Raw genomic sequence first — 72,089 nt, 5'->3', positions numbered from 1 at the left:
TGTTTTGCATGCACCGGGCTCGGCGCATCATACTAACTGCATTGTATTTCAATTTCAAAGTTGAATATTTGTTAACTGTTGCATCTCATATGCCATGTTTAGAATAGCCGAGCCTGCTATAGTTACATTTTGCATGTGTTGCATTAGGCATTTCTGTATATTTAGGATCATGCATGGATTTCTAATTAGCATCTTTTTTGGCTTGGAGTACTCGGTAAGTTTTATGCTTTAGCATCCTTGCATGCGTGTGAGTGACCGCCATAAATAGCATACTTACCATAAGGCTAAATGCTTATGTGATATATCTGCCTGAATGCTTGTAGGTGAAGGTTGGGTTACTCGGATTGGAATAAATCATCAACTGTTTGTTTTAAGCCCACTAGATAGTGGCAAAACCATCTTTTCTAAGCCCACTTGCGGGTGGCAAAATCTGCATTTTAAGCCTACTTGCGAGTAGCAAACCATCTTTCAAATAAACAAGCATGAAATGTTTTGTTCCAATTCGGGCGACCCAGTCTATACTTATATGCTGTGTGCATCACATAGTAACCTAGGCTAATAATCGGAATAAGAACACACAAAGTTTTCAAAAATAGATATCATGGTTAGTAGAGGCCGATCTTTGATCGGGCGAGCGGGGGTGCTCACGAAGTGACCTTCCCCAATCGTACCCAAGTTCCCGAGCCGAGGCAACTTTAGTGATGACGGACACGTGGCCTTTGGCACTGAGTCAGGGTTTTCTAAATTTCCCATTAAAAAATATTTAGGTGGCGACTCTGTTTCTGGAAAAGCAGTCCATGTTTGGCACTTCTTTTCAAAAATCTGTTTCTCAAAACGATTTGTCGGATTTGGACTCTTTGGTTCAGACTTAGAACCGTGACAATTTGAGAGTCCTGAGCTGTAGTGACCCCAAATGAACAGAACGGGACTAACCCTCCCGGGACGTTCGGGGACGTCTACAATTGCAGATTTCAAAAATGGTTCCACCTCTTATGTTGTTATGCAAGAATGGTGATCGTACCATTGTGTTCAAAGTTGTGTCAAACTGTACGTTGAAGGATTTAACTGATTTCTTAAGTTGTAAATTGAAGAAGTTTGACAGTAGTGGTTGCATACTGTTATCGTATTGTTTACCTGAACATTCGCAATGCATGATTGACGATGATTCTGATTTTCAGAATATATTGTCGCTTGTTTATCCCCTTAGTGTTGACCGGGTTTATGTGACTATTACTGAAATAGGCATTTCAAATGAAAAACATGGAGTTAGAGAATCGGGGGGCACTAACGGATCCAACGTTACTGATGATGAAATGGATTTACTCCCTATGTTTTGTCAACATGAAGAAAGGACTTTGTTGTCTTGTGGATAGGTGAATGGAATTACATATGTAGGTTAAATATTTATTGGAGGTGCAAAGGATTTTCAGACTGCATTATGTAAATATGCCATTGAGATAGGATTTGAGTTTGTATATGTGAAGAATGAGAAGTGCCGGGTCACTACTGTGTGTTCAATGCGGGAGTCTAATGGTTGTTTATGGCGAGTACATGCATCTCTAGAGAGTGCTAATAGTTTTTTCTACATTAGGACTCTATATGATGAGCATAGTTGTGGAGCTACAGTTCATACTTCTAAAAACTCAAGGATGAGTTCAAATTTGGATGCAAGTTTGATTGTTAATGAAATTCGTGGGAATCCCCAAACTCGTCCAATTAATGTTGTGCGTCAATTTATAGATCAATACAAGCTCACCATTACGTACAATCATGCTTGGTTGGGAGTTGAGAAAGCTAAGACTACTACTTTTGGGGATTTCTCTATGTCTTATGATGAGATTTGATGGTATATGGATATTGTGATGAGCACAAATCCTAGTAGCTATTTGTGTCTTGACTATAACTATCAAAATGAACAGTTCAAGAGGTTTTTTGTTGCATTTAATGCTTCCATTCAAGGGTTTAGGCATTGTCGTCCTCTATTGTTTATCTCTGGAACTTTTCTGAAGGGGAAATATAAGGGCACCTTATTAACAGCTACAATGAAGGATGGGAATCAAGGTAGATATTACTATAGTTTATTGAAAAGTAACAATTTACTTATTCTCCGAGTAACATGTTACTTATTTTCAGAGTAACATGTTACTGTTATTCAGAGTAAAAATCTACTATATTTGTCCTTTTCGTTTAATATATTTACTAATTGTAAAATGTTATTTTTCAGGTTTTTTCCCTTTTGCAATGGCAATTGTCAATACGGAGACTACAGACAGTTGGGAATGGTTTTTTATGCATTTGTCGAATATATTGTTGGATAAAAGACCAATTACCATCATATCTGATCGGAACGTTGGACTTTTGAAGGCTTTACCCAAGGTTTTACCTACTGCTTACTACTATTTTTGTCTCCAACACTTGAAGGCCAATTTGAGGGATAAGTTCACCGGTCCAAGTTTCAGCAATACTTTCAGGAGTAGAATAGTTTTTTTTTTCTTCATGTGCTTATGCTCCGACATTGGGATGTTTTAATCAGTGTTTGAAAGAATTACAAGATGAGGGAAAAGGGATCGTTTGTAGGTTTCTATCCAATTTGCCCTATGACAAGTGGACTAATGCATATTTTAAAGGACAAAAATATGATGAAATGCACTCGAATGTGGCGGAGTTTTTCAATTCATGGATCCATCAAGCTCGTCATTTGCCCACTACGAAGATGATTAATTCAATTAGGTTGAAGATCATGGATTTGATGTCAAAAAGGAGAGAACAAGTTAAGAAATGGAATACTTTTCTTTGTCTGGAGATAGATTCAACATTAGTAAATGCTCTTAAAAGTGAAAGAACTTGGTTGGTTAGTCGTTCAAGTGATCATGTTTTTAAGGCTCAATCTCGGCCATTGATTAGCGTTGACCTCTTGAATAGAACTTCCTCATGTTACCAATGGAAATTGAATGGATTTTTTTGTGCTTACGCGGCGACCGCTATCCAAAAGAGTGGAGGTGATTTGTATGCACAAGTGGAACCATTTTATTACACTAACAAGTTCAAAGCTTGCTGTGCTGAGTTCGTTTATCCAATACCCACTGTTGAGAAACCTCCTATAGCTATGGATGATCTTATTGTCCTTCCTCCAATTTGTAAGAAGTCACCTGGTAGGCCAATGAAGAATAGGATTCCATGTAGGGTTGAGAAGATACGACGAGTATAGTGTGTTAGATGCAAGAAGTACGGTCATAATAGGAAGACTTGCAAGGAGACATTGCCATGAAAGACATTATTGCTTTTGTAATAAAAGTATAAAAATAATGCAGTTCTTCTACGATAAATAGTCCATAGCAATAATAGTATAGTCTTTTAGACTAGACTTGTAAGGAGACATTGCAATGAAAGACATTTTTACTATGTTCTTGAATGGTTGTTTATCCAAGTTTCTGATTTGCTTTGTGGTTGAGTTTGACATTTTAATATATATTTTTTAATGTGGTTAAATAAGTTTCATGTAAATGAACTTATAATGGAGTTTGTTCAGTAGGTGTGAAGGTTTGAAATGGCTGTGCTCAGCCTATGCTTAAAAGTAAACTTTTGCTGTATTTCAAAGTAAATTTTTACTTTATTGCAGAGTAAACTTTTACTTTATTGCAGAGTAAAATTTTACTTTTTTCAAAGTAACACATTACCTTTATTCACATGAAAGTAAAACTTTACTGCCTTTCAAAGTGAAAATTTACTATGTTGTTGAATGGTCGTCTATGGTTGTGATGAGCCTGTCGTTTCATAGTAAAATGTTACCTTATTTTAGAGAAAATTTTTACATTTAGAGTAAAATTTTACCTTATTTCAAAGTAAAATTTTACTATGTTGTTGAATTGTACTCTATGGCTGTGTTGAAACTGTGGTTTTAAAGTAAAATTTTATTTTATTTCATAGGAAAATTTAAGATTCAGAGTGTAACATTTTACTCTTATTTTAGAATAAAATTTTACTTTTATGCAGAGTAAAATTTTACTTTTAAATTCAGAGTGTAATATTTTACTCTTATTTCAGAGTAAAATTTTACTTTTATGTAGAGTAAAATTTTAAAAGTAAAATTTTGCTTTTAGATTCAGAGTGTAATATTTTATTTTTATTTCAGAGTAAAATTTTACTTTATTTCAGAGTAAAGTTTTACTTTATTTCAGACAGTATGCTAGTCCTTTAGAAAAACATTTCCAACCTGCACCAAAATTTACCACAATACACAAACTCCCCTGATGCTCATTATGAAATCTTTGTGCAAAAATAAGCTAACAACACAGCTGCATATATCATCAAAGATACACAAGTATAACCTGTATCATTGTATTCTATCCATAACAACGTTCATTCCTAGTCAAAACAATATCCTGCTATAATAATGTATTAATCACCAAACCACAGTAAAATTTACTAGAACAATAGACATAGAATGTACTATCTAATACTCTTTTAGTATTCTTTCACTTACAATTACTTTTTCACCATTATTTCATTTACAAAAATTGAAATTACATACATCATACACAATAGTTCCCAAAAGTTGTCCACATCGTCGTCCTTAAGGTCTTATCTCTTGGCTATTTTTCTTTTGAGGTTGAATAGTTCCTCACTTCATACTTTTGGATAATCATTCAAAAATTGATGCACTATTGATGCTCGAAAATTGTTAATTTCATCTTTTTTCATAGAATTTGCAATAGGCTCATCTCTTATGATTTGGCGCTTGATATAACATACAATAATTCCGCAATCAACACTCTTAATAAAAATCAAGATCTTGTTAGATTTAGTCAAATTTCAAAACTACCAATTCAAGCATGTAGTAGTAGCGTGAAATACTTACGATATTGGGCGTTGTTGTGGACTATCTTTCACCGAAACCAAGTTTGCAAACTTTCTTGTACCTCTCTTCCTTTTGTTGGCCAACTTGTTCTCCACATATGTTATCTAACATCATTGCATAATTGTTTGGTCACGATTAAATACAAGAATAAAACACAGTAAAAATTACTGTTAATATGATGCAAAGCACTATAATCTGTTTTGTATCCTTAAGGTAAGGATCTTCTCTATTGTCTCTTGGCCTTAAAGAATTGTAATGCCTCTACTCATCAAATTCAGTGTCCAATACAAGCAGCGTCCAGTGATAGGGTTTTTCTTCTTTCTAGTTCCCATTGGAGTTCATGTAAAGGTAAGGAATCTGTATCCACTCAAATCTTGCTCAAGCACTTCGTCAATTAAATGATTTCTTAAATCTCCATAACCCCATTTCACTAGTAACTGCATTTAAACATGTAAGAGTGTCATGTGTCAAGTTGTGTTGGTGACACACTGTATGAGTTGTCAATCTTTGGCAAACCAAATAGTAAAAATTAACTCTAAAAAATAGTACAATGTTACACTAAACCATAGTAAAATTTTATCAATTCAAACTAAACACAAAGTGATGGCTTACCCAATAAAGACTTGAAAAAAAGAATGACTTATTCTTTTCTGACTCCTTTACTTGTTGCTCAATTTGAAGCATTTCTACAAAGTTGTCAATGACCTACAAAAACAAAAATCAATTAAATATATGTTAATAAAATGAACTATTTTTAGTTATTGAAGTGAACACTAGTCATTGAAAATTGTATGGGCACTTACATTATTTGCAATATCATCATCTCTCAAAATTGCATCCATAGCATACAATGTAACATATACTCTATTTCCTGTGCCGGACCATATGATTGCACTAGTCATAAGGTAAAAGAAATGTTGATTAACACGTTACAGTTTGATAACAGTAAAAATCTATTGTTTGATAAAATTAAAATGGTCTTACTCTGTGGTTTCCAAATTGTAAATCTTGCTCAGTAGACACTTATCATTCTCATCAAGCAATTTGCATATTGCAGCTTTATCTAGAAACAAAACCCTTTCAACTGGCTTTGGTTGGCTTAGAGGCAAGTTGTCAACACAGATCACTTCATTTGATATCACTTCAATTGCTTGTTTTGTGGTCTTTTTTTTCTTTGCCTCTCTTGTTTTACATTCAAAATCAGACATCTATTTTTTTTTCCTCGCCTTGATTTTGATTTTCTTGACCATGGATGTTTACAATGGCTCTATAACTATAGGTGTTTCTTTCAATGTAGCCTGAATCATAAAGTTTCGCTCTTGTTCTACTCCTTTAGCATGTGGCATGTGATACCCCTATCCCGTAATATTCTAATTGGTCCTTAATTTGAGTATGATTATGTGTTTACCATGATTTTGTGTGCCATTATGTGATTTTGAAGTTTTATCTGTTCACCGTAGGAATATCTGTTTGAATAATTAGCTTTGGAAACTTAATTGAGGGCCTTATCGGCCACAGAACCCGAAATTGATTACGCCATTGTGATTGGCATAATTTTTAGAGCCTACGGTGAAATTTAATTGAAAGACTGATTCGGGCCAGATTAAATTGATTAATTAACGAATTGGTGCTCCAATATGTGATATTAACTTAATGGGGCTTAGTGGGGTTATATGGGACCCTTGTGTATTCAACTCCCTCCTTTTATTTCATTTTTGGGACTGATTAAACTCTCTAGAGGAGGAGAGACCCGAACTAGAGAGAGAGAGGGGAGGAAATCAAAGTTTTGCTCTTAAATCTTGGAAGTCTTGAAGGCAACTCTAGACTTGACTATAAATTGGAAGAATTGAGCCTCTAGGTAAGCATTGATTCTTGTAATCTTGTGTGTTCAAGAGTTGTGGTGATCAATAGCATGATTTGAGCTGGTTTTATTGAAATTGAGGCTTGATATGTGCATGCATGTAGAGAATTCCTATGGAATCACAAAATCTAGCATGTAATTTGTGAAATTGTGAAAGATTGGTAGTGTAATCCCACATGCAAGCATGTCTTTGTTGAATCTTATAGCAATGAGCACTAAGTACATTATTTGAAATGAATGTGAAGTCAAAATGGGCATGCAGGTACAAAACATGGGGGTATAAGTCTTGAATGTTTGAATTTGAGCATGTTGGTGATGGGTTTGAGATATTTTGGGACATACATGTAGATAAATCATGAAATTGAGCTTCTTGATGTTGTAATCTTGTATTAGTAGCATGTTAGCATGTGTAAATGTGTAATTTGGGCCATAGCATGCATGAATTGTTGGTTGAAAGTCGAAATGAAGCTCAGGAACACAGTTCTGGGTTTTCCAGAATTTTGAGGTCCGCTCGAGCGGGGAACCTGACGCTCGAGCGGGAAATGCGGGCTCCCAGTATTTTTTGCAGACTTGATGTCCGCTCGAGCGGGGTAATTAACGCTCGAGCGTGGGAACTGTTTTAACAGGACTTCCGCTCGAGCGCCCTATTTAACGCTCGAGCGTATTTTTCATGCAACCAGTACTTTTGCAGGCCTTAAGGGTCCGCTCGAGCGGGTAAGTTGACGCTCGAGCAGGGACCCTGTTTTCTGAAATTTCGTTCATGCATTCTGTGATCTGTTTTCCGTTCTCCTTCACTTGTAAGCACTCTTAGGCATATGTTAAGCATTGTAAATGAGCAAATGAAATGTGAATTAAGCCTAAAGAGAGATATGTGAATTAAAGAACAGATTGAACTGTTAGTGCCCCTTTGTGCTCATGAAATGTGTAGGGTCAAGTTCCAGGGCAAATCCACGAGCCGATCACTGTGAGTAATATCAATACTTGAAAGCTTATCAATGTCCAATTGTGTATTCCCTTATAAGCTTTATGAGTTGCTAATTGGGATTATGGACAAAGGTCTGATATAAATGAATGGGCCAAAGGCCGTTTTGATATAAATGAATGGGCCAAAGGCCGTCTTGATATAAATGAATGGGCCAAAGGCCGTCTTGATATAAATGAATGGGCCAAAGGCCGTGTTGATATAAATGAATGGGCCAAAGGCCGTCTTGATATAAATGAATGGGCCGTTTTGATATAAATGAATGGGCCAAAGGCCGTCTTGATATAAATGAATGGGCCAAAGGCCGTTTTGATATAAATGAATGGGCCGAAGGCCGTTTTGACACAGATGAATGGGCCAAAGGCCGTTTTGACATGAATGAATGGGCCGAAGGCTGTTTTGACATGAATGAGTGGGCCGAAGGCCGTTTTGACGTAGATGGAAATCAGAATGGGCCAAAGGCCAATATGTTTAGAACTACAGTCACTTGATTTGAACTTTGTATAAATGTACATATTGTTTATATGACTTTTGTATTTAATATTATTCACTGGGCTATCGCTCACGCTCATTCATGTGTTTGTAGGTGAGCCAAAGGAAGTTCAAACCCAGCCCCCGTGAAGTCTGCTAGGAAGAATCCAAGTTTTGGGGAAGTCAGCCTTGCGTCTCACTCTTGAGACCTATCCTTGCCTCTTTGCCATGTATTTTATATTTGGTCTTGTCGGCAAGGACTTTATGTATATCTGTATATAGTCTGTCATAGGTTGACTCGTTTTGGATGATCCTGTCTGTAATGAATTTTGTGAAACTGTACTTTTGATGTGGGTTATTAACGTATCTGAGTATGGTCTGTTGATGTGCATATAAGCACGGCTCTATGGACAAAGTTTTAATTTTTGCTTCCGTTTGGCCCCTTTACTCTGACAAGTCATCTTATTTCGGTCTGAGGCCGTAGCTAATCACAGGATTACTGGCCGGTCATGTCCTTAACCCATAGGGGCGGGTTCGGGTCGTGACATGGCATTTCTTTAGAAGTAAAAGCTTGAGTAGCCACATGAACTGCATTTTTTTTCAATCTGTTCAACTAACTGTTTATTTTCAGATTCGAGTACTTCAAACTCCTTTCTCAGTTTCTCCATTTCTTTCTCTGTATTGCTCATCTTTTCCATCATTTCTTTTATTTTTGCCGCTTGATCCTCTTGTATTTTTTGCATTGTTTCCCTCATTTTCTTCAGTTCTTCAACCAATGCCATATTCTCACTTTTCAGCCTCTTGTTTTCTTTTTGAACTCGTTCTAATTTCCCAAGATCAATGAAGTCCTTCAAAGGTTGCTCATCTCCTAAAGCTTTAACTACATGATCTTCATCTTTTTTAGTCTCCAAATTTTCCTCTATGTCAAATACATCTTTTTCCTCATCATTCGCAATGAGTTTCATTTCTTCTCTGAAAATGGGCTTCAGTTGATTGTGATTCACTTGCATTTGAAAAATAGAAAAAGAAAAGAAGTCAGCAATGAAGCAAACTTTAACCACCAGAGTAAAATTTTACTTTGTTTCAAAGTAAACTTTTACTCTGATTTTAAGTAAACTTTTACTCTAATTTTAAGTAAACTTTTACTTTGTTTAAGAGTAACATTTTATTATGTAAGTATAATTTTAAGCAAAGTGAACCAGTAAGGCTAAGATTGGAAAGATGATACCTTTTCTGTCATGACCCGAACTCGCCCCTATGGATTAAGGTCATAATCGGCCAATAATCAGGGGATTACCTACGGCCTCAAACCTGATTAAACATATTTCAACAGAGTTAAGGGGCCAAGACAGAAGCAAACTTGGAAATTTTGTCCATAAAGCTGTGCTTACATGGCACGTCAAAACATTTTGCATGTACTCATTAATAACCCATGTCAAAATGGAAATAACATAGAATTTTTACCCAACAGGATCATTCAAGTCATAGTCAGCCAAACCAAAAGCTTATGTACATGGTGATCTAACATTTTCACCAAAGTAACAAAAAGAAGACAAAAGAAACAAACAAGTCTCGTGCGTGAGATGTTTGGGCTGACTCCTCAAAACATTGACTTTTTCTTACATACTTCTCCGAGGCTGGGTTTGGATGTCTCTTGGCTTACCTATATATACATGAATGAGAGTGAGCGAAAACCCAGTGAATAATATCAAAAAAAGAAGATACATGAATGATATTCGAAACAGATATATCAAACGGCCTTAGGCCTATTCATGTTTCTATTTGGTACATTAAACGGCTTCAAGCCTGATCATATCAAACGGCCTCTGGCCCACTTTGTCCTTGACAAACGGTCTCGGGCCCAATTCATCCATGTCAGACGGCCTCGGGCCCAATTTATTTATGTCAAATGGCCTCGGGCCCAGTTTCACTCTTGTTGAATGACCTTTGGCCCAATCATTCATATCAAACGGCCTTTGGCCCAATCATTTATGTCGAATGTGTTCATGTCAACCGGCTTTTGGCCCAATCAAGTACAAAATGCGCATTTCGTACTTGAGATCATAATCACATCATAATCATAATTGTAATCCAACGGCCTTATCCAATCATATAGCGTAACGAATACTTGTCCACAATTCAAATTAACAAACTTATGAAACTCAAATAGGAGTAAGCAATTGGACAAATAGCATACTAAGATATTACACACAGTGTCCTACCGGTGGATTCGCCCTTGTGCTCGACCCTACACATTACATAACACATATTGGGTCACAAACGATTCAATCCATTCTTAATTTATTTATTTCTCTTAGGTCTCTTTCTTATCCTTTTAGGTCATATACAAAGCTCAATGCATACCTAAGAGTGCTTAGAAATGGAAGAGAACAGAAAATGAAACTCAAAATAACTTTTTAAAATTTCTGAAACAGGGCTTTCCGCTCGAGCGTGGGTCTTCCCGCTCGAGCGGACCCCTTTGGTCTGCAAAAGTACTGGTTGCCTCATTCTTGCACTCGAGCGTGATTTCGGACGCGCGAGCTGAGAGCCAAAAAACACGTGACTCGGTGCTCGAGCGTAACTCTCCCCCTTCGAGCGGGCATTAATGTTTGCAAAACTTCCAGGAGCTAACATTTTAAGCTCGAGTGACGCTTTCCCCGCTCGAGCGGACATGCCGAATTCTGAAATTTCCAGAATTGCGTTTGAAGTTCAAACTTAGCATTCAAAGGGTTTAAAGCTCATGTTCTTGATACAAATTCATGGAAATCTTTATATAATATGAGGACATAAGAAAATTGAGTCTAATTTGTTCAAAATCACAATTCAATTTCCAAATTATTTCACATTTTGCTTGACAACCCATACCAACTTCATATCTTCAAAACTCATGCAAATTAATTTCCATATCATTTTGAATTTTACATGCATGTGAAGTATAGGCTTCGTTTTCAACTTAAATAACACAATTGATGCTCATCGTCATCAAACTCAACATTATCATGTTTGTATGTGCCAAATAGCCTTCAATTCTTCCTATAAGGCATGTTCGTACTCAATTATGCAAGCTCATGATAGTTCTTTACATGCATGCACATACAAGCTTCCAATTCATCAAATTCAACTCAATTTATGTTCTTGATTACCATCTAACTTTGAATTCACAAATTTACAAACTCAAACTTATGAATTTGTGCTTAATTACTCACCTAGGAGCTCCAATCTTCCAAATTCTAGCTAGTTCTTGAGCTAATCCACTTAATTCTCCAATTACCTTGCAAAATCTTCAATGTTGGCCACTTTTTCTCTCTAAATTCGGCTCACTCTCTCTCTAGAGTGCTATTTCAGATTTTTGAGCCCTTAAGGAATGAGTATGAGTGTAATTAGGCCTTTATATACACACTTGGCTAATCAACTTAATTAAGGCCAATTACCTAAGCTTAAATTAATCAATTTAATCTAATTATTTTGATCCAAATCAATTTTCAATTAAATTTCACTGTAGGCTCTAAAAATTACGCTAATCACAATGGCGCAATCAATTTCAGTTTCTAACACCTCTACGGCTTTCAATTAAAATTCTAAAGTAAGAATTCAAACAGATTTTCCTACAGTGAACAGATAGAAATTCAAAAACACATATAATCATATAATTATTACTCAAAATCATATCAAGCATATAATCACAATCATAATTAAGATCAATTAGCATAACACGGGACAGAGTTATCACATCTTCGGGCTTTAGTGTTTGCAATGGCCTCTTCATCAGCTTTTTCCTCAACGTTGATAAGTCCTATCGAATGAGCCTTGGACACAAATTTTTTCCTTTGGGTTGAATAAGGGTAGTGTGCTTGCATAACCAGTACTATAAAATAAAAAATTGAAATTAGTTAATTCTCTAAAGATAGATTGCGTAATATTTCAAGTAGTTCAATTTACTTACCAAAAGAAGAAGTACATATCTAGTTACATTTTCAAGACTTCCTAATGAAGACTGGATTGAAGTAATCAACGTAGATGCAACTGCAGTCGACCATGCATATGAATTCATCATTTCTAAATCTTCTACAAGGGCGACAAAAGCCCATCCAATTGTTAGACCGGTTATTGGTAATAGCAAAGTTGCCACAATAAATAAACACATTATTCGTGCAACATCCTCAACATCAATTGTCGTTGTGCCTTCCAATACATCTCGTAATATCTCTCGCAAACTCTTTACGGATATTCTTGACATATTACGAAACCTTCTCTGCACAAAAGGTGATTCTTATTTCTTCCTATATGAGATGTCTACTTTTTTCGTTTCCGATTTTATCCCAAAAATCAAAGTAACGTCACTGTCCCGTATGTCACACGTTTTCCCCCCAAGCTTAAATCCCTTTGCATGAAAGTCATAAGACTTGATCACATCCATGACATTATCATCAACTTTCTTGAACTTTTTCAACACTACATCTTCTTTCTTCCAAAAAGATTTGAATAAGATCCCAAAAGGTGTTATCTCGAGGCAGTAATGTGTCTTTCAGTGAACCTTGTGTCTCGCATTAGGTTTATCAATGAAACCATTTGACCTATATTGTTTCACGTAGTTCTTTCTCCCATATTCCATGTACAATATTCAACTTTGAAGGTTTTCTTGTTGAAGGCATTGGATTGCTTCAATGAGAGCCTTTATCCTCACTGGGGGAGCGTTTTCTCAGTCTCGTTGATGCAAGCACAAAATCATCATTACATGCATCATCCACATTGCTTATGGATTTTCTACTGTGCTTTTAGGGAGTTTCTTCTTTTCTACAGCCGTTGGTGGAACTTCAAAATCATCATCATCGTCACCATCCCTACGCTTGCTTCTAGTAATAACCATTTTTGAACACTAAAAGGTTTCCCTATATCAATAGTGTAACATTTTACTTTAAACAACAAAGTAACAAAACAATAAGCACTAAAGAAAATGAAGAATAATGCAACAAATCAAAAATGCAAAAACATTGTAATGAAACAATAAAGTTTTACTATAAAAGTAAACTTTTATTCTGATTGGAAGTAAAATTTTATTTTGATTGGAAACAGAATTTTACTTTGATTGGAAGTAAAATTTTACTTCGAATAAACAAAAACACCTACAAAAATTCTACAACAAATAATATTGACAAAGGTGCATCGCCATATTCAAGAAATGATGGTGAAGAAATAGAGATAGTTCTATCGAAGTATAGAAATTACATATAAAGATCACAAAAACATATATTCAACAATATACACTACAATCATATTCACGTACATAAATAGATAAATATATGCACAAATATATTCATATATAAATTGATATACACATTTATATAATAAGCAAAGGCTAGAAAACATATACAACAAGAAATCAATAGGCATTGATGAAAGCATAAAAATGCACAAACATTGTAATGAAACAATAAAGTTGTAAAGTAAAATTTTACTCTGCCTATAAGTAACACTTTACTCTCATTGAAAGTAAAATTTTACCCTAAATAATATACACTAGAAAATAAACCAAAAAAAAAAAAAAACATATATTGAACAATATCACATTCACATACATAAATAGATACATATATACACACATATGTTCATATACAAATTGATATACACATTTCTATAATAAGCAAAGGTTAGAGAACACATACAGCAAGAAATCAAGAGGCATTGATGAAAGCATAAAAATGCACAAACATTGTAATAAAACAATAAAGTTTTAAAGTAAAATTTTACTCTCTCTATAAGTAACACTTTACTCTCATTGAAAGTTAAATTTTACTCTGAACAATATACATTAGAAAATATATATATATATATATATTGAACAATATACACTACAATCACATTCACATACATAAATAGATACATATATGCATACATATTTTCATATACAAATTGATATACACATTTATATAATAAACAAAGGTTAGAGAACACATACAGCAAGAAATCAAGAGGCATTGATGAAAGATCTGCAATGTCATTGGCACCGTTACTCACGGCGGTAGTGGAAGGAAGGTTTTGAATGCTCACGATAGTAGTGGAATAAGGGTTTTGGATGCTATTGCAGTGGTGGAAGTAGGGTTTCGAATGTTGACGGTAGTGGTGGAATGAAGGTTTCGGATGATAGGGTTTCTGAATCACGCTTTTTCAGAGCAACAAGTTGGTCGATGAAACAGAGTGAGAGTGAGGGGGACAAACGGTTCATATTTGCCCATTTATATATAAAGATATTTCAGTCTTTTCATCATATTTTTTTTATTTAAGGGGCTTTTGAAACCATTATTTTATTCCATAGGCTTCACACAAAAAAGGCCCAATGAAAAGGACTTTTCACCAAAAATCCTTTTTTTTTTTATAGTGTAAAGATCTTGTTACAAAGAATCTAAACCCATTTAATCTCATCTCAACCAATAATTGGGACCTACTTTAATTTCACATTAAAGTTACCGTAAAACTATTTTTTCCAACACCTTCCTCAAGTTATAGAGTGGGGTCCAAAGGGCATGGCCTCGGGTTCTTCGTTACCAAAAAATAATCACAATTGGTAAAGTCTCATTTGGCAAGATAGTTTGGATTAATTTAGTCCAATAAAAGATAAAATAGGTTAAAAAGTCAATAATACAAAATATCACATTCAAACCACAATTATTTCATAATTTTTCCTCACAAAACTGTAAAAAAATCAGAAGTTCATTTCAAATGAATTTTTTTTAGTTAGGCTAAAATAGAAAAAACGCTAAAAAATCAAATTAAAAAGTTCTTCCCAAGTACATGCTTAGATTGCTACTAATCTAAAATGATCTTAGAGCATCTCCAATCGTTCATTAGATATTTCATCAATTTTGAGTGAAAATTTGATATGATATGATGAGCTCCAACCCTTTCATCAAATCTAACGGGTCATCTGGCCTAGTATAAAATTTCAAAAAATCTTTTCAAAATGGGATCATCCACCTAGTTGTCCACCAACAATTACTTACAAAATTTGATGAAAAGATAATGCACTCCCTTGATTTGATAAAAAATCTTTCATTTTATATCAATTTGGTGAAACTATTGGAGTACCAATTTTACCAAATTTTTATTAAATTTAAATTTGATAAAATATTAAATACATCGTTAGATATGGTCTTCCACCACTAATAATCACCACGTGAATTTATATCACAATCTAAATATTAAAAAAATATATATATTACAATAAAAAATTTACCAACACTGCTAATAATAATATTTAATTTTATATTAATAAAAAATTATATGAATTTTTAATTTTATCAATTTAAATACTAATATTTTGATTTATTTTTAATTCAAACCATTAACTTATTTTCGTTGAATAAAATTGATAAAAAAAAAATATTATTTTAGTCATTAAAACCAATATAATAAGTATATGAAAAATACCTAAAATATCATTTTTATTAAGTTTGATGACTAAAATACTTATTCTTCATCAATTTATCTTATTTTCGTTGAGTAAAATTCATAAAAAATAATATTTTAGTTATTAACCCCAATATAAGTGTATGAAAAATGCTTAAAATATCATTTTTATTAAATTTGATAACTAAAATATTCATTCTTCGTCAATTTTACGTAACATAATTACAGAAATGATTAAAATTGTGAATAAATTAAAATATTAAGATTAAAATTGGTAAAGTTAAAAATTAAAAATTTATTTTATTAAGCTTGGATTTTTTTTTTTTTTAATTTTATAATTTGTCATATAAAAACTGTGGAGAGGAATGAAAAAAGAAAAAGAAGCTGGAGAGAGAGGGGGGGAGAGAAGCAGCACCACCGTCCACCACCACCGTCGTCTGGCGGAGCTCACTCACGACATAGAGTGAATCAGGTTCTTCCTCCAAACTTGAAATTGAACGAACCAAAACAGATTGGCAAGTTAAATTTTTGAATTGAAAAATTAGAGGGTTTTTGATTTGTACATTTGTTTTTTAGCTGCATTTTCTCTCTTTGAATTGCATAGTGGTTCTCCATTAAAGACATATATAAATTGGATTTCATATTTGATTTGTAGTATAAACAAGAAATTCCCCAGTTTTTTTAGGTGTTTCAAGGTGTGCTTTTATCATGCGAATGAGAATTAATGACTCACAATAACAATCTCAGTTTTTTTCACAAATCAGCCAATTTTTTATAACTAACAATTTTGATTTCACTTTTTAACCCTGTAATGTTTGTTGTATGATGTCAAAACACACAATTTAAACTAGTATAATTGCAGCCAATCGATTGTTCGTTCGTGTCCCCCTTGAGCTCTGATCAAAATCCATGGATTCACAGAGCCAAAACACTTCGCTGCAACGACTCCAAACTGTAGAGCAGGTAATCAATCAATCTTTCTTGTTTTCTTCAATAAAAACTAGTCCTTACAATATCAAATTCCATTTAATTTCAAATCTAATCTATATATTTGTTTGGGGGTTGTAACAGAGAATAGTTAGGGTTTTGGAGCTCGCCGGAGGAGTAATGGACGAACTCTCTAGCCCTAGCGGTCCCAGAAAGGAATTGGTTAGCAGCCAATGCAGTGAGTTCATGCAATTAATCAAGGTTCCTCTCTCTCTCTCTCTCTCTCTCTCTCTCTCTCTCTCTCTGATTGAAATTTTGTTTGGTTTAGTTGTTTCGGTTAACTTGGAAACAGATACATTTTGGAACTGTTTCAAAAAAAATTCTGAAATGTTTTGGAAATATAGGTGGATCATAAGTGACTTAATCATGCTTGTTTGATGTTCTCATACTTTCTAGTTTCTTGATTCTCTAATAAATTTTAGATTTTTCTTTGTTCTCAAATCTTTTCTTTTTGACAAAAGTGGCAAATATAAACGATCGTTTCTGAATTCTCCTATGTGTTTGCTATGTTTTGTTCTTTCTTGGTGTGGTGTGGTGCATTGCAGTGGAAAATATTGGAATTGCAATATTACACTATTGTTTCATTTTGGTTTCCTGAGAAAGATAATAATTTGTTTCTTGAGATATATGTATATATATATATATATATATATGCGCATAGACAATTTAAAGATTAGAACTTTGTGGCAAATTGGGCTAGTTCTTGGAGTTGACTGGTTGTTTAGTGGTAGTTCACGGGGTTCCTCAGAATCCCACGATAACAATGTATATGGAAGTAGATAACCTGTCTATTGCAAACAATTTAAGGCACATTGGAGAGGCCTAACTTGCAAATCACTTGGCTTTAAAATAGAGTTACTAGAATTTTTTGTTTTCTAATTTATTTGTCTATTTTTGGGGAATTGATAATAACAATAGTTTAATGTTGTGTGAAGAAGTATCTGTGAAATTGATTGAAAACTTGGATATTGATTTTATACTTATGTTAGTGTGACGGTATCGCTATCCCCTAGAAACACCACACATGCATGTAGTGTCAAACTATTTGTTAGATGGACTCTTCTAAATTTGTGAAGTACCTACATTGGACACTTAGTATTTTAGGGCATGTTATATCATATGTGTCCTACATTACATGGATTCTTTGAAATTTGGGAGGTACTCGTGTCAACACGACACAACACGGGTACAGGTGCAAGATACGGCCGGGATACGACTCTTTACAAATTGATATGGCTCTATTTTGTCCTAAATGCAAAAGAAACGAAAGAGAGAGAAAGGAGAGAACCTGTCGCTGACTTCAATGGGCATGGCCCCTTCAATCCCTTGTCGCTAGCTTTGACTTCCCTTTCGACTTCGACAAGCATGGCCCCTTCAACTTCATCTTTGATGAGCACCACCGTAGACGATCTTCGTCTTCGTCTCTCTCTCTCTCTCTCTCTCTCTCTCTCTCAATCTCTGTTTTCTCTCTTCTCTCTGTCGACCTCTTTTCTCTTTCCTGTTCTCTCTTCTCTTCTCTATGTCGGTGAATATCAATCTCTTCTCTCTCTCTCTCTCTCTCTCTCTCAAGAAATTCAATTAAATCATATATGATAAAAAAAATCTAATAAAATCTATAAAACAAATCATCTATTTTTTTATTTATTATTTATTTTAACATAATTTGTTCTTCTTTATTTGTTATAGTTTTTTTATTTATAATATATATATATCAATAAAAATAAAAAAAAATTATATAAACAAATTAAAAATATTATCAATAAAAATAATACATAAGATAAAAATAATAAATATATTTTTAAAACAACTATTTAACTCATCTTCATATAATAAATATATTTGAAAATAACTATTTAACGTATCCCCGTCCGTACCCATATCCAAATTTGGATCCGTATCCATGTATCCTTAATTTCAACCCCTAGATATGCACCCACACCCGAGTCTATGTAACGTAGTATGTGTCTGACATATCTTTTTAGTCATGCACCCAACAAATATATTTATGTAGAAGAGTTTATTGTGAAATCATGCATAAGAATCGCATTCTATGAATAAAAAGCTCTATATAATCCTTTGACATTTGCCTAACTTGCAATTTGGAAGTCATTGGAGAGGCCATAAGGGAACTTCCGCAAACACCCCATAGACATTTTTTTGGGTGAAAATTTGGCACATGCTGCATCATTATAAGGGCCTATTTGTTTGCATGAATTGGATAATTTCATTTAGGATTAACTAGTTCAAAATCTAAAGTTCAGAGAGTTTGTGTAGGTTGAGCTGAAGACATTTTAAATCTCCCAACATGGATCAGGTGTTCAATGTTTTAAAATAAGTGATCCACGTGAAATTTCATGAGGAAATTAAAATGTGTAGACTTTTGAGTTGTTTCATTTTTGGAACCAAACACATCTATTTATCTAATTTGTAAATGGGGTAATTCTAAATGGCCCAATGCATATTTTTGGACAACCGAATGGACCCTATCAGTATGTTCTCATTTCAAATTATCCGGAATATAGTATTCATGCTATGGGATAGTGAGAAATAATTCGGGAACTATTCAAGTCTAAACTGGGGTTTAGTTGCTTAATGAAAAATTTAGGAGGTAGTTGAAGTTATGGGTGTAATTCGTAGTGTACGACCCTCCCCCCCCCCCCCCCCCCCCTCTCTCTCTCTCTCTCTCTCTCTCTCTATTTATTATCATTTTTTTTTGTTGAACTGGGATATAGTTGTGTAGTCAATTGGTGTGTGGGATAGCTGAGCAATTGGTGTCTAGTCCATTCTAAACTACAATTCTCTTATTACTCAAAATTTTTGGCTACTATGGTACTAGTATGTTTTTAACTAAACTAATCAAAGTTCATGTTTTGCTATGGAATAGGACATCCAAATGACACTGAGGGATGAAATCAAAAGTGCATGCGAGTATCGTCCATTCGAGAAGTGTGATTACAGTTCAAGAATATCTAACGAGATATGTTGCAAGAAACTGGAATTTGTCACTGCACAGTTGGATGGGATGAAACAAACCATTGATGGATATTATGATGCAGCTTGAAGACACCCCGTAGCATTAGTATGCAAACTTGTGCTGAAGATTATTGCCTTGCCCAGCTTATAAAAATCTTAGAAATTAATTTGATGTACTTAGTAAGGTACTTTTTATTCTTAGATTTGATAGCAAATTACTTTACACAATCTAAAACCATGTTCAATGCCTCTTTTGTATGTTGTGGAATATGAGATGGTTTCTTTATTTTGATCAATACCATGTTAGTATCTTGCGATGTTCATGAGGTTAGTCTGTTCTTGCAAATTTCTTTGAAGTATGTGATGGATTAGTAACATGCTAAGTTACTTATTTTTTAATTTCAGCAATTAAATGATTGTGGGGTATGTTTTTACCAAAGTCAGAAGGTTTATTACACCTAACTTTGAAGACATTTTTGACTTGTGCTTAGGTGTTTAAATTTGTCTTTGAAATAAATGTTTATATATATAATATATAATAATTATTTATCTTTAATTATATATTTATCTTGATATATGATATATAATTATTTCGTGTTGTGTTATGAACTTTAGGCCACACCCTAAACCCAATTGCACAAGTCGGTGTGGCAACCGCTCCATAGGCATGCAAGGCTTCAACCTGAGTGTCTTCACCTAAAATAGCCACAATAATCCTAGAAATAAAAATTCTCCAATAAATACAACAACCTAGCTCCCCAATTTAATCAAGATATTAAAACCACCTCCTTTAAAAGTTATAGTCATCCACATATTCAATGATAGGAGAAAATTTTAAGTCCACAATATATGAATCTCATCTCTCTTCTTATAGATAATTTACATGTAACAATGAAAGATACATAAAAATATACAAATCATTGCAAGCAAGAACAGATAATGAGCTGTTTCCTTTAACAAACACTCAAATGACCAAGAAAATTCTAAAACTTTTTTCTCCTATTAAAGAAAAAAACAACTAGCTATTGACAGCAATGTCTGCACTTCTCTGCTCGGCCATTTTATGAGGGGTGGTGGTGATGGTTTTGCCTGTCTCCTTCGCTGTTTTTGAATGGTCCTTAATTTTGCAAGTGCTGTTGTTACCATTCCTTCCACTGATCTGATCCTTATTTTTGAGAGGGCTGGCAGAAGCACTGCCGTCTTTGCGGCTGCCAAAGCTGTGGCGAATTGCCCTGTTACAAACTCCCTTTTCCTCCGAGGACGAGCCAGCTACGTCACCACAACTCTTTCTCCGATTCAACTTTGGTGATTTGGCACGAGTCAATGGAAGCTGCCATCCAATTCAAGTAAAATTACATTGTTCTTGAACAAAAGAAGCTAGTGTAGAAAAGTTTCCAATTTGGAAGTGTAGTCTTATATGAGCACACACCAATGGTTTACAAAATTAGTACTTAAAAAAAAAAAAAAGTAAGAAGAAAGAAAAGCAAAAGGGTTCCTCATTCTGAAACACCCATTAATTGGTTTTGTTTAATCTTTTCACAACCATGCAAGTGGAAGGTGTGTTAAGCTCAGCTGCAACACAAACTCAGAGAGTTTTAGTGAAAAAAGGGTTGATCAGCTTGCCAAGGGATTCTATCCCACTGGCGTTACCACGACCCTCTCATATGAGAGGTTGGGGGTTCAAACCTTGCCAGAGGCAAGATAAGGGTGTATAAAAGCTTCTTCAGTTCCATCTGTTCCCACCCGTCTATGCCGCTTATCAGCTCCCCCTAAAACCCAATACCCCTAGGATTAGGATATATATATATATATATATTCCAATCCTCAAAAAAGATAACCAGCTCAATTTTCAGTTCAGTTGCAGCCCTAATGATATCTTTTAGGTTCCATGAATTTCCAATTTTCTTCCAGTTCCGACCTTTTTCCAGATGAAATAACATCTTAGACTCTCAACTTCACAGGACTATCGATGAGAAGTTCAAACTGAGTACCTTTTTTAGTTCTTTCTTAGGTGGAGGTCCTTCCTGGTAAAAGCTAGGGACCGGATTTGCTTTATATGTCATGGTCTTTCTAAGCTGCTTTATAGCTGCCTCTTCGTCCTCCTGGAAATTAAGAATAGACAACAGGATAAATAAAAGGAGGGTAACACGACGTTCACAATAGCAATTATGATGTGAAACAGCAAAACACAAAGGAAACAGTATAACAATACATGCACACAAATGGAAGTACCTTGGTTCTAGCTTCATATTCCAACTTCTCTGCCTCCAAAGCTTGATGTTTTTCCCCTAGCTTAGAGTAAAACTACAAAACGAAAATTAATTAAGAGAAGAAAATCGCAAGAGGAAATTAAAAGATATCGATTGAGAAAACATTTATACTCATCCACTCAATATTTGATTCATAAATACCTCTTTGCGTTTCTCTGCACGTTGAACGCATTTAAAGACGGGAGCTACTGGGACAGTGGTCTTAAATTTGACAGTCCGGACAGATGCTGCAGCACTATGCAAAGCTAAGGACACTTAAATTTAAAATGGTACCGACAAACATTGATCAAACAACAAACAAAAATAAAAATGCTCAAATCAAGACCACGGCAAAGGATACGAAGAAGCCAAGGACCAATTATCTTCCTCATCAAAATGCTTCTTCCTATATGCCTGAGAATAGTTTGGCTGGTACAAATACAAAATAATCAAGATAAGCACGCTTTCCAAATCTACAATTATATCGTACAATTGTATTCACTTTGACATACAAATTGCTCAATTTGTTTATGAGGAATTCAAATCAAACCTCCATAAAGAGTTCTCAAGAAAATCTAAACATGAATGTAACGATTTAAGTGAGGCAGAGATGAAAACCATGATGATACCTGTGAAGGGCTCAAGCATAACAGCTACCACATTTTTTTCCCTTTGTAAACACATTTATTGATTAATAATTTAGAAGTCTTAATCCTCATCTTATTTGTCAAATTACCAATCAAATCCAATCTCGCATTCAACTGTTTTGTGTTAACTTCAAGCTGAGAATTATAAACTAGATGATGAGGAGAAGAGAACAAATAGGGAATCACAATCCCTAATCAAAAATCTCAATCTCAATAATCAATATTCATATAAAAATTACAAAATCTTCAATTATCTCTTTATCGAATGCCTTTCAATCCCCATCATTAGAACTGGAAATGAGTATTAACATAAGAGCATATAAATGCCACTCTTATATAATCTTGTCAGTCAAGTCTGGTATGGAACCAAACTAAAGTATGCCAATAAATTGAGTTTCATTGACCTTAAAGCAACCCTAAATGATTGGCTTTATCAAGTTGACGATTGGGTTTATATGAGGACTACTGGCTCAGAAACTATGTTACTGTAACGCGGATTGTTTCTATACAAGGAATGGAAACGAAAACAAGATGCACCACATGTTCTAAAACATAGTACGATAGGGTAGTGCTATATAGATGACACTACTAGAATTTAAGACACTATATAACATAATAGCAATTATAATTTAATAGTTAGACACCCCAACGGGTTGTATAGATCACATCAATAGAATTTAAGAAATTAAAAAATATAATAGCAATTATATTTTAATAGTTAATCATGCAATAAAATATTGTTACAGATGTAAAAGCACAATTCTAGAGTTTGAAAAGGAGAAAAGAGATGATGGCATCCTTGCATAGCAATATTAATTGACTTGCCTGTGATTTCCTTGAAGAGCCAGGGGAGTGGAAATCATTAGTATTAGGTGAACAATTCCTACCCGCATCAATGGTTTCAGGCCCAACATGATCAGTTTCAGTTGAAACTGGTTTCTCAGTTGCAGCAGGAGTAGAGGGCTGTGAAACAGTATCCTTTGTCTCCACATGACCCTTGACAGGTGAGTTCAACTTCTTGTCACTTGACTTCTGAGCCTCAGGTTTCAAGGTTTTCCCCTCAGGCAAACCAGCATCACGATTAGTACTTTTAACACCTAATACATCTTGCTTCTCATGACTTTCTTCCACAAGCGAGTCATGTGCAGTATGATCCTCTGCCTCGTAGTCCTTTCCTTCGTCACTTACTTCCGAAGGTTTGGGAGAAACATGAACTGGATCATGAGAAACACCATTTGAATTCACTTTGACAAGATTAGGTTTCTTGTCAATGCGGATACCAGTAACATCCCTCCCCATGGCCCTGCACAAAAATATGGTAAAAATGTCAGAAACAAAGTAACAAAGCAAATTTAGACACCAAGAAACATAAAAACTATTAAAACAAAGGAACTATTTCCTTCTATTGTAGTTTAGTGAAGGTTTCCAGCAGCACTGTAATAGCCTATTTTTTCATTTCAACAACAATTTATCAAAGGGCCACTGCTTGGTTCATGGTAAAAGAAAAGGTTTTCTTCATGAATTTCTATCATAGACTTGCATTCCTCTACATCAAACTACCCTCCTTTGAAAATAAATAAAATATATATATACAACGGAGAAAGGGGGAAAAAAAAAATTAGAAAACATAGAATTGAAAACCACTTTGTTCATTCAACAGTGATAATAATTTACCAGCTAGCCAAGACAACAGTGGATTGACTAACCCTCCTTGGCTAACTAGGAAATATGTACAAATTGGGGAAAATTAAATAGATATTTGGGCTGGTTCGGTATCATTTTCAATGTTTCATTTTTCGTGTATTTTAAAACAAAAGTGAAAGTGCAAAGGGAGAATTCCTATTTGAGGATAAAAACTAAAAAATGAAAACGAGACCAAACCAGTAGTAACCAACTTTCAATGATGATTCCCACAAATGTGAAAGAGAAAATGGAGAAAATTCCTTTCTGAAAAGAAGAACTAAAAAATGAAAATGATATCAAACCGGCAGTAACCAACTTTCAAGGATGATTCACACAATTGCGAAAGATAAAAGGGAGAGAATTCCTTTTTGAGAATAAAAACTAAATAATGACATCGATACCAAACCTGCAGTAATCAACTTTCAAGGATGATTCCCACAAATGTGGAAGAGACTAGGGGGAAAACAAAACAAAACAAAACAAAACAAAAATGCTTATTTGTACAAGGATCTATTGAAGGAGGTGGGGGATTGACACAAACCAATACATTCACCAATATGTTGACACTAAAACAAAATCTAGAAGACACCAAATGCTAGAGACATTATATATAGGAGAAATGAAAATGAGAAAGAAAAGATCCCATTCAAAGACTCCAAAGACAAAAACATGGAAACAGAACAGACCCTTTAAACCCCTCATTTTAAAGCTCAACCTATAAAAAAAAAAATTATAGACACATGAATATTACACATACCATATGAAAGTGAGAGAGATGGGACAGCAACCTCCATTTCAAGTCCCACATTCATAACCAGAAAATAATACCCACCAACACAAAAACAGAAACAACACAGAAAGAAGATGAATTTATGAAACTACACAGATCCAAGCAAATTGCTTTTCAAGGTTTACCCCTATATATAATCAGATCAGCAAAAAAACAAAGAAAGGGGAAAGGCCCAATTCATCAAATAGTTCAAAATAGTGCTTAAAACCCCTCATCATTCACGTAACCCCCAAAAGAATATCCAAAAAGTATCAATAGATAAATGAAGAAAGTGAGAGAGAGAGATGGGAAAGCAACCTTCATTTCAAAAAGCCCACATTCATTAACAAGAAACCAAAAAAAAAAATCACAAATAAAAACAAAAAAATAAAAAAATAAAAACCCAGAAAGCAAAGTGGAGAGCTGCAAATGAATTTGTGAAACAAACACAGATCGAAGCAAGTTGCTTTCAAGAATCAGATCGGCAACAAAAACAGAAAAGGGACAGAGACCCAACAAAAAAAAAAAAAGAATAAAAAGGAGCAGAGAGATGATCTCTTACAGTTCGCAGCTCCGATCTGACGAGATTTGGACTTCCTTCTTTGAAATTAAGCGTTATGAACCACCAGTCCACCTCCACCACCACCACCACCACCTCTCTCTTCTGTCTCTCTCTTTCTCTCTCTCTCTCTCTCTCAAAGGAAACAAACAGACGAATGTTGTAGTAATAGATTTGAGCTTTTTTAATAATTTTGTTTGTTTGTTTGTTTGTTTTTGTTGTTGTTTTTTTTTTTTTTTTTGTGGAGAGTGAGTCTCGAAAGCGTACATGTCGCGTAGTTGTTCGTGTGTGTGTATATATAGTTGATTTCCGTTTTACACGGCGTCACTTAACGGCGCTATTTAAGAAATTTTAATAATTATTACTTATTAGATAATAAAAGTGTTAGAAATAGAGGACTTAGTGGCGGTCGAGTTTGTGTTGCCTAGGTCTTTTTTTTTCTTGGGTATTTTTTTTTTTTTTGGGTCAATATTGGATTTTGTTGGTAGGTGATGTTGCCAGCCTAATTTCCTTGGACACTTTTTTTCAACTCACTAACCAATTTCTATGTACTATGAAATCCATTTAGACACTTTACCTACGTTCGATTTATTTGATTTAAAAATATTTTTTTATGTTTAGTAGAGTGGCGGTGGTAGTGAAATGAAACTAGAAGTGAAGGCATGACTGTGGTAGTGAAACGAAGGTAGAAGTGGTGGTTGAGCTGAGAGTGACAGTTGTAATGTAGTGACATGGATAAGATTTTAATCTAAAAAATAATTTATGCCTTATAAAAATAAAAAATATTTTCTACCCATATTGACTTATTTTATGCTGATCATAAAAAATATTTTTTGTTAATTTTCATTTTTCATCCTACCAAATACCAAAAAATATGAAAAATATTTTTCACCCAAAGAAACTAGTGTTAATGTCAAAATTAACTTTCAATCTTTTTAAACCTTAACCTTAGCTTCACCCTACTTACCCACTATGTCCTCGTTTGGAATGAGTTAATTTAACCTAATTTTTTAAACTTTTTAACTATTTCAACCTGATTAAAAAAGTTGTGTTTGGGATGATGATGGCTTATTTATAGTTGATTTGATGGTTGTGAGAGAAAAAATAAAATAATTATACTTTAGATGTAATATTTTGTCTTATTTACTAAAATAATATATTGTCTTTATTAGCTAATTTAGTCCCAAAAAGTTCATCCCAAATAGGGGTGTAATTTTGGCCTGCCCCGGCCCATCAGGGCTCGAGCGTGGGCCCATATCAGGCTTTGCGCACTCCCGCCAAAAATCGAGCCGGCCCATGGGCCAGAAAACTAGGCCTAAGCCCAGGTCTAGGGGTATCCGGGCTTTGGATAGGTTAGTGGCCTGGGCCTCGAGCTTTGACCGGGCTTGGGCGGGCCTAAACAATTTTTTTTTTATTTTTTATTTTTTCCATCAAAATTTTATTATTTTCTATTAAAAATAGCACTGGGCCGGGTCTCAAGCTGGGCTTTTGGCTGGGCCTTGAGCGAGGCCGATGGGTCGAGCCACGGATCGGGCTTCAAAACGATGGCTCAGGCCCTGGCCCAAGGCCTCGAGCTGTGGCCTTAACAGGCGGGGCCCACCTCGGGCCGTAGGCCAGCTTCGGGCCGCCCGCGAGCCATGGGCCCAAATTACATCTCTAATCCCAAACAACCCTATATCACCTTCACTTACTATCCTCAATCTCTCTTTTGCTTCAACAACCTCTTCTAGCCTATACCCACCCTCTCTCGCCACTGCTGACCCCACTTCTATACCCTTTACACCGTTTTAATCCCGTTCCACATCTATTGTGTGTGAGGAAAAAAGAGAGATAAATCGTGATACTCGGAGAGAGATTACAAAAACAAATCCATTTTTTTTCTTCTTAATATCATCTAGTCAATAGAATACTGTTAGTAGTATCTCATTTATTATTTTGAACCCTTAATTTCTTTGGACTCCCACTTATAAATTCTAAAATCCTTAAAATTTCTTTTCTCCCTCTAGATAATACCAAAATTATCCTGGTGAAAATATTACACCCATTCAATTGAATGCACACCCCTATACCCCAAAAAGTCTCTCTTCTAAAAATTCTAACAAAACCCACAAAGGTGATTATTATTTTATTTCCACATACTTGTTCATGATCTGAGAAACTAAATGTATAATTTTTTATTGTTAATTCAAAATTTTCCTTTTGTGAATTTGGTGATCTCCATGAATTTCGGTTATCTATTCTCGAACAAATAAGAAATGTTTGGTTATCTGTTCCCAAACAAATAATGAATAATGTTGAGGCCTGTATTTCTAAATTTCAGTCATATGTTCAGGAGTTCAGTACTGAAAAAGTGAAGAACAATTTTTATTATTTTTGCCATTTTTTTCAAGAAACTTACCATTACAAAGTTGATCTTTTCTGAGCTAAGAACACCATTAAAGTTATGAATCTCTTCTAAGTTTTTATTGTTGTACTTCTCTCGTCTCATAGACTTGTAGTTACCAGAAAAGGTTTCCCTCATTGTCAATGTCGGAGAAGTGTAGGTAATCAAATGGTTGCCACAATTATTGCTAAAGGGTTTTCAAGATTTTGCAGGTGGATAGGTTTTGAATGTGAAATTTGGAGAAGATGGATCGGTGGTGATGAAAGTGGATACTCTCATAAACCCTAACTCATGATGATGTAGTGGATGTGTAGGCTTAATTGTGAGATACGGTATCCTAAATTTATTGATATCTTTTTTAATAATTTCATTTGAAGCTATTATTATAATAAAAAAATAAAAAAATTAAGGGGTCTAAAATAATTGATGAAATGCTAATAACAATACTCATTGTATATCCCTCTTGGCCCCGTTTATTTTGGGATGTAATGGATGGGAGGGGATTAGGATGGATGTGGGGTTATTTAGTGTTGTGTTGGTTTGTAGAGTTGGAGAAGGAATTAGGATGGAGGTGGGGATTAAGATGGAGGTTGGAAGGAGGATTGGGATAGAGGAGGTGGAGGTGGAGGTGGAGGTGGAGGTGGTATTAGAAAAATAGTGAGGGGATTAAAAAAAAAATTTATTTTTTACATATTGGGAATTTTTTTAACGCATTAATGTTTAATTTTTTATATTTTTTTATTATTTTATATAAAAATAATTTAACAATTCTTACACTAACAACTATCATCAAAACAAATATAATTTTACTTAATCTCCTCACTATCAATTCCCTCACTATTAATTCACTCACTATAAATTCGTTCCATTCTACCTTTGAAAACAAACCGGTCTGAGTGTGAACTGGTACACTTTTTTTTTTCTTCCATAATGTTCTTTATATTGATAAGTACGATATCTATAACTGTTTCATCAAATCGTATAAACTATTAAAGTATGATATTCTATACACGTTTCATCAAACAGTATAAACTATTAAAAAAAAATTTATTCACCAAATCACACCATCATTCAAAAATTTTAATGGAAAATAACAAATGATTGAGCTTCCCTTAGATTTAAATATGAACATGAGAAAAATTGACTCCTCACAACTCTCGTTTAAATAATCTGAATTATTTATTTTGCAGGGCTCTCAATATATATTATCAATAATAAAAATTAATTCGATTTAATAATTATAACATTATTATGTTTGCTAATAAAAAAAATGATAAGTATATTTTTAAAAATAGACTATCTGCCTTTTAAAGATAAACACGATAAAATAAAAATCTTTTGATTATCATATCAACTTCATTTTTTTTTTTCACAAATAAAATATACATATTACTATAAAATAAATTATTCAAATAATCTAAACAAGATTTACAGTAAATTTCATATTTAAATTTGATAAAAAAGTCAACCAATTAGAATAGAAATAGATGATGCACCAACTGCTCATCACTATGATCAAGGCTGGTAACCACTTGTATGCTTTTTCTCTCTTAATTGAAATTAGCAGTAAGCAACCCCACACACAGTGCCCGCAAACGGCGCAAAGGAAACTTCGGGCACACACACTAATGGCAGGGCTTGAATGTGAACTTTAGTCGGTGGGTTGGGCAGGTAGGAAAATTGCTGCCCCCACTTTTCATTGGAGGATAGAGATTAGTCAAAACCCATAATTGCCTTTCCTTTTGGACATCACATAATTAACGTTTGACTATTCATCAATCAAAGTGAAACATAAATAAAGCACAAATGGGTAGCGTTTTTTGAATTTTCTTCATGTCTTTTGAGTCAAAGTTCCACACTTCCATCGTCTTATTTAAGACCGTCACAAACCCGAGGAAGCGTAACGGCCTCGAGGTATACGCCCGGAGATCCCATGTTTCACTTTTTCCGATCAATCATTAGGCCACATTAAGGATAAATCTTTCAAATTTGAATGAATGGTACGAATTATGAGAAATGTAAATTTAAATTTTTGTCTATATATAAATTCACGACTCATCGCTATATAGTTAAGCATTATTTAAGAATAACTTTTGAGATTTCGACTGTTTAAAATCTAATCTTAGAAATCAGCCTTCTATAATTAGGGCTTTTATTTAAGACCTTCACATACATTTTTCTTTACATTAACAGCAGCATAAGCACTGCTCACTTTTCGATCTTATTAAGAAATTTGAAGTCAATTTGGTAACATTTGACCCATTCTTTGGAAAAATACGTGTATTGCAAAATCGAATTGTTACAGAAAAATGAATTCGTCCACACATTTTTTGTGTGTAAAGAATATACAAAATATAGCGAGTGTATGAGAAATTACTATTTTAGTAAGCTGTTTTAATTTTTAACTATTTTAGTAGGTTAAAATTTTTGTGTTTGAAAATATAATTAATTTTTCTTCTAGTTAGATGTGATGTTTATGAAAGAAAAAATAAAATAATTATGGATTTGATATGACATTTTATTTTATTAACTATTTTAGCTTATTTTATCTTTTTATAAATTTTTATCTAAAAAATCAAAGGGTAAATTACACTGACACCCCCTAATGTTTATGTTTATTACAGTTTTCTCCCTCACCTTTTGGAAATTACAACTCTCCCCTGAGGTTTAAAGTTTCATTACAAATTCCTCCCTCAGCAATTTAATTTTTTTAAATACTAATTTTGCCCTCACTAGGTAAATTACATTAACACCCCTCACATTTTAGAAATTACAATCCTCTCCCTAAGGTTTAAAGTAACATTATCAATTGCCCCCCTTGATTAGTATTAGTTGAAAAAAAAATTAATTAGAAAAAAATTTATTTAAAAAAAATTTTGTTAGTAAAATTTTTAAATTTCTGTTTAAAAACTAACGTGAGCTTATTTTTTGAATTTACATTTTTTCCTCAAATTCACAAACTGAGACAACCATTTATAAATCAAAAAAATTATCAAACAATTTTTTATGATAGTTTTTAAAATTTTTGTAAATATAAATTGAAAATTAAAAATTGATAACGAAATGGTTACCAAAAAGGTTTCAGATAGTAAAAATGTCGTAAAATTAACAAATAATTAAATAAGTTACTAACGTAAGAAATGACTTATCAAAAGATTCTTAGTCTATATATGTTTTGATTTTTAGAGTTTTTTTTTTTTTAAATTAAAAAATAATTTGGTGAAGAAATAAAAAATAAAAAATAATTATCATTTTTATATAATTTTTATCTTTCAAGTGGTTAGAAATAATGTTTTACAAATTAAATTGAAACAGCCATACGTATGTATATAGCCTACCCAAAAGTTAAAATGACAATTATTTCTTACTCTTAAATGATAATTATTTTTTATTTATTATTTATTAACCAAATTAATTTTTAACCTTTTAAAAAAATTCTAAAAATCAAATCATACATAACCCAAGAATTTTTTGATAAGTCATTTCTTACGTTGATAACTTATTTAATTATTTGTTAATTTTATGACATTTTTACCATCTGAGATTTGTTTGATAACCATTTCGTTTTTAGTTTTCAATTTATATTTACAAAAATTTAAAAAACTGTCATAAAAACTTGTTTGATAATTTTTTAGGTTTATAAATGGTTGTCTCATTTTGTATATTTGAGGAAAAAACTTAAATTCAAAAAATGAATTTACGTTGGTTTTTAAACAAAAATTTAAAAATTTTACTAACAAAATTTTTTTTCAATTAATTTGTTTTTTCAAATAATTTTTTATCCAATTAATTTTTTATTTTCAATGAATTTTTTTTCCAACTAATACTAACCGAAATGACAATTGATAATGCTACTTTAAGCCTTGGAGAGGGGATTGTAATTTCTAAAATGTGAAAGGTGTCAATATAATTTACCTAATGAGAGCAAAATTGGTATTTAAAAAAATTAAATTACAAAAGGGAAGAATGTGTAATGAAACTTTAAACCTCTGAGGAGAGATGTAATTTCCAAAATGTAAAGGGAGAAACTACAATAAATATAAACCTCAGGAGTGTTAATATAATTTACCCAAAACCAAAAAATAATCTCCGCCAAACACCCCCAATTAGTCCAAATATATAAACTAGTGTAATGTCCTCACCCAAAATGATAGGCCCACTCTCTCCACCAAACGAAATACAAATTGGATTGCAATTTTACCATGTTATTCATACTTGGGGAAATTATCCACAGGTCCTATGTAAAATATGTGGACACTATTTAATTCAACGACTTTTTGAGTAAATCTAAAAGTCCTACTTTCTTCTTCTTCTTCTCTCTCTCTCTCTGCTTTTTGCCTGACTGTTTACATTTTCCTCTCTCTTTTTTTTTTTTGCATTTTTCTCTCATCTTTTTTGTCATGGACGATTACCAGTAATCACGTCTTTCTCCATTGATCATGGTTCACCGAAAACCACCAACCATCGAAATCAACTCGTGACGTCACCCTCACCGACGGCGAAGATGATATATTTCCGACGAAGAAGATGAGTGGATTTACTCAGATCTGATGTAGATCTACATCAGATTTGGCTAGATCTAAACAAAAAATAGTTGCCGGAGTACAATCCTCTCTCTATATCCGCCTTTCTCCTTCGATCTCTTATTTTTTTTTATTTTCTCTGCTATATACTTCTGTTTTTTTGTTCTAATGGAGAAAATTTTCAAATTCTGAACAAGTAATTTTCGAGTTTTAGTTACAGGCGGTGAAAACTGTAAAATTTTGCAGTTTCAAATTTTTTTGGTGCTGGAATGAATCATGGTTTAAAAATGTAAAATTTTGTAGTTTCAAATTTTTTTGGTGTTGGAATGAATCATGGTATAAAACTGTAAAATTTTACAGTTTTATAACATTTTTTAGAACTGTAAAATTTTACAGTTTCATAACATATTTTTTAGTTTGATTAATAAAGATAAATGCTTAATAGATTTTTGCTTTGAAACTGTAACATTTTACAGTTTCAAAACTTACTTTTCAGTTTGATCAATATTGGAGATTATTTGCTTGAATCTTACAAAAATTGAAAAATAGCATATGTTTTTCCCATTGTTGCTATTTTTTGTCGTTTCATTTGTTTTTCCTTTTAGTTCATCAATATTTAGTACGTTTTGCTATTTTTTTTGCTCTAATTTCTCCATTTATTCTTTTTTTTTTTTTTTCCGGCAATATTCTAAGCATTCCGGTGAATCTCCAGTGATATTCTTAACGTCCAATGAACATTCTAAACATTCCGGCGACTTCCATTAACGTTCTTAATACGCCGGCGAACTTCTAGCGAAACTCCGACGACTTCCCGGTGATACTCCGGCGACTTTCCGGTGATGTTGAACATTCCGACAAGTCTCTGGCGACCGTTTGACGAAAGTCCGAAGGTAGTAAGATGTAACAATGTTTGTAAATTTTTTTTTAAAAAAAATAAAATTTTTTGGTAACAATTAAAAATATATAGGATTAATTAGTACAAGTGTTTTATTTGAAGATTAGCTGAATTTTAAACTTTGTACATGAAACTTATCAGTAAGTTCCCCTTCATACTTCCTTTTTTTCGGCGGGTTTACTAAACAAAAAATCAATAATTCAGATATCAACTAAGGAACAAAAACCCATAATCCGACTTTGTTAATAGATATTTGAACCAAGAAATTTTAATCAGTAATTGATATTCGAACCATTGAGACCCTTGCACGGTGAGTGTAGAGAGTATTATTTTGGGTGTATTTAGCACTTCTCGTTGAAAGGGAATGCTTCTAAATACCCCCAATTCTTCTCTCTACACCCACTTCTTTGAGAAACAATTTTTTTCCCTCCATAAAATAGAAGATTAATTATGCATGAGGCGGGCATATAGCGAAATTTTAAAGGCATATCTAGGAGTTTCTTGATCCATAAACCATACATACGAATCAGTTATCACTAATCCGAGAAAAAGGTCCACCAAGTGACCGACCTATCTATCTAGTCTTGCAACATTCCAATTTACAAGTGCTGACATTAAAACAACATTAAACCTGCTATCTAACCCAAACAGTCCTTTGCCCAGTGGCCAGGGTTTCCGCACTTGTAACAAGCATGCGATGAAGCGGTAGTTCCTCCTTGATTGGCAGGTTTTTGAATCAAAAGGGTGGGACAGTCTTTTGCCCAATGCCCATCCATGCCACATTTAAAACATGACGAACCACTTCTTAAACCGAAGTTGTTGCTGCCCGTCTCGTTTGTCTTATAAATTTTAGCGGTGCTGACTGGGACAGGGGGGCTGCCTTGAATTGTATGTTCATGGCACCATTTGAAAAAGCCGCAAGAGCTTCCCTACACAAGAAAGGAAAGGTGTAAATCAACCACCATCAAAATGATTGTAAGATATTGCTACACAGGTAATAAAAATATTTCATGTTGTTGGAGTGAAGAAATGTGAACATCTTAATTTCATTAAAAAGCTACGCACAAGTGATTCATGTGCAGAAATGATGGTTGTATCTGTTATCTGGGAAAAAAAATATGGATATAGAGGGAAGAAAATAAAATGAAATGAAGACATCAAAATTTGGACAGTTGCATAGGGGGGTAATTTGGGTATGAGAAAATACGTGACATAACTTCAAAATATTATTTGAGTTGTGTGTTTTATATAATAGAATAGATACCTCTGAAAGCATCAAAGACAATAATATAGCAGCTATTCAGTTATGTGTACTCAGATGCCGCAAAACATCATATAAGTATTAGAAAACATGAATATTAAGTTTTCAATTCAAAACAATTAAATTAAACTAGCATATTGGGTTCTGCCACAGTAAAATTGGATACTAAATTTTAAAAAGGACAACAGTTTCAAGGAAAACAACATCCTAAGCTTGAGTTCCCCACAAAATGGATTTATTTATTTATTCACATGCATAATAGCAATTATGTCTCAGCAAAATTTGGTGGAAAATCATCCACAGATACCGAAGGAAGGGTGGTCATTTGGCTTCAAGCACCAGTTTTCCCTTGTCATATCTCAAATTAGGGTTTAGGGTTTAGTTCCTTAATTGCTCAATCTTTCACACATTTAAAGCTATAAATGTGTCTGGTAGATATTACCAAACACATTTCTGCCATCTTCTTTTGAATTGTAACCTACTAGACACTGATTCATCTTCCAAGAATGTAGCTCCTTAATTGCTCAATTTTTCACAAATTCAAAGCCATAAATGAATTTGGTAGCTATTACCAGACGTTTTCTACTTTCTTTTGGAGGTCGCTATCTTCACATCTTTGTTCTGATTCATCTTTCAAGCATTTAGTTCCTTAATTGCTCAATCTTTCACACATTTAAAGCTATAAATGTGTCAGGTAGCTATTAACAGTTACATTTTCTACTACCTTCTTTTGAATTGAAACTCACTATCTTAACATCCTTGTTCTGATTCATCTTACAAGAATGTAATTCCTTCATTACTCAAATCTTTCACAATTTGGAGTTATAAATGTGCCTGGTAGCTATTACCCCCAGACAGTTTCTACTTACTTTTAAATTGCATCTAACTATTTTAACATCCTTGTTCTGATTCATCTTTCAAGAATGTAATTCCTTAATTGCTCAATCTCTCACAAATTTAAAACTATAAATGTGTCTGGTAGCTATTAACTCAGACAGTTTCTACTTCCATTTGAATTGCATCTAACTATCTTAGCATCCTTGTTCTGATTCATCTTTCAAGCACGTGATTCTGAATTGCTCAATCTTGCACACATTTAAGGCTATAAATGTGTCTGGTAGCTATAACATAAACCGTCACTTTAACTTGAAAATAATTTTGCGAACCCACTGTACTTACTTAGTACTTATCCACTTCTCTCTTTTAAATACAAACATAGCAAATCAAAACACTACTATGGAAGACAATTTGGAAGAGGTAGAAGGTACTCAACTTTTTTTTTTGTGTGTGTGTGTGGGGAGAGGTTGATTTATGTGACTTGAACCCGCGTCACAAGACTAAGGGCGAATAGCACTTGCCAGGTGACAACCTCTATCACCTTCATTTGTCTATTGCCTATCAAAAAAAAATTATACTACCATTCTAGTTATGGTCTTTCTATATTGCGGTATATAAATTTATTTGGGTCACAATTAGCACAAAATGTTTAAATAGAATCTTTCCTCGGTTAATGTTCTAAAATTAAGGCTTCAACAATTTTATCAGTTAAAACTATGTTGTCTGCAAGCAACATAAGCCATGGCATCTTATAGATAGCAAAACAAAAAAGGCTTTTATGGTGATCATCGAAGATGTGACTCTAATAGGTCATATAATTAATTCATTAACATTGAATTTTATCTGCAAGTATTTATTGTTCTGTATAATTTTTGTACTTTTAGTACATAAAACATAAAATCAAACAATAGTTAGGCACAAGCAATCAATTGGAAAACACTAATCTCCATTTCTGACTAAAACATTAAATTAAGATAGTTACATTAGGCACATTAAAACCTATGACAAGGCGTGTGGGGAAAAAAACAATAAAAACAACTAACTCAAACATGTCCATTAACTCTAGTCATATGCCTTTATGGGTTTTAGCCCAATAAAAATATAGCTGGATGAAGTTTTAAAGAATAAGCTAGTGTTTATGGGACAATATATTTTGGTTGAGAAAAAAGCCCCTCTTAAACAATCTGTTCAAAAGCCAGAACATTTTTTTTTATTGTACCATAAAGTTTTTTTATTTCAATTTACTATCCAATTAAGGAAAAAACAAGTGGTTTACAAATCAATTGTCACTAACAACAAACTAATCTATTTTGGAAACTCCAATAATTGCAATGGAAGCATAATAGAAGTTTCATAAGCACCAATTGTTCAAAAAAAAAAAAAAAGCATGATCACTACATATCCGCATGAAGTATGCAAACTTCTGCTGGTGTAACCTTCGATAGTGCAAATTTGGTCTTATTTCACATGCTTTATCATCCTCTCAGTTTTTAAAAGATTTAATTCTCTCCACACACTGAATACGGCTAGCGTTTTATATCTACGACATATTGACAGTTACAAAGAGAGATCCCCCGCTTCATAATTAGTTTGATTTGCATTTGTGCACCAATTGAACATTCACGTTGCTATTATTTTCTTGTTCAAAGCAACTTGAGGGCCACAAAGAATTAATTTACTTCTTCCTTATCATTGAGCAACAATGCATCAAAACTTGCCGCGACAGCCTTTCTATCAGTTCTATTCACCAATACAAAAACACTAAAGACCCAAGGATGTCCACGATTTAACCAAGACCAAAATGAAATGAGTGTTTGAACATGCTTAATGCATGAACTAAAATAGACATTACTGAACAATACAATGGTTAAGAAACTGAAGAAAGAAATTTGTAGGAAAAATACCTGGTTTGCAGGACAACGGTAGAACTGCTGGCCAATATTTTTCCCAGTTTTGGCTGTAAGTATTAAGCAAGACCCAGCACCGCAGAGGCATGAAAGTTCGGGGATTGAAGGATTTGATGCATGACTTGGATTTGATACCTGAGTTTGGCTCCTAACAGTCGTGTTATCAGTTCCTATATTCTTGTCACACCACTCAAAGAAACCACAGCCCCCATTTTCCTGAACCAAAATTTACTTGCATGCATGAGCAATCTGTAGAGAATTTAATGAGTTGTATAACTTGCTAAAAAATTAAAAAACTGATGGAAGTGCCAGATTCTTATTAGCCTCTTTGTTTTTTTTTTGATCTGCAACAAAAAGAAATTTTATTAAAAGAGAAGAAGTACAAGAAAAGGAGAACAAGGAGTCTGCCAAAAGAAATACAAGAGAGAAAAGCAAATCAAAGTCCCAAACTACAATGGACGGACGGTGACATTGGTCCCCCAGATTAGTTAGTCCTCAGAGTTAGATACCGAGTCATCCAAAAAAAAAAAAAATCCCAAACTGCAAATCAGACACTAACATCAAATCTTTAGAAATAAAAATTAAAAAATAAATAAAAAAGTGAAATCCCCTTAAATGGAGGAGAAACCGAAACTCAAAAAGATGCCAAATGGCACACTCTATCCCATAACAACTCAATGTCCTCGAAATTATCATAAAAACCTCAGCATTCTGTTCCAACCACATAACCCAAAAAAGTGAGAATGTTACACAATTCCATATCACATTCACTTTCTTGTTGCAACCCAAACCCCAAAAATCAATCAAAACCATTTGTGCACAAGTAGCCAGAGCCACTTAGCCTATTATATTCCTAACCAATAAACGGCACAGGGCCCACTTACAAATGTCAAGACGTTGATAAGTACTATTTCACATGAAATGGAACAAAAAGACATTGGATAATCAGATCACAATTTTTAACTAATGAATCGAGAAATATTTTCCAATATATCTAAACCCATAATTATTATACTAAGTGTTTTGAAAATATCACAACAGCTGAACACATTCAATTTATAGCCCACAAGTGTTCAGAAAGCTAGATTTCAGGTTCAAGAATAGTGAAGCCTTTTCACATAGTCAGATTGAGCATGTGGATTACCAGCTCGCCGGAGGTTATAGTTGAACAGGCATTCTATCTTGTAGACCCCGTGATTCCCAGGTCAGGACATGTCTACCGCTTTGAACCACATCGGGTTCTTCAAAGTGTCGTAAAAGACCCCTGATAGCGTCTTCTCTCTTCAGTGGATGTGGTTCGACACATCCGTTCATGTGGAATATCAAACATCCGCATTGGAAGTGGAATATCTTCCTGCGTTAGGCCTTCTTCTTCTCATTGCGATGCCTCTTCTTGATTGACTTTGGCGAAGAGGGGCTAATCGATTGTGTAGAACTCTGTGTTTTGGATCGTCCACGCTTGGATCCGGCATGTTCATGTTTATCTAAAAAATCTCTATAACTGGAATCAGCTCCAGGATTGCATAATATAATAGTTAGAATCCCGTCCTTTATTTTTCTTGGGCGGACATATTTACAATTTGAAATCCATTCCCGTTGCGCTCCAATAAATTCCCGCCAGTGTTTCAAAAATTGCGGGGCCACATCATCGATTACATTATAAAAAACATCGTCATTATGGTCTCGCAAATCGATGTGACCAGAATAATAATTATGTGGCCCCAGAGACCGGGCCCAACATGTTTTCCCAATCCTAGATGGGCCTTCAATTATAATACTCTTTGGCCTGTGTGGTCTTTGGGCTTCATCTCGGATATTTTCTGCAACCCATTACTGTATACATGTTGGAACGATCCATACTGTCTTTGTAAAACGATGAACGCACGACAATGAGGGTTTAAACGATATTCTGTCGTAATTAGATGACAACTTGTCGTAATTTAGCCAATAACATTTTGGATCACCATTTCTTACCATTGCCAATGCTTCGTCCTTGCTGCCGACGACAAGTGCGTCGTGATATATATTTTCTTTGTTGTTCTGATTAGCGCAGCGGCCCTTCTCACGGAATTCACCCCATTCCGTATAGTCCTCGTATTTGAATATGTATTCTAACACAGCCTGATGGTTGTTGGCCCCTTGTATATTTGGATGGAAATGGCAATTAGTGCGATCGTGAGTAACGTCGAAGAACCGTTCATCCTGTGTCTGAAAACGATATGAAAATTGGACAAGAGCATGGAGATATGGTTCACCGTCCTCGTGTAATTCATGTGCAACCCTCACATAATTTGGTGGCCTGTTAGTGAACAACTCTCTAATTTTCTCTAACAATCTCTCTTTAGGTACAGAACATCTGGGATATGTGAGGAAGATATTCTTGTTTTGAACTCTAAAACGACGTCGCATTGAGGCCGTAACTCACTCTCAATGACGTCACTAACTCTCTCGGATGACGCAAGTCACTCTCTAAAAAATTTACTGGTATAAGAGAGTGAGGGAGTGACTTATATATGATCCCAGGAGCGTCTCTATAATATGATTGGGACACTCCCCCCCCCCCCCGCGCCACGTGTCGTCCCCTGATTGGTGCTCCATTCCGCATTGGATGTGGTTCGACACATCCGTTCGTGTGGAATATCGAACATCCGCATTGGAAGTGGAATATCTTCCTGCGTTGGGCCTTCTTCTCATTGCGATGTCTCTTCTTGATTGGCTCTGGCAAAGAGGGGCTGATCGATTGTGTAAAACTCTGCGTTTCAGATCGTCCACGCTTAGAGCTCGGCGTGTTCATGTTTATCTAAAAAATCTCTGTAACTGGAATTGGCTCCGGGATTGCATAATACAATAGTTAAAATCCCGCCCTTTATTTTTCTTGGGCGGGCATATTTACAATTTGAAATCCATTCCCGTTGCACTCTAATAAATTCCCGCCAATGTTTCAAAAATTGTGGGGCCACATCATCGATTACATTATAACAAACGTCGTCATTATGGTCTCGCAAATCGATGTGACCGGAATAACAATTACGTGGCCCCAGAGACCAGGCCCAACATGTTTTTCCAATCCTAGATGGGCCTTCAATTATAATGCTCTTGGGCTTGTGTGATCTTTGGGCTTCATCTCGGATATTTTCTGCAACCCATTACTGTATACATGTTGGAACGATCCATACTGTCTCTGTAAAACGATGAACGTACGGCAATAAGGGTTTAAACGATATTCTGTCGTAATTAGATGACAACTTGTCGTAATTTAGCCAATAACATTTTGGATCGCCATTTCTTACCATTGCCAATGCTTCGTCCTTGCTGCCGGCGGCAAGTGCGTCGCGATATATATTTTCAACTACAACCTCCAGCGAGCGTTGGGAGTCTGGACATTCACGGCGACAATGTATACATGGCTGACATCCAATGGTCTCAGAAGCCTGACGGAGACTATATTTACCCAGCTTATTGCACGCAGGATAACGAACAAATTATCCAGCTTTGGGATTATTAGTACAGTTAATTATTGTCTCGCCCTTACCATTGTACTCGACGAGCTTTCATATTATGTAAAAGATTGGCGGTGGAAAAATATTTATGTACATTTTCACGATTAAATAATAAAATGTTAAGCTATATTTAATTAATGTGATTATTATTTTGAATCATCAACAATAATATAAATGGGCCCAAATACAGTCTACTAAATTAAGAGGCCCAATTACAGTCTCCCAAATGAAGAGGCCCATTTAACGTGACAAGGCCCATAGTTAGCCAATGCTTTTTCATAGGCCCTTTAGACATAGGCCCATCAAAACTATGAAAGAAGTGGACACTAGAATGGATCATATTCGGGGCGGCCCAGTATTCCAATATAATACACAACAGGACAGAGTTACAACAAATTTGAACAAATTATTTTATTGAGGAATAGTAACAATTATACAATTATGATAATTAGGAAATTGTGTCACTATTCCTAAGTCCACAACCGGATTTTGACACATCAATTTCATCCACAGTTACAGAACAGATATCAGCGGCAGGATGTGTGTCTGCACATCGCTCCATTGTCTGAGTGGATGGAGCCATCGCCTGGGTTTCTAATTCGGAAACTGCTTTTAGACCGGCGAATAAGGCATCTTCTTGAGGCTGTAAGGCGTTGATGAGCCGGATTAAATTTTCGGCATTATCTTCACCAACGACAAATAAGGACCAGTGCAACAACAAAAGATCCGGCTCGTATTTTAAAATCAACTGCCTAAATTGACCTAGATCTACGAGATCCATTGCAAAATAATTCAAAATCCTCAATTATTTTGGATTAAATAGTTTCCCGCTTGCGCTTCCCTTTTTAAATCTTTTAATCCTGGTCGCAGATCTGGGAGTGGAGCGGAGCCCTGTAGCCGACAACAAGGCACCAAATGGGGAGGGAGCACCAATCAGGGGACGACATGTGCCGCGGGAGGGAGCGTCCCAGTAATATTATAGGGACGCTCCTGGGATCATATATAAGTCATTCCCTCACTCTCTTATACCAGTAAAGTTTTTAGAGAGTGACTTGCGTCATCCGAGAGAGTTAGTGACGTCATTGAGAGTGAGTTATGGCCTCAATGCGACGTCGTTTTAGAGTTCAAAACAAGAACATCTTCCTCACATATCCCAGATGTTCTGTACCTAAAGAGAGATTGTTAGAGAAAATTAGAGAGTTGTTCACTAACAGCTACCAAATTATGTGAGGCTTGCACATGAATTACACGAGGACGGTGAACTATAACTCCATGCTCTTGTCCAATTTTCATACCGTTTTCAGACACAGGATGAACGATTCTTTGACGTTACTCACGATCACACTAATCGCCATTTCCATCCAAATATACAAGGGGCCAACAACCATCAGGCTGTGTTGGAACACATCTCCAAATACGGGGACTACACGGAATGGGGTGAATTCCGTGAGAGGGGCAACTGCGCTAACCAGAACAACAAAGAAAATATATATCACGACGCACTTGCCGCCGGCAGCAAGGACGAAGCTTTGGCAATGATAAGAAATGGTGATACAAAATGTTATTGACTAAATTACGACAAGTTGTCATCTAATTACGACAGAATATAGTTTAAACCGTCATTGCCATACGTTCATCGTTTTACAGAGACAGTATGGATCATTCCAATATGTTGTCCAAAGGATAATGGCTGACAACTTGGTCCAGTATTTTCATGAGTTTAATTGGATCCGGCCTCACTTATAGATGAGCCTATGTCGACTGGTCCGCTAGGCTAGGTGTTGAGCCCAGTGTCGATTAATAATGGGTCGCGTGTCGGCATAGTTATATCGCGGCGACTGAATAATTCAGGCCCATCTCGAATTGAACTTGCTGACGATCGTGCAACCATTATCCTTTGGGCCGAAGAACCATATTGGCCCATTGGTGCTGATAATGTCATTGTCGATCGAAAACGTGATACAAAATTGCAGCGTGTTAGTCTTGCCTTTGTCACGTTGTGTGCCACGTGCCAAATATCCACGTGGTTGTTGTTGAATACTTTGAACAAAACATTTATTAATGGTGGTCGATACGTTATTTCATCTGGGAAAGACGATGTTTGAAAGGCCAATGTGGCTTTCATTTTACAATATTTGACATCGTCATTGATGTTTGTTTGTATCAATTTGTACGACGCTGTCCATGGGCATCCTTTTTTATCTGCGGCAGCATATGCGTTTTCAAAATATGTGATGTCTACTGGGCATGTAACTGGAAAAGTAAATCGAGCCTGTAATTGATCGTCCGCCCGTAATCGTGTGTCCCGTATTTCTACTTCAACATGACCGGTTGAATTAAATGGACACTGTTGTCTGTAGCTTAGTATGCATTTGTCAATTATCATTGACTTGAATGTGAGCTTCTGCCACATTGCATCGCCTATCTTCGGATTGGTTATTGATATATTGGATACCGGTAAGTTCGATGCTGCGTCTATTATAGGGACGCTCCTGGGATCATATACAAGTCACTCCCTCACTCTCTTATACTAGTAAAGTTTTTAGAGAGTGACTTGCGTCATCTGAGAGAGTTAGTGACGTGATTGAGAGTGAGTTATGACCTCAATGCGACGTCGTTTTAGAGTTCAAAACAAGAACATCTTTCTCACATATCCCAGATGTTCTGTACCTAAAGAGAGATTGTTAGAGAAAATTAGAGAGTTGTTCACTAACAGGCCACCAAATTAATTGAAGTTGTTAGGATTCTACATCCTGGGTGTAGTTTTACGCCAAACTGGTGGTCTCTCTGAAATTGCCGCCGATACACCTGGGCTCGAAAGTGACATGCGTGACGCTCCTACTCAGACTGTGGAGTTTGATCCGTCTGGTATACTTGACAACGGGCAATGTGAATTTGTCATTGTGTTGGACCGTTTTCCTAATCCTGCATATACGCCTAAGTTTGAAGATGTTTTCCAGTGGTCCAGTGGTGACCCACGAACTGGTTGTATGGTCAGGGGCACAGAAATATATCGTTTTGTTGTATTGCGGCGTGTCTCTGTTTTAATGCCGCCGCAATCGACTGAATATTCAGTCGTTAGCTGTTAAGGCGTGAAAACATTTATCAACATCGGAAAGAATGTTGTATCCGAATTCCGAGATAGTTTTGGTGTGCTGAACGGCACGTATAATAATATTGTAAAAAACGCAATTATTTGTTATTTTGTGTGAAAATGTCGCACAAAGTCGTTTGTAAGGGCGCATTTGAATTGTAGATTGAAATATTGTTATTAATAAAATAATTGATTACAACGTATTTTACATCGGCCTCTGTTGTACATTTATTTTTTAGGCTGATATGGACCCTTCGACTGTGGCCTTTACAGCTTCTGCTACTAATTTGGACGCCTCATCTGTAGTGAGCCTTGATGATATAAAAGAGAAAAGCAAAGCAAAAAAAGAGAGAGTGCATGAGTTTAATGTTTTCATTCTGTCTAAATAATTACAATGATAGGGGAGTTAGTGTAATTTTCCAAACGTCAAGGGATGATATATATTAAACTCAAACCTCAGGGGGTGTAAGTGTAATTTAACCTATTAGTATATAATATAAATTATAGTTCTATTTTCTCATCTATTTAATTACATTTATATTAGTATATAATATAAACCACATCTCCATGCTCTTGTCCAATTTCCATACCGTTTTCAGACACAAGATGAACGGTTCTTCGACGTTACTCACGATCGCACTAATCGTCATTTCCATCCAACCATATTATTCCAACGGTTCTTCGGCCCAAAGGACAATAGCTGCACGATCGTCAGCAAGTTCAATTCGAGATGGGCCTGAATTATTCAGTCGCCGCGACATGACTATGCCGACACGCGACCATTATTAATCAACACTGGGCCCAACACCCAGCCTAGCGGACTAGTCGACATAGGCCCATCTGTAAGTGAGGCCGGATCCAATAATTCCAAATCATCAATGCTCACTACGGATGAGGCGTCCAAATTAGTAGCAGAAGCTGTAAAGGCCGCAGTCAAAGGGTCCATATCAGCCCAAAAAATAAATGTACAACGGAGGCCGATGTAAAATAATCAATTATTTTATTAATAACAATATTTCAATCTACGATTTAAATGCGCCCTTACAAACGATTTTGTATGACATTCCCACACAAAATAACAAATAATTGCAATTTTTACAATATTATTGCTGAAAATTTGTGTTAATGCATATAATAAGATAGTAGCATGTATATAATATGATAGTGGTGTTGGTGGTAGATAGTGGCATGTATAGAATATGATAGTGGTGTTGGTGGTAGATAGTGGCATGTATATAATATGATAGTGGTAGATAGTGGTAATATATAATATGTAAGTGGCATATAATGGGTTATAATGATGTTTGTAATATCTCCTATATAAGGAGTGTCATTTGGTCTTGTAAAATAAGAAGTTTTGAATATAACAGAAATATATTCCTTCTTCCTCATATTTTTGGAGTTCTTCTTCCTCATATTTTCTAAGTTGGTATCAGAGCAACAAAAAACACAGCAGCCCTAAAACCGTCATAGCCATGTCGGAAGTCACGTCCGAAACCACTTCAACCCCTGCCGCTGCCATTCCGGTGAAAACGTCCAACTCTCACTCTGTCCAAATCACCACCATCTGCCTAAATGGTGATAATTTTCTCCGCTGGTCACAATCTGTCCGGATGTATATCCGTGGGCAAGGAAAGATCGGTTACATCACTGGTGACAAGAAGGCTCCTGCTGTTAATGATCCGCTGTTCGACAGTTGGGACGCTGAAAACTCCATGGTTATGACATGGTTGGTCAATTCCATGGAGGAGGATATAAGCTCTAATTACATGTGCTATCCTACTGCACAAGAATTGTGGGATAATGTTAGCCAGATGTATTCTGACCTAGGAAATCAATCTCAAGTTTTCGAATTAACTTTGAAGTTGGGAGAGATTCGTCAAGGAGATGATTCCGTCACCAAATATTTCAATTCGTTGAAAAGGTTGTGGCAGGATCTTGACATTTTCAACACATACGAATGGAAATCGGTTGACGATTGCAACCACCACAAGAAAACTGTGGAAGACAGCCGTATTTACAAGTTTCTTGCCGGCCTCAACATTGAGTTCGATGAAGTGCGAGGAAGAATTATTGGCAGACCTCCTCTCCCATCCATTGGCGAAGTATTTGCCGAAGTCAGAAGGGAAGAGAGCCGAAGGAGCGTCATGCTTAAGAAAAAAGGTACTGGTGAATCAATTGAAATTTCTGCTTTAATTAGCGATGTTGCGGCCAACAAGGCTGCAAATTACCAGCGCAGGTTTGATGATAAGCCACGGGTCTGGTGTGATTTTTGCAACAAGCCTCGCCATACACGCGAAACGTGTTGGAAGATCCATGGCAAACCTGTCAACTGGAAAAGCAGCAAACAAGGAGAGAAGAATCGTGGCTTTCCTACCGCTAATGAAGTCGATTCAGGTCCCTTCAACAAAGAGCAGATTGATCAACTCTTAAAGCTGATAAAATCTAACTCCTCATCCGGTACTCCTAGTGTTTTGTTGGCACAAACAGGTAGAAATCCTAAAGCCTTCTCTTGCCTAAACTTCTCTCCGTGGATCATAGATTCCGGTGCCTCCGATCACATGACTAGTTTTTCCCATTTATTTAGTACCTATTTCCCTTGTTCTGGTCATGACAAAAATCAGAATAGCCGATGGTAGTTTTTCACCTATTGCAGGAAAAGGATTTATTAAACTAATTGAGAAAATTAATCTCAATGCTGTTCTTCACGTCCCCAACTTAGCCTGTAACCTTTTGTCTGTCAGTAAACTATCTAAGGATTCTAATTGTCGTGTTACATTTTTTGAATCCCATTGTGAATTTCTGGACCAGAACTCGGGGATGATGATTGGGCGTGCTAGGATGCTTGAAGGTCTTTACTACTTTGATGAAGTATCTGTTAGTAATAAAAAAGCTCAGAGCTTTAATAGTACTAGTTCAATCTCTGTTCGAGAAAAAATAATTCTATGGCACTATAGGCTAGGACATCCTAGTTTTCTTTATCTGAAACATTTATTTCCAGAATTATTTAAAGGGATTGATTGTTCTTCTTTTCATTGTGAAAGTTGTATTTTTGCAAAATTTCATCGCTCTACTTATTTGCCAAAACCTTACCAGGCTTCCAAACCTTTTTATTTGATTCATAGTGATGTTTGGGGCCCTTCTAAAATCACTACTCTTTCTGGTAAAAGATGGTTTGTTACATTTATTGATGACCATACCCGCTTATGTTAGATTTATTTGATGACTAAAAAATCTGACATGAAAAATTTATTCACAAATTTTTACAATATGATTGAAAACCAATTTCAAACCAAAATTGGTATTTTACATTCTGATAATGGAACAGAATATTTCAATGAGCAGTTGGGTGAGTTTTTGGAAAAAAAGGAAATTTTTCATCAATCTACATGTCGGGATACCCCTCAACAAAATGGCATTGCAGAACGAAAAAATAAACATCTACTTGAAGTAGCACGTGCTATAATGTTTTACATGCATGTTCCTAAATATTTATGGGGTGAAGCAATTTTAACAGCCTCTTATTTGATAAACAGGATGCCTACAAAGGTGTTAACATACAAAACACCTTTCGATTGTCTCAAAACTTTTTTTTCAACACGAGGTTGTTTTCTGATTTACCAGCCAAAGTTTTTGGATGTACTGCCTATGTTCATGTTCCTAGTCAATTTCGTTCAAAACTTGACCCCCGTGCTATAAAATGTGTTTTTTTGGGTTATTCCTCAAATAAAAAGGGGTATAAGTGTTTCGATCCTCAAACCAAGAAATTTCATGTGAGTATGGATGTGTCATTTGTGGAAACAAAATCCTATTTCCCCAACACTTCTCTTCAGGGGGAGACAAGTGGAGTAGAAGACCGTTTTTGGGATATTTCTATCCCGCTCCCCAATGTCATTTATCCTACACAAAAACCACATATGTCTGATAATGACCACTTAGGAGAACCAAGTTCTATGGTGCCTAGTCAAGAAGATTCTTGTTTAGGGGGAGAAGTACTACAAAATGATCTAAATCCTGAGCTTCAGATTTATACTAGGAAGCGATTTCATCTGAGGAATAATGACCCAAATGTCCATCCTAATGACCCGAATGTCCACCCGAGTTCTGGCATCGAAATTTTAGGTAATCCTATTCCTTCTATTTCCGACCTTGATGTTCCTATAGCAATTAGGAAAGGTGTCCGAAATTGCATTAAACATCCTATTGCAAATTACCTCTCCTATCAAAGACTGTCTAAAAATCATAGAGCTTTCACATCTAGGATTTCACACTTGTTTGTTCCAAGGAATATACAGGAAGCATTGGATGATCCGAATTGGAAATTAGCAGTCATGGAGGAGATGAATGCTTTAAGGAGAAGTGGTACTTGGGAGATAGTTGATCTACCCAAAGACAAGAAAACAGTTGGGTGTAAATGGGTGTTTACGATAAAATGTAACGCAGATGGAAGCGTTGAGAGATACAAGGCGAGACTGGTGGCTAAAGGCTTCACTCAAACTTATGGGATCGACTATCAGGAGACGTTTGCTCCTGTTGCTAAAATAAATTCCATCAGAGTACTGTTATCTCTTGCAGTAAATTCAGATTGGCCTCTACATCAACTTGACATTAAAAATGCATTTCTCAATGGTGATCTTGAAGAGGAGGTGTTCATGAGCCTACCGCCGGGATTTGAGCAGAGACTTGGAAGCGACAGAGTATGCAGATTGAACAAGTCATTATACGGACTCAAACAATCACCAAGAGCGTGGTTTGAACGCTTTGGGAAGGCAGTTATCAGTTGTGGTTTCTCGCAGAGTCAAGCAGATCACACAATATTTTATAAACATTCAAAAAACAGTAAAATTGCAATTTTGATTGTTTATGTTGATGACATCATTTTAACTGGTAATGATGAAGCTGAGTTAGCAGCCCTCGAAGAGAAACTCGCAAAAGAATTTCACATTAAGGATCTGGGAGCCCTCAAGTATTTCCTCGGAATGGAATTTGCAAGATCCAAGGAAGGTATATTCGTTAATCAGAGAAAATATGTTCTTGATCTCCTTGGAGAAACAGGTATGCTTGGTTGTAAGATGGTGGAGACTCCGATTGAGCCTAACTTGAAGTTACAAGCTGCTAAGGCTGAAGAAGTTAAAGAGAGGGAACAATATCAGCGACTTGTCGGGAAATTGATTTACTTGTCTCATACGCGGCCTGATATTGCCTTTGCAGTCAGCATGGTAAGCCAGTTCATGCACTCACCAGGGGCAGAGCACTTTGAGGCCGTTTATAAGATCTTAAGATATTTGAAAGGAACTCCAGGGAGAGGCTTACTGTTCAAGAAACATGGACATCTTCAAGTTGAAGTATACACAGATGCAGACTGGGCAGGAAGTGTTACAGACAGGAGATCAACATCCGGATACTGCTCCTTTGTAGGAGGGAACCTAGTTACATGGCGGAGTAAAAAACAGAATGTGGTAGCTAGAAGTAGTGCAGAAGCAGAGTTCAGAGCTGTTGCCCATGGAATCTGTGAAGTAATGTGGATTAAAAGAATTCTTGAAGAATTAAAGCTTTCTCACCCGACACCTATGAAGGTCTATTGTGACAACAAAGCAGCTATATCTATAGCTCATAATCCAGTTCTACATGATCGCACAAAACATATAGAAGTGGATAAACATTTCATCAAGGAGAAAATCAATGCTGGCATAATCTGTATGACCTACCTTCCAACAGGTGAACAATTATCTGATGTGCTAACGAAGGGACTACACAAGAAGCAATTTGATAAGCTGACTAGCAAGCTGGCTATGGAAGATATCTTCAAACCAGCTTGAGGGGGAGTGCTGGAAATTTGTGTTAATGCATATAATAAGATAGTGGCATGTATATAATATGATAGTGGTGTTGGTGGTAGATAGTGGCGTTAGTGGTAGATAGTGGCATGTATAGAATATGATAGTGGTGTTGGTGGTAGATAGTGGCATGTATATAATATGATAGTGGTAGATAGTGGTAATATATAATATGTAAGTGGCATATAATAGGTTATAATGATGTTTATAATATCTCCTATATAAGGAGTGTCATTTGGTCTTGTAAAATAAGAAGTTTTGAATATAACAGAAATATATTCCTTCTTCCTCATATTTTTGGAGTTCTTCTTCCTCATATTTTCTAAGTATTATTATACGCGCTGTTCAGCACACCAAAACTATCTCGGAATTCAGATACAACATTCTTTCCAATGTTGATAAATGTTTTCACGCCTTGACGGCTAACGACTGAATATTCAGTCGATTGCGGTGGCATTAAAATAGAGACATGCCGCAATACAACAAAACGATCTATTTCCGTGCCCCTGACCATACAACCAGTTCGTGGGTCACCACTGGACCACTGGAAAACATCTTCAAACTTAGGCGTATACGCAGGATTAGGAAAACGGTCCAACACAACAACAAATTCACATTGCCCATTGTCAAGTATACCAGACGGATCAAACTCCACAGTTTGAGTAGGAGCGTCACGCATGTCGCTTTCGAGCCCAGGCGTATTGGCGGCAATTTCAGAGAGACCACCAGTTTGGCGTAAAACTACACCCTGGATGTAGAGTCCTAACAACTTCAATTTTCGACCAAGTCGTTCATCCTTTTCAGTACCAACCTCCAGCAAATCGAAATGGAAAAAATGAGGCTCATCATATGGGCGAAAATCGTCAATCCTCCAAATGGAATCACAAAACGATTTGGACGTGAATCACGTTTTTTTGTAATAACTACATTTTCGCTTAAAATAACTTCGGCCGGAAACACCGGATCTACTGGATGTTGTCCAATGGCGACTAAAATTTCCTTAACAATCTCTTTTTAGGTACAGAAGAGAGAAAACGGTTCTCAATCCTAGATGGGCCTTCAATTATAATGATCTTGGGCCTGTGTGGTCTTTGGGCTTCATCTCGAATATTTTCTGCAACCCATTGCTGTATATATGTTGGAACGATCCATATTGTCTCTGTAAAACGATGAACGTATGGCAATGAGAATTTAAACGATATTCTGTCATAATTAGATGACAACTTGTCGTAATTTAGCCGATAACATTTTGGATCGCCATTTCTTACCATTGCCAATGCTTCGTCCTTGCTGCCAGCGGCAAGTGTGTCGCGATATATATTTTCTTTGTTGTTCTGGTTAGCGCAGTAGCCCCTCTCATGGAATTCACCCCATTCCATGTAGTCCCCATATTTGGAGATGTACTCATAGGGATTAGTTCGATCGTGAGTAACGTCGAAAAACCGTCTTCAAATACGGGGACTACATAATATAATAGTTGCGTCATCCGAGAGAATTAGTGAAAATATTATAGGGACGCTCACGGATGTTCGATATTTTCAATTCAACATTTTAGAGTTCAAAAAGACCCCTGACAGCTTTGGGAGTCCGGACCAGTGCTCTATTCATGTGAAAAACCCCAAAAATCAATCAAAACCATTTGTGCACAAGTAGCCAGAGCCACTTAGCCTATTATATTCTTAACCAATAAACAGCATAGGGCCCACTTACAAATGTCAAGATGTTGATAAGTATTATTTCACATGAAATGGAACAACAAGACATTGGATAATCAGATCACAATTTTTAACTAATGAATCGAGAAATACTTTCCAATATATCTAAACCCGTAATTATTATATTAAGTGTTTTGAAAATATCACAACAGCTGAACACATTCAATTTATAGCCCACAAGTGTTCAGAAAGCTAGATTTCAGGTTCAAGAATAGTGAAGCCTTTTCACATAGTCAGATTGAGCATGTGGATTACCGGCTCCAACATAAGTCCATGCCTGGAAAGCAATTATCACACTCTCATTCCTTTCACAATTCACAACTAATGAAAACAAATTAGAGAAATAATGTAAAAAGTATAATAAAAATATCACAAGTTTCCCTTCCAACTATGCACTATTAGAGTTGTAAACAAGCCAAGCTGAGTCAAGCCAAGTAGTAGGTTGTTGTCAAACTTGGCTTCAAAACTTAACTAGCTTCAAAATGTGTTTGTTTCAACTAGACTTGTTCAATAATGAATTGATCTCGAGCAAATTTTTAATGCTTTGAACACCAATTGAACTCGAATAGCATAATTTTTTATAGTTCCTTATTCAAGCTTGGCTTAAAAACTTAACCAAATTTTAAAATGTGTTATATGTTTGCCAAACATAAATCAAGCTCGAACAACTTGATTCGTTCTACATGCCTATCTACTGCTTTCTGTTGAACTGTAATACAGTCCAAAGTACTCTTCTTTGTTTTTGTTTTTTTCTTTCTTTTTTCACCTTCTTACTATAAATTCACATATAGTAAGTTCTAATTTCTTCTCCAAATATTTTCTCGGCAACCAAACAAGGCATGAGCCTCGTCAAATTTGCTCCGTCGTAATTCTATTTTTGATTCAACAAATGTATCCCCCAATCAATCAATGCTCTTTGACGACTAATAGATGGGAGCAACATAAAGAGAGAGAGAGAGAGAGAGAGAGAGAGAGAGAGAGAGAGACCTCTCTGAGGGGACATTTGTAGAACTGGCGTCCACGATTCTTCTCGGTATTGGCAGTGAGAACAATACAAGCTCCCAATCCACAAGGACACGCCTTCTCAGGAACCGAAGGATCAACAACACCATACAAATTGGTATCGCAATCGCGAGACCAGTGTCCCGATTTCCCGCACTTGAAGCACGAATCTACTCCTCCGCCTCCTACGGTGCCTCCGCCGCCGGCAAATCCAGGATTAGCAAACATGTTGTTGTTGTTGTTGTTGTTGTTGTTTAGGACTTTGAATCCACCATTAGATCTGCTGCTTTGCTGCTGAAACAGAAGGCTTCTACTCCCTCTGAGAGCTGCAGTGTAGGCTCCTTCCGCGCTCTCCTCCGCCGCAGCAGCGTTAATGGAGCTTCTAGTGACGGCGGCGGAGGCGGTGGTGGTGGTGGTGGCGGTGGTCTTACGGCGCTTGGAGGAGAGAGCGTCGGCCTCCAGTGTTGCCACCTGAGCGAGGAAATCGTCGTCGTCTTCAACCTCGAAAATGGCGTCTGCCATTTTGCCCCAACTTTCAAATCTGTTCCCTCACTCACTGCTCGTCGATTTGCTTTGCTTTATTAGATTCCCTTTTTCGTTTTGTTTTGGCGCAACTTTGGGCATGGGCTCTCCCATCCCATGTCACATTTTAGATTTCCCTTTTTCTTTTTGTTTTGGCGCAACTTTGGGCATGGGGTCTCCCATGTCACATTAGATTAGATCGAAGCGGGTCTTCAGTCCATTTTTTGGAATGAATGGTATTATTAGATTTAGGCCTAGTTTGGAAAGATTAAATAAGGGGGAAATTATCCATAGGTCTCATGGGAAACATGTGATCTCCATTTAATTCCATAACTTTTTCACTACACCCAAAAGTCCTTTCCTCTCTCTCTGCTTTTTGCTTCCCTTCCTCTCTCGTTTTTTTTTCTACATTTTTCTGTCACCGTATTTGTCATGGAAGAGGACAATCTTCTGCATCATAGGCCCTGTTTGGTACAACTTAATTTCAGCTAATTTCAGCTTATTTAAGCTTTCAGCTTAATTTAAACTATTTTGATGTGTTTGGTTTAGCTTATAGCTTATAGCTTATAGCTTTGTGGAAGTCAGAAAACAGCTTATTCTTTAAGTGGGGCAGGAGATGCTTTAAGAATAAGCTGGAAATCAGCTTAAGCTGAAAGTTATAAGCTATAAGCTGTTTAGGCATAAGCTATAAGCACTTTCCCACAGCTCTACCAAACAGGGCCATAATCTACTTCCCGAAAGTACGAATCCACTTCCGAGTTCAAGAAGAACAGTTCCTTGATCATATCTTTCTCCATTGATCGGGGTTCATTGATAACCACTAAGCATTGAAATCAACTCCGACGAAGAAGATGATATATTTTCCGACGAAGAAGATGAATGGATCTACTTAGATCTGATATAGATCTACTCAGATCTACATCAGATCTGAGTAGATCTACACAGATTTGGTTAGACATCCGTCTTTCCCCTTCGATCTCTTTTTTTTTTTTTTTCTCTCTCTCTCTGCTATACACTTCTGTTTTTCTGTTCTAATGGAGAAAATTTTCGAATTCTGAACAAGCAGTTTTCGAGTTTTAGTTACAGGCGGTGAAAACTGTAAAATTTTGCAGTTTCAAATTTTTTTTTTGGTGCTGGAATGAATCATGGTTTAAAACTGTAAAATTTTGCAGTTTTATAACATTCTTTAGAACTGTAAAATTTTACAGTTTCATAACATGTTTTTTAATTTTTTTTTTTCCCGGCAATATTGTAGACATTCCGATGAGTCTCCAGCGACCGTTAAACGGAAGTCCGACGGTAGTAAGATGTGAACAGTGTCTATAAATTAAAAAAAAAAAAGGATTTTTTGGTAACAATTAAAAATGTGTTGGACTAATTGGTGCAAGTATTTTGTTTTGGGATTAATTGGATTTTGAACTTGTTACATGGGACTTATTAGTAAGTTCCCCTTAAATAAGTGTATTTTTTGACTTTTTATGAAATATGGGTTAGGTTTGAAGTGATGTATTAGAGACGTAATGTGACTTAAATAAGATGATGTGACTTAAATAAGATAGTGACTTTTTGACTTTTTGTCTTTTTTCAATCTTCCCAAACTAGGCCTAAGGTTTATTATAGAGTTTTTTTTTTTTTTTTTTTTGGTGATAATTTAAATGCGTAAATTTATTAAGTATTTTATTTTTATAAAAAAAATTATATTGATAGTTATTTGATTGGATTAAATTTTTATAAATAATTTATTTTAAAAATTATATTTATCTCCGATCAAATAACTATCGATATTCAATCAACGTGATTTTTTATAAGGATAAAGAACTCAACAATTTTTATACATTAAACGATTCAGATTATCGAAAAAAGACCCGTGATGTGTTCTCACGGGTCCAACAACACGTTCTAATTCGATCTCAGACTGGGAATAAGCCTGGCCTTAGGTTATATTTGAAAATTCACACAAACTAGTGTGTGAAAATAAATAGAGACCCATAATACTATATGCACTTTATAATGAAAATATATACATATTGTTGGCTACATATTTTGTATAAAACTAATCACAGATCGACACGTGGCAAGATGAGGGCAATACGGGAAGACAATTCAAATCTTCGATCGTAATCGTATACGTGGCAATTAGTATTGGTTTTTATAAGATCTGTGTAGCACTGAATCAACAAAAAGATGCAAAATGACGTGGCTTCAACGGTTATTCATATTTAAATTCCAAATCAGGAGGGAAACCTAAATTACAGATATGGCATAGTGGAGCTAACTATAAGGCAACATGATTAGCGATCATGGAAGGGCGATTCGACGGTTAGAAATGCAGTTCGACGGTTGTCATTGAGAAGTATAAATAGCAGAGAAGGCCCCATAAAGTGGCCCCAGACTCAGATCCAAAAAATAAATTTTATCTACTTTATTTTTCTTTCCAGTTTTTACATTTCTTGTTCTTTACATTTTTGTACTTCAAATTCATGTACTGCATTTCGTTCATAGGAGTAGTTTTCAAGTAACTTGTTGTTGTAAACCTCTACGAGGCTGATTTGGATCTTTGTAAGTCTTTCATTTTACTTAATGAAATGCTATGATTGTTCTTCATTTAATCATTGTTTTCTTAATTCTCCTAAATAAAGCCATTAGTAAAAGTCATCTTCATTGAGGCAGAAAGAACTAAAACACAATCGCCTGATAATTGGTTGGCAATTAATATTCTATAAGGACTGATTAATCCTTACTAGCACGCTCACAATTACAAGCATAACTTTCGAAAGCCAAAAAGCCAACATATATTTTTGGCACGTCCGGTGGGACTAATTGAAATGGCTAGACGTAGGAGACAAGGAGAAAATGAACGATTGGAAGAAGGCGTGGAATGAGAGGTAGAAATGCCTAATCCAGAGGATAATGTGATAACACATCATGTGGAAGCACCTATTTTATCAGAACCTATGGTCGAACAGACCAGCACTTCGGAATAAGTACCACATGTTCATAATATTAAATGAGGCCAAGGAATTGGACCATCCGCTGTTTCATCTACTCAGCCAATGAATCCATGGGGTGGCCTAGTAGATGCCATGGGACAGCAGTTAATGAACACAATGGAAATGTGGGCAACATCCTTTTTGGATCGAATGAATACTCATCAACCAACTAACACAAGGCATATAGAAGAAAATTCAAATGTCCCTCAGTAAAGATTGGCTAGAAATAAACAATCTATACAGAGTAATGGACATACTAATGGTCAAACTAGTAACCAAAACCATGAAAGACCATCACCTCAGTCTTGGTATGAGCCTCTTTCGAGGCCTGTGGCAAATCAAAATGCCTCCTTACTTAATAGTGAAGCCATGCAAATTGGTGGATATGGTCCAACACAAGAAAATGGCATAAGGATGTTTCCAAATCCCATGTTCGAAGCCATACTTGGCACAAGGGGGTTCACTAATCTTTTGTTCGAATTTGTACCCAGGGGGTTGGAAGGGTTTTTTGCAACTGGAAGAGACACAACACCCGTTCCAGCACCTTTCGTAGGTCCTTTTGCAAAACAGGCTCAAAGGGGTCACCCATACCCTCAAAAGCAGCCAGCACCACAGAGACAACCAGTCCCAAACATACCACCCTATGGACCAAGAGAACCCTAGGCACAAGGTTGTCCACCAAATCCTGTGTTTGTTCCTCCAGTAGTGGTTCAATAGGCACAAAATATGGTCTCTAGGGACCAAATTGCTGATATTGTTAGAGAGATGTGTGGACTAATGGCTCAGGGGATTCAAACTCCTATGTACAGGAAACTATACCCAAAATGGGTAGATACATGAATACCCAAAAGGCTTCAGGATACCTGACTTTGCCCTTTTTTATGGGAATGGAAACCAGTCAACGGTTGAACATATTGCTAGGTTCGCTGCTCAGTGTGGTAAGTTTACCAATAATGACTACATGAAGTTAAGATTGTTCCCAAATTCTCTAACTGGGGCAACCTTTGTATGGTATATTAACCTTACACCTAGCTCTATCCAAACTTGGCAACAAATGGAGGAGGCATTTCATGCCCAATTCTTCCAAACAGAGCCAGAAGTTTCTATGACAGATTTGGCAAGATTGAGTCAAAGGCTTGATGAGAAGGCTACTCAATTTATTGCCAGATTCAACAGAGCACGAAACAAATGTAGGATCATCTTACCAGAGCCTGAATTTGTGAGGTTGGTGAATGGTTTAGAGTTTAGACTTCAAAAGAAGTTTGACTCAACTGAGTTTAGAGACTTAGTGAAACTAACCTATAAGGTGTCTAGGTATGAAACATTACTAGAGGAAGAGCAAGATCGAAGTAATGCATCATACAAGACGTATTATAGAGATCCTAATTATGGGATTGATGCGGCAGAGATTGTGGGAAAAGAACCTGTGATCTGTGAGGTATTAATTCATAAAGATACAACAATAGATCAGAAGTTTAAAAAGAAAGACCTTCATAGGAAATACTCTTTCGATTTAACAAAGGCAGATGACATTTTTGATCATTTGCTTGCGGCAAACTTCTTGAAGTTATCAAAAGGAGTCAAAATTCCATCTCTAGAGGAACTTAAAGGAAAAGTGTATTGTAAATGGCATAATTCTTTATCTCACTTAACTAAAAATTGCATTATTTTTTGAGACAGGATCCCAGAGCAGATTTGAAAAGGAAGTTTAAAATTCCCAACTAAAGCAGAAAAGGCCATAGGGATTAACACTAATCCATTCCTAGAAATTGGAGAAGTGGCAACCAATGTTATTGTGCCAGACTTTTAGAACTTGTCCTTGAAAGAATTGGAAAATGTCAATGTGCAAATGCATGTTGCCAGCCAAACTACTGTCAAAACAGATGCTAGAAGTTTACTAGCTGTTAGGCAAGGCTTTGCAGGTCAGAAGGAAGACTTTAATGAAGAGGCACCGGATGATGATTCTTTAGAGGCAGCTGTCATGCAAAGAATGTGTCCTAGGTGTAGGTTTAAAGGGCTTCCGATTGATGGGAAGCAATATTATAAGGATGTGCAGAGACGTCCTAAACCAACCAGTGCCTATAATAAGAGGCCATATCCAGCTGGTACTAGGCAGTAGCCATTCATGACTGAGCTAACAGCCACCGGAATGCACTCCAAGGGTAAGAGACCTCTACATGAATTCAGACCACCCAACTATTACAGAATGAAGGGCAATCATCCTGAGAGGAGACTTGAAGTGAGCTCAAGTCATGAGATCAAAGCCAGAGATTGGCCCCCTAGACCAATCTCACACAAAAAGGAAATTGGCCACCGTCATGGAAGGCCTGAATTAGGCCCAAAACAAGGGGTTAGAACTAAGCAGCGGCCTTCACAGCCAACTTCGAAACTGGCTTCGAAGGAAGAAAGAGGTAGTTCGACAACTGGGTTAGTAGGTTCATGGGTACCTGGAGTTCTAAATTGGTTTGTCATGCAGAACAAACCTAGAGAAATGTCTACCCAAAGAAATGTTGTTGGAAACCTAGATAGGATGGTCAAACCTCATTTGGTAGCTCCAAATAATTGGGTGTTACTAAAGTATCCAAAAACAAAAGAACCAGATATGGTCCTAGTGATCTCTAGATCCCAAAGGAGAAAGATCCAACGAAGTACACTCAGTACTAGAAGGATCAGAAAGAAAGTGGAGAAAACTCTTCATTGGTCCAGCCAAAGGGCCAAGTAGAGGGAGAAAAAAAGTTTAAAGTTATGTCATAATCCAAAATCAACTCTTAAAGACAAGAGGAGTTGCAGCAAAGAGCAATTGGCCAAAGTTCATTCCAAACTGAAAGCCAAAGAGAGATCCAGTTTGGCAGGACTGGAAAAGGCTTTGATGGAAAGTGATAGTGAGACAGAGGAAGACGTTGGCCTAGGCCAAAGGAATGAGATGGTTGAGGAAGAAATGTTTAAAGCCATCGTGACTGAACAAACGTTTTTGGTTGAAAAACCAGCAGAAACAGACCATTCGAAGGAAGTTACGAGTACTAAAGTGCCAGAATGCAGCATGGAAGATATTTCTGAAATAATTGAACAAGTTGGCCATGAAGAGAAATAGGTACAGCCAGGCATTCGATTTGGCTTGTTTCCTCTAGTATCAGTGAATATGGTACATATACTACCATAAGAATTCCAAGCTGAAGATGAGAACCAAGAAGGTCAAGAAATTGACCCAATTCCAATTTCCAGTGAAGACTCACAAGTGAGTATGGTGCAAGATGAATCCGAAGTGGCCATACCAATGGAAACTGGAGATGAGAGTGAAGAAGATGTGATTATTAACCTCTCATACCGTTTTGAGTATCCCACGACATCCATGACACAGCATGTCAAACTCTTGTGTATCAAGGCCTTTTTCAATGGGATACAGATGAACCGAGTGTTGGTGGATAATGGGGCAGTAGTAAACCTGCTTCCGAAATCTTCTTTGAAGAAACTAGGAAAGAGGAACCCCAGACTAATCCCAACCAGCACAACCATTGCTGGTTTCGCTGGAGACAAACAGATGGCTTAAGGCATTTTGCCCATTAACCTAAGTGTGGGAACCAAGGATTGTATGACTGCATTCTTCGTTATTGACAGCAATGCTAAATATAATGCTCTACTTGGTAGGGATTGGATTCACACCAACAAGTGTGTGCCTTCCTCTCTACATCAGAAAATAATGATGGCCTTGCGCAGTGGAGAGACAGAGGAGATCAATGCAGATCCTCAACCCTTCATAACTTGTGCAGATTTTGCATAGGCCAAATTGTATATTGAAGGAGTGGCACCACTCAGTATACTAAGGAAACCTGATGGATCAGCCGAAGTGACGGCTGATGAGGAATTAGCACACCTGGAGCACTTAGTTCAAAAAAGTGCTGTTGAGGAGTTTGTCGTCAAATATGACAATGATGCCTGGTTGTAGGCAAAAAGATGGAACCCAGAAGGCAGATCTTTGGCTTTAATTAAATTCTTAGTATTGGATATAAAATCAATAGTCCAAAAGATGCAACAGCAAGAGGAAGAAGTCATGGGAATTGGCTGTAAGCAGGAGCAACAACAGGTCAGGGTTTTGGTTTTGGAAAAGTACTATGCATTGGACATTGAAACAAAAGTGCAGGAGATACAAGAAGAAGAAGCTTTGTGGACAGACTTTGTCTATGAGGAGGAGGGCAAAGATGTTGAATCAAAGAAACCGAAAGCAGGACAGAGCAATGAGATTGCTTCGAAGATAAAAGAAATCAAAAAAGAAGCATTAGTGAGTCCTCATATGCAAGACCCTTTAGAAGAAGTGAACTTAGGGAAAGGTTCTATACAACAGCCCACCTATATGAGTGCTTGGTTGAATGCTCTTAACAGGGACCAGTTGTTGGTGGTCTTGAAGAGATATAAAGATTGTTTTGCATGGTCTTATAATGAACTACTAGGATTGGATAGGTCATTAGTAGAACATAGGCTCCCTATGAGGCCTAACTTCAAGCCATACAAGTAAAAACCAAGAAGAATGAGTCCTGAGGTAATTCAGAAGGTCAAGGAGAAAATTCTTAGGCTCCTCAAGGCAGGCTTTATTAGGACAGCCAGGTATGTTGAATGGCTATCCAATATTGTGCCTGTAGTTAAGAAGAATGGTAAAATGAGGGTATGCATCGATTTCAGAAATCTGAATTTAGTAACTCCAAAAGATGAGTACCCTATGCCTATAGTAGATTTATTGGTGGACAGTTCAGCGGGGCATCAAATTTTATCAATGATGGATGGGCACTCCGGTTATAACCAAATCTGTATTGCAGAAGAGGATATCCATAAGACAGCATTCCGATGTCCTGGGAACATTGACACCTTCGAATGGGTTAAAATACCATTTGGTCTGAAGAATGCTAGGGCTACATATCAAAGGGCTATAAACACTATCTTTCATGATCTCATTGGAGGATACTTAGAGTGCTACATTGATGATATTGTAGTAAAATCCTAATCCATTGAGGAACATTTGTTTCACTTGGAAGCAGCTTTTGAAAGAATGAGAAAGTTCAAGTTGAAACTTAATCCTCTCAAATGTGCTTTTGGTGTATCAGCTGGAAACTTCTTGGGCTATGTGGTACACAAGAAGGGAATACAGATTAATCAGAACAAAGCCAAAACTATCATCGAAGCCAGACCTCCATCAAGTAAGAAAGAAGTACAAAAATTCCTTGGGCATGTTAATTTTCTTCAAAAATTTATTTCTAATACTGCAGGGAAAACTAAAGTATTTTCTTCATTATTAAGGTTGAAAAATGAAGAAGAATTTGTGTAGACAGCAGAGCATCAAACTTCTTTCGAAGTAATCAAAGCCTATTTGGCCAACCCTCCAGTGCTGATGCCACCAAAGGGTGATAAGCCCTTGAAGTTGTATATAGCCGCAGCAGAAGATTCATTGGGAGTTTTCGTAGCCCAAGACAATGAAGAAGGCAAGGAACAAGCTGTTTATTACCTTAATAGGTTTCTAAATTCTTGTGAATGTAAATATTTAGCTGTAGAAAAGCTGTGCCTTGCATTGTATTTTGCTATAATGAAATTAAGATACTATCTTTTGCCTACAACTGTCTTGGTAATTGTAACCACAGATTTGGTTAAATATATGTTATCTAGACCTATGTTGAGGGGAAGAATTGGCAAATGGATACTAGCTTTATCAGAATTTCATCTAGAATATGTCCCCCAAAAGGCAGTAAAAGGACAAGTTTTAGCTAATTTTTTGGTAGACCATCCATGTCAAACAGAAAACCAAGAGATAATGGAACTTGGTATGGTTAGTATTGAACCATGGCAAATGTGGTTCGATAGATCAAAAGCCAATGGTCTAACTGGAATTGGTGTGGTGATTAAGTCACCACAAGGGGTAGAAACCACACATGGTTTCAGAGTGGATGAAATTACTTGTTCCAATAATCAAGCTGAACACGAAGCTTTAATATTGGGACTGAAAATATTTATTGGATTACAAGCACATGCAGTTGACATATTTGGAGATTCTCAATTGGTAATTAACCAGGTGAAAAGGATTTTCAAATGTCAAACTGTAAGCATGTTGCCATACTATGTTGTTGCATTGTATTTACTATCTCAATTTCAGATAGCAAATGTAACTTATGTCCCCAGATTCTTGAATAATAAAGCTAATGGTGTGGCTCAAAAAGTTTCGAATTTCAAGAGAAAGGAAAACACTCAAAGGAACATAAGCTAAGCAACATATCATAAGGTAATACTACCTTTGAATAAAACGAATATGGTCTTAGAAGTCAATCATAATGATTTACAAGAACAAGATTGGAGGCATCCAATAATGCAATATCTAGCTAGCTTATATTCGAAAGCCAACAGAAAAATCAAATTGCAGTCTATGCAATACATAATGTATGGTAATGCTCTCTACAAAAGGGGGACAGATGGGTTATTATTGGAATGTTTAGGTCCAAAGGAAGCATTGACAGCCATGGCTGAGGTTCATGAAGGCATCTGTGGTGCTCATCAGCCTGGTATAAAGATGAGATGGCTGCTTCGAAGGCATTCTTACTATTGGCCAACCATCCTTAAGGATTGTATAGAATATGCTAAAGGTTGCCAAGCATGCCAGAAGCATGGCGCAATAACACATGTACCTATAACTGATTTACATGCAGTTGTGAGGCCTTGGCCGTTTAGAGGATGGGCCATGGACATGATAAGGAAAATACACCCACCCTCTTCGAAACATCATTGTTCCATCCTAGTAGCCACAAGTTACTTCACTAAGTGGGTCGAAGCTAAACTGTATAAGGTTGTAGACCAGACTGAAGTTATTGGATTCATTAAAGATCTGATCTACGGATTTGGCATCCCACATACCATAACTGTTGATAATAGGACTGTATTTGATGGGAAGATGATAAAGTCTTTCGTGGCAGAATTTGGAATTAGTCTTGTTAATTCCACCATCTACTATGCACAAGCCAATGGCCAGACAGAATCATCTAATAAATCCTTGAAGAAAAGAATACAGAAAGTTGTAGAAGACAATCCCTGGGATTGACATAACTTACTAGTGGATGTATTATGGGCCTACAGGACATCTCCAAGATCAAGTACAGGAGTTACTCCTTATGCCTTAGTATATAGGCACGATGCAGTGCTACCTGTAGAAATTAACATCAAGTCTTTAAGGGTGAGAGGCCAGGATTAGTTAAATCCTGAGCAGTACCATCAGAGTATGTGCTTGGAATTAGAAAGTATGGATGAAGCTAGAATTCTGGCCTTAAATAGCATTCTTTTCCAAAAAGAGAAAGCAGCCAAAAACTACAATAAAAAGGTCAAGCATATTAGCTTTGATGAAAGTGATTTGGTATGGAAGACAATGCTCCCAATAGGGATCAAAAGCCATAAGTTTGGCAAGTGGTCACCTAACTAGGAAGGACCATATCAAATTCATAGAGTCTTGCCCTCAGGAGCATATCATTTGAAAAATTTGAATGGATATATGCATCCCAAGAAAATTAATGGCAGATATTTGAAGCCTTATTATCCAACCATATGGGAGACACAAGGAATAGAATAAATGCTAAATAAAAAGAACATGAAAACACTCAAATGATGAATAAGGATTTTATTTTATAATGAGTTAAATACATGTAGCTATAGATTGACCCAAAAGTCAGTACAATGTTTCAGTTGTTCCTTTATAATAGATTTTCTACTCTTAAGAGATGGGAACAACTGAATGACTGTAGCCATCTCCTGCTTGCGATCAGCCAGTCCTTGATTAGTAATTTGCAGTTTGGTGGTAGTTCGATCTAAAGCTTGGTTGACTGCTGATAGCTCTTCCTTAAGTTGAGCTTTCTTCTCCAATAGTTGAACTCGAAATTAGGAGACAGGGGAATGTTGCTCTTTCAGCTTTGGCACTTCAACATGTATTTTGGAAAGAAAACTCTGGTCTCTCAGCAATTTCCCCTCTGCTGCCTTGGCAACTTGGCAGATGTTGAGGTAAAAATCAATGGTGGCTGCCGCCTGAGATAAATGACTTGAAACGGTCGTGTTGGATTGCTCAACAATTTTGAAGCATTGAAGAAAGCCATTCCTGATTATAGGCCTTTGTAAGGCTTCGAAAGGAATCCTTGAAAAGGATGTTAGTAGCTCTAAACAACCGTCCAAGTCAATCGAAGGTAAGGCAGTCCTACCATTGGAAGAAGAGCTCTAAAAAATTTCTAGTAGAGAATCAGCTAGGACTAATGGCTCAGCTTCATTCCTAGCTGTTGGACTGGTGGAAGGTATGTTAAAAAGACTAGCTAGCCTAGCCTCGAAGATGTCTATCTCACTTGTTGACATGGAGGGTGCAGAAAGAGCTCTGGTAGAAGGAAGAAATGGCTGCATAGGAATAGGAGAAGAAGGTGAGGTATCCTTGGCAGTATCCATGGTTTTGGTTACCAGTAGATCAAGAGATAGGGGACTGGAGCAAAGTAGAGGTAATGAATAAGGAATTGGAGAGCTACCAGTGCCCTTTCTATAGAAATCAGCTATCATCGAAGATAAAATGATAGCTGGAATTTCCTTAGGGGGAAAAGGAGCAGCAAAGCTTAAAGGGAGAGCAAATTGAGTAGAATTGAAGGATAAGAGAGAAAGGTATGGTCTTAAACCAAAAGAAAGTGATGCAGGAATGCTTTGCTTCAAGAAAGATAAGAAAAATGCAGGACTAAGGAGTGGGAGCATTGTTTGAATTGGTTCTACATTTCGAAGTCTTTCAACTTCGGATGAAATTGGAGGAATCCTTGTTGGAGGAAGAGACAGAGTAGTTGTTGCTACAAAAGAAGAAATACAAAGCAATGTCAAGCCTCAGCATCAAGAATTTGAGAAAGATGAAAAGAAGTACGAAGAACCTTACTGGTTTTAGAAGTAATGGCTATGATTGGAGAGCTACGAAGAGTATAGTGTCCAGCAGTTTGTTGTTTTCTTGCAACTTCCTTTTGGAGTGCATCAGCGGCAACAGCTTCATTCTTGAGCATTTGTTGTTGCCTCCTCTTCTCAGCCCTCTGAAATACAATGAGTTCTTTGGAATGCTCTGCTTGCACTGCTTTAGCAGATGTTTCATGGATGGGATCTCCAGTGAAATCAGCAAGAGAGACAGTCATTTTCTTCCTTCTCTTCAAGGGTGTCTCTTGCTCTTTTTCTATCTCTTCTTGTTTTGCTTCCGTTTCTCCTATACGAACCTTAGGTATTTCTTCTTCAAGGTCGAATAAGTGCTTTCTCTTTTTCTTTTGTTGCTGTTTCCTTTTCATAAGATTTAAAGCTTAAACCTTTTGGGGAGAATCTCCTTGAGAGGCACCCGCACCACCTACACCAAAGGAAGAGTTATAAGTAAGGACAAGAGTATCATAAAGGAGGAGAAAAGAAAGAAACAGGAATACATACCTTTCTTCGAGGCAGCTCGAGTAACTCTAGGAGGAGTTGAGGCAGCAGGAATAGGCTCTGTGGTGACAGGTGCAAGAACTGTAGTAGCAAGACCAGTGGGAGAAGTAACAACTCCAGCCCCTTTCGATTTGGTTTAAGGTATGTCCAGTACCATTAATAGGTCTTGGGGAGGAATGGCCAAGTGTACCTCCATATTGGCCATCCACCAGTTTTGGCACCTTTTCAATATGTTACTTTGAGGAATGAAAGTGAAGTACTCAAAGTCAATAAGGCCCTGAATGAATTTAGAAGTTGCTTCTTCTAATCTGGATCTTCGAACCTTCAAGTCCCTGCTGGTAAGGCTTAAATTGGTCTGGCTGTAGAGGGGTATTGGGACCTCTTGTGAGAAGCCAAATTGTCTAGCAAATTGGGCAGGACAATAGGGCTCATCAATGTATTTGTAAGCTTTAGGGTTTATAGTCCCAATGAATAACTCTCTAGGGATCAGAATAGAGGTCCATATGTTCTTGTGTTATGGTGAAAAGCAGAACCTATCACTCAGAAAGGTCCTCAACCAGGAGGGGCTAATGTTGGTAGGTTCGAAAGGACGGAAGCTATAGGAAGAAAGGGAAGCTAAGAGTTGGTGGAAGAAAGAAAAGTAAAAAGCGAAGGTGGAAGGGTAGAGTGAAACATTGGCTAACCTCATGCCATGAGTAGTAGGGTTTGGCTCAAAAAACTTTAGGCATTTAGATTGTAGCTCAGTAAAATATGCAAAAAGCCAAAGCTGAAGTATCCAAAATGGACCTCCTTGATTGGCATCCAAGGGTTTTTCACAAAAAAAGGGGAACAAGCTCTATATACATGACCTAGAACATATGGAGCTAAGGCCACCATTCTTTGTGAGACGAGGGCTTTGGCAAGAGGGGTGAATTCAGGCATGATCCTCTAAGAAGAGGTGCAGAAAAGGAACTTGCAAAGCCAATATAATATAAAAAAAAAAAGAATTCCTTATCAGTCACAGGGCCCTCTCTTTTATTCTCAGCCTTGACAAAGTCACTATAGAATGAGTTAAGAGAGGGGAGGGAAAAAGGGGTTTTGAGGTCAGGATAATCTAAACCAATGGGGGTTCCAGTAGGGGACAATCATAATAGATGTTAGATATCAAGAACAGTAGGGGTCATCATCCCACATCTGAATTGAAAGAAATTAAAAGCAGAATTCCAAAAGTAAAGGGCAGCAGGTATTAAGAAAGGGTCTTCCGAAATGGTGAACCTGGATAATTGGAGGACATAAAAAAGGCAGAGCTCTTGAAGATCCATAGTCCTATTAGGTACAACCCGATCATACCATTCTTGCCACTCTGGTCTCACCGTGGGCCAGCAGTGATGGGGGCGGTTTATCCTCCAGCTTTCCCAGTCAAGACCACCTTCGTAAAGGAGACAGTGGTCTTCTAGACGGGGTTACAGAGCTGGAAGCTCGGTAGGAATTTCCCTTAAAATGGGCCCAAGCACATACTCTTGCTGCTCATGATAACGAGGGACGAAGATGCGTCCGTCAATGGCGCTTTTCTCGCCAGCCTCGTACTTCTCACATTCTTTGTCAATAATCCTTTTCAAGGCTACAAATGGGCTTGCACGCTCCACGACCGGTATTTTCAAAGAAGAAGAAACCATTGATAGAAAGTTTTCTCGGAAGACAAAGTCGGGAAAGAGAGTGAAGGGAAACAGAAAGCCGCAGAAGATTAAAGGGTTTGTGTTTTAGGCAAACGAGTGGATTCAAAGCACGAAATAAAAGGGGTTTTAAACCTTTGTGTCTGAAAATATACCCAATCGTGGAATTCATAAAGAAGTACTAAAGGTACGGATACGAAAAGCTTCTTTCAATATTGATAGTCATTGAGGGAAATACATCTCAAATATTGGTGTCAGCTTCGAAATAAAATATTTGGCTTCGAAGCAAAATTTTGGCGCTAAAATCAACTAACAAACGGCTTCAAAGGCAGGAAATCAACTTCGAAGCACATTCCACACTTAAGGATGCAAGAATGCTCAGGTATTTGTTTATTTCAAAAGGATTAAAGACCTGTTTTAGGTTTCTTGATAAGAGTATAATCCTTCGAAGCAAAACTTGAAATACCTTATGGTTAGAAATTATTTGTTCTAAGTTTCAAAACAATAGTTGGTTTGATAGTATATAGAAGATATTACTTTTTTCGAATAAAACAGTATAGTACTTAACAGAAGGTTCCATGTGGTGGAAAATATAGACTGTTTGTTTGAAACAAAATTGATTTGAAAGTCCTAGATTGTGTTAACCATATATTGGGGACTTGAATATGATCAAATCAAGTTTCGAAGGGAAAAATTGGTGAATTCGAAGCTTTGATTCTAAAAGGAAATCGGCAAAAGTTGTTAATTACACTCCATAAGTTGGAAAAGTTCAAATTAGGTTTTCAGTATTTCATTGAGCATGACCGAGTCAAGAGTTGAAGGATGAAATTGTTGATTTCGAAGCCCTAAGTTTGTTTGACTTTGACAAATGGGGTAAAATCAGACCATGCCAAATAAAAGAAAACATCTTAGCTTTATTAAAACAAAAGCAATTACATCAGAAGCCTTCTTTGGCTACATATTCAAGTTCATAAAAATAAGGGATAGAATAAATAACAAGGTCATGAAATTTGCTCCAATTATGATCAATGAACTTTTGTTCCTTCTTTATTCTATCTTCTATTTTCTCCAAGCTAGGCTGCTGAAGTTGATATGCTCTTACTTGATAAAAAAATTTTTTGGCCTTTATTTCGAATTCTGTTTCTTTCAACCCTTGTTCCATCTTATCCATATCTAAGTCATCCCAGTATGTAGAATCCTTATTTTTGAAATCATTATATTCATCAATGAGGTTCTCTACTTCATACTGGGTATGAACTCGATGGGCTGAGACTTAATCCAAAGATCGGGTGGTGGCCACGGAGATGTGCTGGCAATGGAGAAGCAATGGGAGTTGCTCCAAAAACATTTGGAGCTCTACTTAGGCAATAGGGTTGAGGACATGACCCCGGGTCATGACATCACAAGCCCATCGAAAGTTCTTGAGAGGAACATCGTCCTCGAGAACATTGAGGGCAAGTGAGAAAAGGCCGCAAGCAGAAGTTGGGCTTGCTGTCGCTGATTTTTAAAAGGAGGAGATGTAGGGTGATAGGAGGGAAGAAACTGGTCCTCAAAGAGAGTAAGTCTCAGTTCCTCCATCCAGTGAGGGTTTTGCGGAAGAGGAGGCGCAAGAGCTTCCATCTCAAAAGAAGGAGGAAATTGGGGGTTGTTGACAATATCAAGCCAGTCAGAAGAGCAAAGTTTTGCCTTTTGAGCTAAGAATGACGGGTTGTATCCTTGGGCCTCTTCTGGATGATGAGTGGCTTGTACTATCTTCGTAGGTATGGAAGACGTGTACCATGCTACGAGTAAGTTGTCTTTTAAACAGCGTCGGCGGCCGATGGGTACATATGGGTAAACCACCAAACTCCTAGCAAAGGGAAGGAAAGTTAGGGGATTAACAAATTCAACAAAATGATGATTGATTCGTTCCCTTAACTTAGACTCCTCAGGTTCTGGCCAGCTTCTCCAACCAGAAGCCCCAGAAGAAGAAAAAGCTGCTGTTTCATCCCACGCAGAAAGTTTTGGGTCAGAAGAAGAGCTTCCAATATCCATGTTTGCAAAATTTTGGGTTAAAGAATTGTGAATAACAGGTTTGCAATTCAAAGGTCGATAGTTTGCAAAAGCTTCCATGACTTGAATATAGGAAGGTGGGTAAAGGTGGCTAATCAATGAATATAGATTCTTTCGAGGACGAACATCATTATCAAATAACTCTTCATATGCTTGGTCGAGGTAAGAAAAGGTCTGCTTGGCCATGAGAGCTAAACTAGTCTTTTCGAATACTGAGATAGTGGGAGTGTTCAAGGGTTAGAAGTGAATTTAATGCAAATGTTTCATTGATGAATGACAGTTGCATTTCTAAAAAATACAAAGCCCATGCACGTTCTAAGACATGGGTAAAATACCTAGATCCACTAATATCACCAAGTGTTGGGTATATTAGTGCGAGGGGTAATGTTGGCTGCATATTTTGTATAAAGCCAATCACAGTTCGATACGTGGCAGGATGAGGGCAATACGAGAAGACAATTCAAATCTTCGATCGTAATCGTACACGTGACAGTTAGTATTGATTTTTATAAGATCTGCGTAGCACTGGATCTGCATAGAGATGCAAAATGACGTGGCTTCAACGGTTATTCATATTTAAATTCAAAATCAGGAGGAAAGCCTAAATTGCAGATATGGCATAGTGGAGCTAACTATAAGGCAACATGATCAGCGATCATGGAGGGGCGGTTCGACGGTTAGAAATGCGGTTCGACGGTTGTCATTGAGAAGTATAAATAGCAAAGAAGGCCCCATAAAGTGGCCCCAAACTTAGATCCAAAAAAACAGTTTTATCTACTTCATTTTTCCTTCCAATTTTTATATTTCTTGTTCTTTACATTTCTGTACTTCAAATTCCTGCACTGCATTTCGTTCATAAGAGTATTTTTCAAGTAGCTTGTTGTTGTAAATCTCTACGAGGCTGATTTGGATCTTTGTAAGTCTTTCATTTTACTTAATGAAATGCTACGATTGTTCTTCATTTAATCATTGTTTGCTTAATTCTCCTAAACAAAGCCACCAGTAAAAGTCCTCTTCATTGAGGCTGAAAGAACTAAAACACAATCGTCAGATAATTGATTGACAATTAATATTCTGTAAGGACTGATTGATCCTTACTGGCACGCTCACAATTACAAAAATAACCTTCGAAAGCCAAAAAGCCAACACATATATAAAAATTTTACGTTTTTTTAGTTATAATTAAAAAAAATTATAATTAAATAACAGATGAGGCATAATCAAAATTTTCATGAGTTATAACTAAAGTAAAGGCATAATTAAAGAAAAAAATGATATAACTTAGAGGTGTATATCATAGAGGGTGTGTATAGTATAATTTCTAAAAATAAATGATAGTAATATGATTTTTCACTTAGGTAACAAAAAAATGATTTTTAATTATCACCATTATGTTTGAATTACTAAAAATTAAATTATGTCATTTTATTTTTTATTGTTGTGTATTTAGATGGATAATTGAAGTTTATAAAACATTTTTTTTTGTCTCTCACCAAATCTTATCAATGTTAGTGAGTAATAAAATATGATGTTTTTTTTTTTTTGGGGGGGGGGGAGTTAAGCACCCCAACAATGTTAGGCTTGGTTTGGGGTGTGTCAAAAATGTCAAAAAGTCAAAAAGTTACAAAAAAAGTAAAAAAGTAATCACTATTCACAAATTAGAAATATTAAAAAATTAATATACATAATATTTTAATCAAACAAAATTTACATAATTTTCGAGGCTGAATTGACCCTTTAGTACCGTGTGAGGGAAAAAAAAAGAATTACATATATAAAATCACTAAGTTGGACGGAAATGTTGGGCCCGTAGGGGGCCATCACGGGTCCCGTTTTGATAATCCGAACCATTCAATATGTAGAACTCGTCCATAACTATGTGCCTGTAAAAAATCACGTTGATCGGAAATCAGTAACTACGTGATCAAATCAGTTTTGTATAAAAAATGGATGGTGTTATAAGTTAACAGTTGACAACAAAAACTAACATGATCAGATAACTATTGATATCCAATCAACGTGATTTTTCACAAGTGTATAGTACTTAACGATTTCTACACATTGAACGATTCTGATTAGCAAAATGGGACCCGTAGTGGGCCCCCATGGGTCGAATAGCAACATCCAATTTATGCCCAAAAAGGAGAGAATCAATCTCCTACCCCTGCCCTCTGCTGCGCTGCCTCTTACGCTTCCGTCTGTACGGCCTATTCCATCACTAACTTCTCCTAAACACTTATTTATATAATTTTTTAATACACATTTTTTCATAAAAATTCAAAAATTAATCCAAATATCCATATTTTTTTCCTTAACTTTTTAGTCCAAAAAGACAAAAAGTGCACTTATATTTTCTTCAAATTTTATTTAAAAAGTGCATTCTTTATTTTAAGGGATCACTTTTTCAATTACTTAATCCAACAAGTACTCCTTATTATTTCTCTATTTTATTTAAATATTATTTTAGAAAAATTCTAATATACACTCCTTCTGAAAATGGTGTATCATATGTGTTGGAGAGATAATGATTTTTTGGTGACTTTAATACAAAATTAAAGTGGGTGTCAATTCTCAATTAAGGTGGAGTAAAGTGAGTTTAGATTCTTTGTATTGAGATCTTTACACCACAAAAAGAATGACAAAAAATCATTAAGGTTTGAATTTGAAATTGACTTATTAAGTTGGCCTCATGAAAGAGGTGTTGGAAAATGTGTAAAACCTCTATCCTACATTAATTGTAGATGAGAGTATTGATGGGTATTTAAACCCCATTTTTTGTATAAGGGTGTAAGTCCTTTGGGGCATCCAAATTTTCCGAAAGAAGGGAGTTATGGGATACTTCAAGGATGGATTTGGGCCAAAACTATGGTCCAAGTTGGTTATGCAAAAATTGCCACACGCGCACGCCACCGGCCTGCCCGGACCGGGCTAGGTCCGTAGATCATGGATCTTGGGTGTGGGCTTGGAATAGATTGAGTGTGGGGGTTGGGCTTGGCCCACCCATCTTAATCTTTTTGGGCCAAGTCAGATGTGTGGGCTGC

The 72,089-nt window shown here is 36.2% G+C and overlaps 4 protein-coding genes across 5 annotated transcripts; 2 read left to right on the top strand and 2 right to left on the bottom strand.

Annotated features, from left to right (window-relative positions):
• Positions 1–1,850: 1,850 nt before the first annotated feature.
• Positions 1,851–3,208, top strand: LOC145791731 (uncharacterized). The gene is made up of 3 exons (XM_082872153.1): positions 1,851–2,061; positions 2,225–2,376; positions 2,534–3,208. The coding sequence occupies exons 1-3, from the start codon at positions 1,851–1,853 to the stop codon at positions 3,206–3,208; spliced, it is 1,038 nt and encodes a 345-aa protein (XP_082728279.1).
• A 12,702-nt stretch (positions 3,209–15,910) lies between these two features.
• Positions 15,911–19,832, top strand: LOC114289979 (mediator of RNA polymerase II transcription subunit 11). 2 transcript variants are annotated; one of them, XM_028233825.2, is made up of 4 exons: positions 15,911–16,048; positions 16,439–16,539; positions 16,648–16,764; positions 19,448–19,832. In XM_028233825.2, the coding sequence occupies exons 2-4, from the start codon at positions 16,486–16,488 to the stop codon at positions 19,622–19,624; spliced, it is 348 nt and encodes a 115-aa protein (XP_028089626.2). In that variant the 5' UTR covers positions 15,911–16,048; positions 16,439–16,485; the 3' UTR covers positions 19,625–19,832. The 2 variants fall into 2 exon arrangements, with proteins under 2 accessions (XP_028089626.2, XP_028089627.2); XM_028233826.2 differs by having other exon boundaries at positions 16,428–16,539.
• Positions 19,833–20,325: 493 nt separating this feature from the next.
• Positions 20,326–25,715, bottom strand: LOC114289978 (protein WVD2-like 2). The gene is made up of 7 exons (XM_028233824.2): positions 25,447–25,715; positions 23,258–23,735; positions 22,147–22,214; positions 21,948–22,041; positions 21,769–21,840; positions 21,528–21,638; positions 20,326–20,866 (listed from the first exon to the last, which is right to left on the bottom strand). Exons 2-7 carry the CDS (start codon positions 23,729–23,731, stop codon positions 20,555–20,557), a joined length of 1,131 nt encoding a protein of 376 aa, XP_028089625.2. The 5' UTR covers positions 23,732–23,735; positions 25,447–25,715; the 3' UTR covers positions 20,326–20,554.
• Positions 25,716–33,712: 7,997 nt separating this feature from the next.
• On the bottom strand, positions 33,713–53,150 carry LOC114289977 (uncharacterized). Its single transcript, XM_028233822.2, has 3 exons — positions 52,383–53,150; positions 37,247–37,465; positions 33,713–34,173 (listed from the first exon to the last, which is right to left on the bottom strand). The coding sequence occupies exons 1-3, from the start codon at positions 52,917–52,919 to the stop codon at positions 33,883–33,885; spliced, it is 1,047 nt and encodes a 348-aa protein (XP_028089623.2). The 5' UTR covers positions 52,920–53,150; the 3' UTR covers positions 33,713–33,882.
• Positions 53,151–72,089: the final 18,939 nt, after the last annotated feature.

Source organism: Camellia sinensis, chromosome 5 (assembly GCF_055761805.1).
Source record: "Camellia sinensis isolate YWXY chromosome 5, ASM5576180v1, whole genome shotgun sequence".
Classification (NCBI taxonomy): Eukaryota; Viridiplantae; Streptophyta; class Magnoliopsida; order Ericales; family Theaceae; genus Camellia; species Camellia sinensis.
Note: the sequence above shows the minus strand (reverse complement) of the source record. Positions and strands in the feature narration are given on the sequence as shown.

Bases quoted from the DNA above. Each gene is read 5' to 3' on its own strand.
- LOC145791731 (XM_082872153.1), top strand. From the start codon at position 1,851: ATGGATATTGTGATGAGCACAAATCCTAGTAGCTATTTGTGTCTTGAC. The intron at 2,062-2,224 runs GTAGATATTACT...GTTATTTTTCAG, and splicing joins AATGAAGGATGGGAATCAAG to GTTTTTTCCCTTTTGCAATG. The intron at 2,377-2,533 runs GTTTTACCTACT...TGTTTTAATCAG, and splicing joins TTTTGAAGGCTTTACCCAAG to TGTTTGAAAGAATTACAAGA.
- LOC114289979 (XM_028233825.2), top strand. From the start codon at position 16,486: ATGGATTCACAGAGCCAAAACACTTCGCTGCAACGACTCCAAACTGTA. The intron at 16,540-16,647 runs GTAATCAATCAA...GGGTTGTAACAG, and splicing joins GACTCCAAACTGTAGAGCAG to AGAATAGTTAGGGTTTTGGA. The intron at 16,765-19,447 runs GTTCCTCTCTCT...GCTATGGAATAG, and splicing joins AGTTCATGCAATTAATCAAG to GACATCCAAATGACACTGAG.
- LOC114289978 (XM_028233824.2), bottom strand. From the start codon at position 23,731: ATGGGGAGGGATGTTACTGGTATCCGCATTGACAAGAAACCTAATCTT. The intron at 22,042-22,146 runs GTATCCTTTGCC...AGCTTTGCATAG, and splicing joins AATTGGTCCTTGGCTTCTTC to TGCTGCAGCATCTGTCCGGA. The intron at 21,639-21,768 runs GTACTTCCATTT...CTTAATTTCCAG, and splicing joins AATATGAAGCTAGAACCAAG to GAGGACGAAGAGGCAGCTAT.
- LOC114289977 (XM_028233822.2), bottom strand. From the start codon at position 52,919: ATGGCAGACGCCATTTTCGAGGTTGAAGACGACGACGATTTCCTCGCT. The intron at 37,466-52,382 runs GTCTCTCTCTCT...ATTTTGGTTCAG, and splicing joins ACAAATGTCCCCTCAGAGAG to GAAAATGGGGGCTGTGGTTT. The intron at 34,174-37,246 runs GTATTTTTCCTA...TTTCTTGTGTAG, and splicing joins ACCGTTGTCCTGCAAACCAG to GGAAGCTCTTGCGGCTTTTT.